At 40.7% G+C, this 72,089-nt stretch overlaps 2 protein-coding genes and 1 long non-coding RNA gene across 4 annotated transcripts; 1 reads left to right on the top strand and 2 right to left on the bottom strand.

Moving 5' to 3' along the window:
- Window positions 1-12,860: 12,860 nt before the first annotated feature.
- IFIT3 (interferon induced protein with tetratricopeptide repeats 3) lies at window positions 12,861-24,180 on the bottom strand. 2 transcript variants are annotated; one of them, XM_007963497.3, is made up of 2 exons: window positions 24,069-24,180; window positions 12,861-14,842 (listed from the first exon to the last, which is right to left on the bottom strand). In XM_007963497.3, exons 1-2 carry the CDS (start codon window positions 24,071-24,073, stop codon window positions 13,375-13,377), a joined length of 1,473 nt encoding a protein of 490 aa, XP_007961688.3. In that variant the 5' UTR covers window positions 24,074-24,180; the 3' UTR covers window positions 12,861-13,374. The 2 variants fall into 2 exon arrangements, with proteins under 2 accessions (XP_007961688.3, XP_072875266.1); XM_073019165.1 differs by lacking the exon at window positions 24,069-24,180 and adding an exon at window positions 19,968-20,090.
- An 18,374-nt stretch (window positions 24,181-42,554) lies between these two features.
- On the bottom strand, window positions 42,555-50,125 carry IFIT2 (interferon induced protein with tetratricopeptide repeats 2). The gene is made up of 2 exons (XM_007963496.3): window positions 49,739-50,125; window positions 42,555-45,504 (listed from the first exon to the last, which is right to left on the bottom strand). The coding sequence occupies exons 1-2, from the start codon at window positions 49,741-49,743 to the stop codon at window positions 44,091-44,093; spliced, it is 1,419 nt and encodes a 472-aa protein (XP_007961687.1). The 5' UTR covers window positions 49,744-50,125; the 3' UTR covers window positions 42,555-44,090.
- A 4,264-nt stretch (window positions 50,126-54,389) lies between these two features.
- Window positions 54,390-60,457, top strand: LOC140712411 (uncharacterized). Its single transcript, XR_012094001.1, has 3 exons — window positions 54,390-54,655; window positions 55,811-55,916; window positions 57,164-60,457. It is a non-coding gene; the product is annotated as an uncharacterized lncRNA (long non-coding RNA).
- Window positions 60,458-72,089: the final 11,632 nt, after the last annotated feature.

The following is a 72,089-nucleotide window of genomic DNA, read 5'->3' as shown; positions in this document are numbered from 1 at the left end:
AAGTTTCAGAGCAGGAGAGAAAGTTTATTAAAAAGTTTTAGAGCAGGAACAAGGGGAAGTGAAGTACTTGAATGTACTTTATATTCTTTTTTTTTTTTTTTTGAGACCGAGTCTTGCTCTGTCACCTAGGCTGGAGTGCTGTGGCGCAATCTCAGCTCACTGCAAGCTCTGCCTCCCTGGTTCACACCATTCTCCTGCCTCAGACTCCCCAGCAGCTGGGACTACAGGTGCATGCCGCCACACCCAGCTAATTTTTTTGTATTTTTAGTAAAGACAGGATTTCACCGTGTTAGCCAGAATGGTCTTGATCTCTTGACCTCGTGGTCTGCCCACCTTGGCCTCTCAATGTACTTTATATTTTTGACCTTGAAAGAGGGCCAAGAGGGTAACTGAAGAGATTCAAGTGCATGGTTTAACCTTTGACTTGGGGTTTGCAAGTTGGCATGCTTCTGGGGTCTTTTGTTATTTCTCCCCTGTTTCTTCCCTTGGGTTGAGCAGTCCATGTGTGCAGCGGTCTGCCAGCACTTGGGAGGGGCTGCATGCTCAGCGTATTTACTGAAATTGTGCACATGCTCACTTGAGGCATTGTTTCCCTACCAGTTGAGTGTTCCTAGAGGAAGTTCATATACCAGTTCAACTCTGCCATTTTACCTCTTAGTGCACATGCTTGAGCCCACTTGCCCAACTCCTGAGATCTTACTTGGAAATTGCTGATTACCAATTTCAGGTATTTCTACCCGGAGATGGCCCTTGCCTGGCATTAGCTTCAACCAATGATCATTTTGGGGACAGTTTAACAACTGCCTGACCATCACCTGATGGTTGCCTGGTAGGAGAGGGGTCTCCTCTCTTGCCCTGTTCATGTCTGACTAACTACCTACTCTAACAATTTATGCCTTAGTCTGTCTCAGTGAATCTGCAGTTTTACGTGAACCATAGGGCAGAGGAAGCAACCAGATAGGCATTTGTCTCAGGCAAGCAGAGTTATGACTTTCTGTCCCGTGCTGGTGAAGACAAGCTGTCAGTTTATGTTGCTAGGGTAAAATTCAACAGAACTGTTTATAGGGTAAAGATCTTGAGGCCCACAAGGAATTTCCTTGTGGGCAAATTGTGAAGGAGGTATGTAGCTTTTTCTTTTTTTTTTTTTTTAAATCTTTGTAGCTATCTTATTTAGGAATAAAATGGGAGCAGGTTTGCCTGATGCAGTTCCCAGCTTGACTTTTCCCTTTGGCTTAGTGATTTAGGGGTCCCAAGATTTATTTTCCTTTCACGTGTCTATTAAAATTTTCTCTACCACAACGCCATGGTCTTTGTGCAGTGGGCGGGGAAAAAACCCTCGGGCAGTTACAAAGCTAGCCGTTCTGATAAGCTGGAAAGCATAGCCTCCAACCAGAAGCCACAGGCACTTTGTGGGAGGGAATACTAAGACAAAAATTTTTGCTGAATGAGGTGTCCAAATATACATATTTGATAAACTATAGGAGGAGTCATGAATATTCATGAAAGGGAAAATATGCACATGTGCATTGAGCCTTGTGCCTTTTCATGAATCGTATGTACAAAAGATGGTGGTGTTAGCGTGATCCATGGGTGGAGTTTTTGGCCTTCTCTTATCAAAAGGTGAAGTACAGGACATGAAAACCCACACTGCCCTTCCTCTGTGATTGGGCCAAAACTGGTCTGGGAATAGAGGTCAGTTTTTAGAAAGGGTTGCGTTGTGAAACTGGCCAGCTGTCACGTTGAAACTGCAAAGAGGGATGGGGAGTTGAGCGGTGGCCTCAGATGATTGGCTAAAGGCAATAAAGGAATGTGTCCTCTGTTTCTTGTTTTCCAAAGAAGCTTTCTGCTTACTCCTTAGGAAAGAATTCTGATTAAAGATTAATAAGGAAGGGGTGTGTCTGACTTTTCATCCCATCATGATCGGGCACTCAGTTCTTAAGGTTTCACTGGGATCCCCGTGGCCAAGAGGGGATATGGAAAAATCCTAAGCTCTCATGGGGCTTAGGATTTTATTTTTATTTCTCAGAGGTTGTCTCCAGATGGAGACACACTGAGTTTGAAAAATTAACTTGTAGTTGCTAGAGAGACCTTGTGATGTCAGATGTCAGACTCTTTAAGGCTGATGATTTTCCAGGCTGATGTGCATATTTTTTGAGTAGGTCAATTAAAACTCTAAGCCTGACAAAATAAAAAGGGCCTGGGAAAGCATTTTTTGTCCCTTGGACTTGGACCATGGCTCTCTGACCCTAAAGTATCTCGGTTTTGTTGCTGTAGGAAGAAAAGCAGCTGGCTCCTTTGAAGTCCAGAATTCACATATTCTAATTGCCTGTTCTGACTTTAAGCTGAAACCTGTGGCTGCCTGCTGTTAGGTCATTTCAGCCTTAGTTTGTGCTGTGCTGAACTGAAAGCAGACGTAGGCTCAGTGGACAGAACTCCGATTCTGGGATCCTTGCAAATCACTGCTCTGTGGAGCCCTCATTTATCAAATCATCATGGATACTTTTTGGATTTTTCTGGACTATTTGGATTTCTCTCTGATTAGGCCATCTGAAATCCAGTTGCTGATTGCATATTTGTGATTGTAGAAGAGGAAAACACATTCTGTGCATTAAAGATTTTTATTGAGACAGGATTTCTGCTCTGTTCCCCAGGCTGGAGTGCAGTGGCACGATCACAGCTGACTGTAGCCTCGACTTCCTGGGCTCAAGCCATCTTCCTACCTCAGCCTCCTGAGTAGCTGGGACTACAGGCATGTGCCACCACACCTCGCTAATTTTTGTATTTTTTATAGATACATGGTTTTGTCATGGTGCCCAGGCTGGTCTCAAACTCCTGGGCTCAAGTGATCTGCCCACCTCAGCCTCCCAAAGTTCTGGGATTACAGGCGTGAGCCACTGTGCCTGGCTCAGCAAACATGATTTCCTCTTCCTATCTTACGTTCGTAGGTTGGGGCCCTATTGAAACAGGAATTAAAAGAAATTAAAGAGTGTGTAAGCAACAACTCCGTTGTATGTAAGAAAATCCCCCTGAGAAACAGAAAGAACTGGAGTCCTTTAAAAAATTAACTGCCTGTTTTCCTGTGGCTAGTGAGCCTTATCTCTCCTCCCTTCCCAGGCCTTGTGAAGACCCTGTTTCCTTAGCTGTGCAGCAGCAAGGTCACTAGACAGATAAACTCAAGTCGCAAAACATGCTTTTCCTTAAAAAGTAAGAAACGATATAATGCTTGTCTCAATTGAATAACTGCCTTTGTTTCTCTCTTCTGTAGTATGCTTCCGCCTGCACAGATCTCCCCCTCACCCAAGAAATGCTTAAAAGATAACTTCACTCTTTGTTCAGGGCTCAGTCCTTTAGATGTTAATCCGACTGGGCTGGTGCACCTAAATAATTAATAAATATCATATCCTCCTGAACCCCATCATTCTTTCTAATTCCTTAAAGATTCCACAACACTGCAAATTAGACTGACATGAGACAGATTAACAAGAGAAAAACAGGCAGATGTTTATTAACACATACATAGTGTATACACACTGGAGAACTCAGTGATGAGCAAGTGAAAGAAGTGGCTAGAAATTGGGGCTTATTGAGCATCTTAACATACATTTTTAGAGAAGTGGCCAGATAAAAAAGAAGGAGCTTTGAGTTTGAGGGTGTCAGATTGTGCAAAGACAAATATTTGGGGGAACTAATGGTAGATGAGGGCTAGTTATTAAGATTTGTTTGTGTAGACTTTGTCCAGTGATAAGGTTGTTATCCCCTTTCTTGAATGGAAGTAGGGGTTGGGGATACCATCGCAAGAGACATTTATGTTCTGCTTTCAGGCAGATAGAAGTAGGGCAGACAGCTCATCCTGTGTCTGCTTTTTTTCAATTCCCTTTAGCTCAAAATAATTCTTATGTCAAAATGGCATGTTTTGGGGTGGCATAGTCCGAGCCCCTTCGTGATACAGAGGCTAACTGCATTTCTGATTTATAATCCCCATTGAAAGCTGTAAGTTGGAGGAGGACACATCACAGGGAGTGTGACCCCTCCACCCACTCCTGACAGATTGGACTCTTCCCATCTTGAGACTATCTCATTGCTGTTGACTTGCTGTTTTCAACTTTCCCAATTAGTTTCAATCTGTGAAAATAGACTGACAGCCTGAATCTGCATCCTTCACCTTTGTTTTAACACACACACACCTTAGTAAGGTGGGGGAAGGACAGATTTTCCCCTATACCTTTTGAGGGCTTGATAATTGAATCTATGAAATAAACTGAAAACTGGCAGATTAACAGGACAAAAGGTGTACAAACTCATTATGTGCATGGGGCATGATACGAAAGGAAAGTTAACGCCCCAAACCCAGGGAGATCTAGAAGCTATGTACCCTCTTCTTAAAGGAGAGGGGAGGGGAGATGTAGGCAACTTAGCGGGAGTAAATTGTTTTGGTGAAAAATGAATGAGCCCTCAGAAGAATATGTGACAGCCTGTGACAAAGTCTGTCTGGACACGGGGTCAGCCTCCAGTATCCTCTCCAGTGATCCGAATTTAATCTTCCCTGGTTGATAAGATTCCCTGGGAAGGGGTTCATGACATCTGAGTTCCTTTTGGAGGGTCTATCTTTATGCAGATAAAGGGAGCTCAGAGAAAGTCCTGTCTTGCATTTGCTGTTTCTCAAGCACCTTCAGTTTTAAGTCCAAAGCGGTATATTTTGGGATGGCATTTCCTGACCTTCAGAAGTTTGATTATTAAATGCAATTGACCCCAGAAAAGGATTATTAATTTCTAGGCTCACTGTATAATTTGGATGAAAGAGGTGGGAGTTTATGCTAGCCAATTTTTTAAGTTTTTGAAAATTCAGGATTTCATTCTGGACATAAGACGGAGCAGGGACTCCTTCTTAGTGGCCTGCCAGGACCCCCACGCAAGTATGGAAATAAAGGAAAATCTCAAGTTCCTTCAAGGGAAATTCCAGGCCCTAGCTGGCCCTAAGAAGTAAGTTTGCAAGCTGATAAACAAGAAGGTAATAATAGCTTAAAACAATAACCAAGGAAGTTAGAGTCAGGTGATGTTTGGTTCTCTATAGAAACTAAAAATAGGGTCTTCAGTGTGAGTTGCATGATTCTCCTTGTGTGGGAACCTGCAAACAAATGCCCTCCTTTCTCTTGTTGCAAAATCCCAGTGTGGGTGTTTAGCTTTGCTGGGCTGGGCAAGTGGACCCCAGTTTGGTTCAGTAACAGACAATATGAGCATGATATCTCTTTATGCTTAAATTGCATGCAAATGTTTTTTGGTGAAAGTCCTTTTGTCCTTTTTGTATACACTTTTTCCAGTTGAAAAATCTGCATGAGAATGAGATATAATTTTTAAAAATATGATATGATTGCTGAATAGGACCTCTGACTTTTTCATAGCAATGAAAAAAATAGAAACTCAGACCCCCAGGGAGGCATAAAGGAGAAGAAGTCATTAACAATCTTTTTGTTTTTCAGAACTGTTCCTGGAAGCTTTCCATTCTGTCTGACAGAAATCTTCCCACGCTGTCTTTCCAAACTCCTACTTAATGCTTTGAATTCAGACTGCCGAGTCTCTGAGCACACCAGACAACACTGGGGGTGGAGGTGGGGATCCACTCCGGAACTTCTCATCCAGAAAACCTCAGGTGTCATCCTCACTCCTGTGTTTGGAACTGATAGCTTGAAGGCAGTTCCTCTGAAACCAAGGACTTCAGTGAATTTTTTGGACTGGAATGGAAACCTTATGGTGGTAGGCCCCACCGTGGAAGGCTGCATGGAAGGCCGCTTGGTGGGGGTTGTTAACCTGTACTGCCTAAGGCATGTCCTGCTTGGGCTGCCATGCATGTCCTCTGGGATTGTGCTTTGTGTCTGTGTGTACCTGATTATCATGACACTGTCTCAGCCCAGGAAGATGTTCAGGTCCACTTTACTTTCCTGGCCTGAGTTGTGATGTGCCACCAGGTAAAAAGTTCAATATAGACATGTACAGAGGAAGCTACCTGGACTTCTAAGATAGACCTTTATAATTAAGCAGATTTGTTTAAGCTGGCTAAATTCAGGATCCTTAAAAGAGGATAAATACTGAGTGTATTGGAAAAAACTGGGATCAATCCTGACAGAGATCCTACAAATAATACTTTTACTATATTTTTCCTTGCTAAGGACTAAGGGGATGGACCATGCAGAGTTAGCAGGGCAAGTTTGAGACTGTTACCTTTAGAAAGACTTGCTTGAAAGGCTGGCCCTTGGCTAACATCAGGGAACTTGGATTTTTGGAGTCTTCTAGCTATTCTATAGCTGATATGGGTGGCTTACTATGCTAAGACTGTTTATGCAAATGATGGAGTTTATGCTAACACTTGCTTTCCTTCTCGAAGCCTGGAATTTTGGTACATGCTAGGCAGAGGGTGTGTACATGATCAGTCCCCAGTAAAACCCTTGGGCACACAGTCTAACTGGCTTCACATGTGTTGTCACAATTTGATGCTGGAGGAATTAAGCAAAACCTGATGACTCTACCAGCACTCTTGGAAACCTATACCTGATTTTCTTTAGACTTGGCCCCATACACTTTTTGTCTGTGCTAATTTTGCTCTGTATACTTTTGTTACAAGTCTTAGCTGTGAGTATGACCATATGTTGAATCCTGTTCATCTTTCTGGTGAATCATCAAATCCAGGGGTAGTCTTGGAGACCCTGATGTCAACTTCCTAGAATTCTCATTAGAAAAAAAACAAAGCAGCAGGCTATTAGAAGATAACAGCTACCTCTGATTAGACCAAAGGAGAGAAAAGACAGGCTAAGGTTGACTGAGTGTGACTCTTTCTCCAACCTATGCAATTTCCTATGAGGATTTCCCTTAGTAAGACTTTCCTTCCACACAATAGCTGCCCCCAGATTCCTCAACCATCCTGCACGTGGCTGGGGATGTTGCATAATTCTTGGGCATACCTAGGACAACTGTCCATCCCCTGGTGGATCTTGGTTCAGGATTTTGTTGCCAGTATGTTCCACAGAAATCAGAAGAAAAGAGGTACAAGGTCATCAAAAACTCTTCTGTTTATTACATCAGACTGGAGTCAATGTCTTTCCCTTTATAATCGTGAGGGAGCTCAGGAGGGTTGTGTAATGATATTTGTCAGGGAATCAAGGGAAGGGAATATTCTAACAGGAACCACCCTGAGCTTTATGCTTTATGAGATATTCATATAAGGGGACACTGGCAAAGAGAAAATCATTTTATTCATCAAACTCTGGTTGAGCAGAACTTGTGTTGCAAGGTGAATTATGACATTGTGAACAAAGGTCATTTTGGGGAAGATCCCAGGTTGGATGTTGAACTAGAAGAAAAATATTAGTGGTACAATTGGTAAAATTTGAACAAGACTTGTAGATTAATTGATTATATATTGTCAATGTTAGTTTCCTGTCTAAAAGATTATTCTATGGTTATGTAAGGTGTTAACATGATGGGAAGCTGCGTAAAGGGTATATGGGAACTCTGGGCACCATTTTTACAACTTTAAGTCTAAAATCATTTCAAATAAAAAGGGATAAAAAGTCAAATTTTAGGCTGACAATTATTTTCTCTTGGCCTTTTGAAACTGTTTCCCACTGTGTTTTGGTTGCTATTGAGAAGTCCAAGCTTAACCTAATACCAATTCCTTCAGAGATATTTCTTTTGTTTTTTTGTGGTTTTAAAAATCTTTCTGCCTCAAAGGCACTTAAATGGTACCACTATGTTTTTAGATGACATCTGCTTGGGTGATCTTGTTGGAATTCATGTATTTGAGGATTAGCATTTTTCATTAGTTCCGAAAATTTCGGTCATCGTCTCTTCAACTATTGCCTTTCCTCCATTCTCTTTTATTTGTCCTTCTGCAACTCAGATCACGTGCATTTTAACTTCCTCACTTTGTTGTTAAAGTGAGGAACAACAAAAGGAACACTTTGTTGTTCCTCACTTCCTCACATCCCTGAATATCTCTGTCGATTTTCCACCTCATTGTTTTTCTGTGCTGCATTCTGAGTAGTTTCTTCAAATCTGTCTTCTAAATCAATAAATGCTTTTCAGCTATGTATAAACTACTTTTCAACAAATCCTTTGAGTTTTTAATTTCTATTATGTTAGTTTTTTTATTTCCAAGTTTTGTTTGGTTCTTCTGCAAATATGCCTAATCAAATTTAATACACTATTGCTCCTTTATTTATTTATTTATTTATTTATTTTATTTTTTTTTTGAGATGGAGTCTCGCTTATTTTTTTTTTTTATTTTTTTTTTTGAGACAGAGTCTTGACCTGTCACCCAGGCTGGAGTGCAGTGGCACGATCTCAGCTCACTGCAACTTCTGTCTTCTGTGTTCAAGAGACTCTCCTGCCTCAGCCTCCCAAGTAGCTGGGATTACAAGCACCCATCACCACACCTGGATAATTTTGTATTTTTAGTGGAGACGGGTTTTCACCATGTTGACAAGACTGATCTTGAACTCCTGACCTCGGGCAATCTGCTCACCTCGGCTTCCCAAAGTGCTGGGATTACAGGCGTGAGCCACCACGCCTAGCCTGTTCCTTTGTTAAAACTTAATTTTTTCTTTCTTTATCTTGAAATTTACTAAATACATTAATACATTCTTTTTTTTTTTTTTTTTTTTTTTTTGAGATAGAGTTACTCTGTTGCCCAGGCTGGAGTGCAGTGGTGTGATCTCAGTTCGCTGCAACCTCCATCTCCTAGATTTAAGACATTCTTCTGCCTTAGCCTCCCAAGTGACTGGGATTACAGATGCATGCCACCACGCCTGGCTAATTTTTGTATTTTTAGTAGAAACTGGATTCTACCATCTGGCCAGGCTGGTGTCTAACTCCTGACCTCAGTGATACACCTGCCTCGGCCTCCCAAAATGTACTAAATACATTCTTTTATATTCTATATTCAATTGCAATATCTGCAGTTTTGTTGCTCTGGCTTATAGTTTACTATCTGGTAACTTTTGCACATTGTGGCTTATTTATTTGTGTGTATTCTTTGATTTTGTATTATGACCTAATATTCCTTGGAACTTCATCAAACTTGAAAATTCTTTGGGAGCTATGTAAGAAGTATTTCCTTTTGAGGGGTGTTTTTATTTGTTTTTGTTAGGTGCATGGGAGCATTACCAAGCCAGAATTGCTTAAAATGAAATTTTCTACCTGAGTTTTTTTTTTTTTTTTTTTTTTTTGCCACATAGTGAGAATTTCAGACTGACACAATCATGCTTCTCTGCTTAAGATTAGAAATTATCAATGACTTTTTTCCTCCCTGCTTTACTTAGGGCCAAAGCCAAAAACAGGCATGTGTAGCGCCATCATTTAGGTCTGCAAGGAGTTTGTTCTCCAGTTTAACCTCTGATTGGGTCCTGATTTTATGTGAGTTCTATGATACAATGTACCATGTGCAGGCCCCAGACTTGGTCTTCCGTCTCCTTCATAATGTAAGGTAGGCCACCAGAAAGTGATGTAGATCACCAACACAAATGCACACATGCTTATTCTGGTGGATTTTCACTTTCCTGACATTTCTGGACTTCAGGGAATTCCTTACTCTCTTTTAAATGCAGTTATGCATTTAAAAAATATGTTTTGCAGATTATATAGCATTTTTCATTGTGCTACACAGGCTTTTTGTTCTGTGTGTATCCGGTCTACCATAATGCTTGTAAGGAAACACATTTAATCTTCTGTGAGGTATAATTTATTATTCCTAGGTTTTCTATAGGAATGTCTTAGGGTCACAGAGTTTAAGTGATTTTTCCCAACACTGTAGAGATCCTAAGTAGTGGAGATGAGGTTGAAATAGGTCTAAACCCAAGGCCAAGACACTTTCAAAAGATTAATAAAATTTGTCAAATGATACTTGGACTAACTCCTGGCTGAATTAAGCTAGAAATTGATATAAGTTCTTTAATTCAGTTAGGAAGATGCCAAATCAGAAACAAATCATAATAAAAATTGAGATCAGGAAGTTTCCTGAGTGTAGCTCCTCATATCACTGTCCCACACATAAGTACTGCCCTATACGGCAATCGGGAAGCCCCAGGAATGCTTGCTAGGGTCAGGCCCTGCTCCTCTAAGTTAGTTGAAAACTCCCTCCCTCAGTGACTGCTCTCATTGTAACTGTTGGCTCTCAGAACATGATACCCAAAGTATAGTGCCTTGGTGTGCTGAGTACTTTGAACTGAAAGATATTGGAAGGGCCTCCGAAGAAAGATCTCTTTGACTTCCTCCTGCCCTTCTGTCTTTCATGCTTCTTTCTCCCCTGGAGTGAACCATGGAAACTAGAATTCCTCTTCCACAAGACAGATCATAGAAACCAGAAGCCCTCTCCCCAAAGCAAGCCATAAAACTTAGGAAGGTCACTCTCTCCCTTCTCCCTTCTCATTTGAAGACCCTTATTCCAGAGGAATCCTGCTCCATACTTGCAAAGAAGAAATGCTACACAGAGAGTCTAAGAAGAATTTGAACACACTCCCTCCTTCACCCCCAGTCTATAACCATAAGATCATACTCTTGTCCAAACATATCTACACAGCTGCCCTTAGGTTCTTCATGGAACCTAAGCACAAAAACAGTTTTCCCTGGATCTTTGGGTCTTCATTTCTGAAGGCTCTCATATCACATAAAACTTTGATTAAGTAAATTTGTTTCGCTTTTCTCTTGTTAACTTGTCTTTTGTTATAGGAGTGTCAGCCATGACTCTTACAATGAGTGAGGAGAGGTATTACCTCCTTTACCCCTACATGCTCTTGGAGCTGATCATCACAGTTTGTAATTTTTCTACCTTCCATTCCTGCTTCTGTGTATTTTGATAAATTTTTGCAGGTCAGTAGACTTCCCATGGCAGAATACTTCCTGCTTCTCACCAGCCCTTCAGCCAATCCAAGGAAAACAAAAGAACATCATAGTGCTTTATATGACAAGATTACAAAAGCAGCATCCAGTGGCAGAATGCTTGACTGCTCCTGGACACAGCCAATAGCCGACTTCAGTGCTCCCCATCCCTGCTTGTCAGTGATTAGTCTAAATTGTTATCACAAGCCCAATCTGACCAATGAGTGTGAGTGAGGGGCCATTTTGATTGTCAGCTCCTGATTCTCCAGAAAACCTGAAACTGAGCTGTACAAAGATGCTGATGAGGGACTGCAGCATGCAATTCACTTCACCAGCAGTCACTAAGGTCTGATCTCTTTTCTAACCACACCTGGAAGATGGGATGCTGGACCCAGGGTATGCATAGAAAATGGGAGTCATTAGGAAAGCAGCTTTGCTTGCTTTAACCCAGGAATTGTATTTCCGGTATGCTGTTTCCTTTTAGACAATTGCCCTAAATCTTCTCTTGTTTAAGGAGCAGGAGGATGGGGAAGATTATTTCTGCTCTCAGCAAAAGTCTTAGAACCAGGGTCTCCTTGTTTGTAAGGAAGCAAGTAGGTCCCTGGACCTGAGCTGGGATATGATTTGTGATCAGCCAGGCAAGAGTTAAGAATGGAAGTTGTGCTCGCTGCCCATCTTATAAGATCTTAAGGGTGATCATCTGTGGTATTCTTGAGTGATATATCCCATTCTATCTAGCATTTCATGAGAATTATTGTATAAATGATGACAGGCAGAGGACACTTGACATGGGAATGCTGGACCTATTGGATGTTTATTCATTAGCTGCAGTCACCGCATATTAGCCTTTTTTAATAAAAAGTAAAAATTTAGTTGACATGTAAAAATTGTACATATTTATGGTGTACAGCATGTTTTAATATCTGTATACATTGTAGAATGGTTAAATGAAATTATTTAGCATATGCATTACCTCAGCTACTTACCTTTCTTTTTGTAGTGAGAACACAAAATCTACTCTCTCAGCAATTTTCAAGTATGCAACATACCATTATTAACTATAGTCACCATGATGTACTATGTTAGCCTCTTAATATGGTATAATGCTTTGGCAAAACTCAAAATCCCTAGCAGGTCTGGATCTTTGAGTTTGGAAATGGTTCAAGGTGTATATACTATGTCTGTGAATACCAGAGGGCAACTGTTTGTGGATTCCTGGTGTAGGGTCTAAATTCTACATTCAGAGAGATGAACTCCTTTGGGGCCACAGTCTTTCTGCCACTTATGAACCTACAAGCAAGTTTCCGGATGTTAAATCATCTAGGGAATCATTTCAGAATTTATTTCAAATATTACATTAATTCCTAGGGGATAAGGAATTTAAAAGGAAAGTGTTCAAATTATCATCTTACACATTTATATACTTTTACCTTTCTGTTTACACCCTTGTCACTAGATATTACATTCATGAGTGAATTAAAAATGAACTGCAGATGAAAATCTTAAAAGTCCGGGGAGACTATTCCCCATGTGTTTAAGAGACCCTTGCTGTCCAGGTCTGACTTTAACCTGAACAAAATGGAGCTCACCATGTCAGACGCTGGCAGTTTGAAAGGGACTGCTGTAGACCTGGATGGATCTCTGCCCTTTTGGCCAACCTCATACTGGTGTCCCTCACACTCTGTCAGGGAGCCATTTGCCCAGGTATTCCTGGGCTCACAGCAACCCTGTCAACAGCAGCAGCTGCTAACTGGGCATGGGGCTTAGCTGGGGCTCCTAGGCTGGAAAGAGAATCATAGTTCCTACAATGTAAGGATAAGCTGGCTGCACGGGGAGGGTGTTCATTCTGAGGGAGGGGTTCAAATGGACATGTTGAGAATTGTACAGTGTGGCTTAGCAATTACCCACTGTTCCTAGTAGGAGAAACTTTGGGAATTAATGTTACTGTCACAGTCCCATACACAAACTACACAATTACTTCTATTCTAACAGAGTTGAAATGTATGGATTTATTGTAGCATTACTATCAAGAATACACATTGATTACAGTATTGCTATCAAGAATACATATAAATACAAGGCTGAAGCCATAAGTGAGACAAGAGATACTCCAGGGTTAGTCAAAAGTTAATCTTTGAGGTCCAGAAGGCTAGATGAAAATGAGATGAGACTGCAAATTTTGTTGTTAGGCAGTCACCAATTATGAGCCTTGGCAGGAAGGGCTGGAATGAGGGTTATATGGTGAACTGAATGAAAACTCAGAACTCATCAGCAACATGTGGGCCTGAAGCATTGATTGCTACCAGTGATTAGTTATCAGACCTTCTGACTACATAACTTTAATTAACTATAATGAACATGCGAAACAATTCTTTAAAAATGTACTTTAAAGCAACATGCAAAACTTCCCTGCTCAGCAACCCCAAGCTGGTGCCCCCTGTCTTCCTATCTTCCTACCCTTCACAACCATCGTTGCAGGCTTCTGATGCTCTGTTTTCCTCCTCTGTCTCAATTCAGTTGCTCTGAGTTAGAGACGAGCTCTCTAGGATTGGAGCTGACTGCGTCCTGGCCCATTTCCTCACTGCCATCCTCAAGCTCAGATGCTGACAGGAAAAAACTGCCTATGCCTGAAGGGGCATTCCTTAGCAGGCGGCCCAGTTCCTTCTCATAACATTTGACTGCTTGCAGCAGATCTCCATTCTGCTTATGAATTAATCCTTGATGATACCAATAATTCGGTGCATTTTGTGGAAGCAGATTTTCAGATACATTCTGTGGTTGGTCTTTGATCTCTTCCTTCTCAGTTGATTTTTTGCTTATGGACAAACCCTCTAAACCACGTTGGAGAGCAGTGTCTTCAGACTTCCCGTTATATTTCTGAAGATTGTAATAGTGTTGATGGGATTGTTGCTTCTCAGCATCAGGGTCTTCCTTACTGAATGGTGTCTGATAACATTCTGCCTCCAGGAACTCAGCAAGATCAGAGTACGCATCCAGAGGATTCAGTCCCTTCTCAAGAGCTTTATTCGAATAGTCCATAGCATATTGCTTTAGTGCTTCAATCTTCTCTTTATTTCCACTAGCTTCAGATTCTCCTGTATTCTGCATTTGTCTTACTTTTGCCTTGTAGCAGCACCCAATCTGGTGGTAGAGGTAGCCATTGTTTGGTGTGGATTCCAATGCCCGTTGAAACAGTTCAATAGCTTTGTCTAGGTCACCTTTTCTTCTGTAAAATTTGGCTGCACTGCGGAGGACATCTGTTTGGCAAGGAGCCTTTTCCAAGGCTTCTTCAACCAACTGCTCTCCTTCAGCTTCTTTATTCATCTTCTGCAGTTTGAGGCCCAAGAGAACCTTGACATACTGGTTATCAGGACTCAGCTCAATGGCCTGTTTCAAAACATCAGTAGAGAACTGTTTCTCTGGGTTATTATCCAGATGGTACATTGCAATTGCCAGTCCAGAGGAGAATTCTGGGTTGTTAGGTTTTTCTTCCAGAGCCTTCTCAAAACACACCTTCGCCCTTTCATTTCTTCCACACTTCAGTTGTGTCCACCCTTCCTCACAGTCAAGTTCAGGATACTCAATACTGTATGGATTTGAAAATTTCTTGCAGGTTTGTTTTACCTTGTCTACATAAATCTGAGCATCTGAGAGTCTGCCCAAGTGATAGTAGACCCAGGCGTAGTTTCCCCAAGTGACTAGACTTCTGATTTCTGCTTGGTCAGCATGCTCTTGCTGGATTAACTCTTCAGCTTGCCGTAAGCATTCCAGGGCTGCCTCGTTTTTACCATCTAGGTGTTTTATGTAGGCCAACAAGTTGTACATTGTAGCTTTGAACTCAGTATTTAAAAATTCAATCTGGTTGCACACTCTGTCCTCCAGATCCCTTGAGACACTTTCTTCCTTGAATAAGTTCCAGGTGAAATGGCATTTCAGTTGTGGAAGGATTTGCTCCAGGGAATTCTTGGTGACCTCACTGTGGAGAAAATAAACATGGTCACTGTGATGTACACTGCCAAGCACTGCACCCTGTGGTCATTAACTTTATATGTCAATTGAACTGGGCCACAGGATGCCCAGATATGTGGTCCAACATTATTTCTAGGTGTGTATGTGAGGTTGTTTCTGGAAGACATGAACCTGTGAATTAGTGGACTGAGTAGAGCAGATTGCTCTCCGCAGCATGAGTGGGCATCTCCATTCTGTTGAGGGCGTTAATAGAACAAAAAGGCAGAAGAAGGGAGAATTCTCCCTCTGCCCGACTGCTTGAGTGTTGCGGGAAGTCAGGAACTCCGAACGGAGGGACCAGCTGAAGCCGTGGCAGAAGAACACAAATTGTGAAGATTTCATGGACATTTATTAGTTCCCCAAATTAATACTTTTATAATTTCTTACACCTGTCTTTACTGTAATCTCTGAACATAAATTGTGAAGATTTCATGGACACTTATCACTTCCCCAATGAATATCCTTGTGATTTCCTATCCCTGTCTTTACTTATCTCTTAATCCCGTCATCTTCTTTGTAAGCTGAGGAGGATGAATGTCGCCTCAGGACCCTGTGATTGTGTCAACTGCACAAATTGTTTGTAGGGCATGTGTGTTTGAATATGAAATCTGGGCATCTTTAAAAAAGAACAGGATAACAGCGATGTTCAGGGAACAAGAGAGGTAACTTTGAACTGGCCGCCGGTGAGCCGGACGGAACAGCGCTATATTCCTCCTCTTTCATAAGCAAATAGGAGAAATATCCCTGAATTCTTTTTCTCAGCAAGGAACATCCCCAAGAAAGAGAATGTGCCCTGAAGGTAGGCCTATAGACGACCCCTTTTTAAGGTGTCTCGTCTTTTATGGTTGAAGCTGATGGGATTAAATAAGCCCCGGTCTCCTAGGATGGGAAAATTCCTACCTAACAAATTGTGGTCAGACAGGTTACCAGCTCTCAAACCCTGTTTCCTGATAAGATGTTATCAATGACAATGCGTGCCTGAAACTTCATTAGCAATTCCAATTTCACCTCATCCGGTGGTCCTGTGATCTCGTCCTGCCTCCATTTGCTTTGTGATATTTTATTACCTTGTGAAGTATGTGATCTCTGTGACCCATACCCCATTCGTGCACTCCCTCCCCTTTTGAAAATCGCCAATAAAAACTTGCTGGTTTTACGGCTCGGGGAACATCACGGATCCTGCCAACATGTGATGTCTCCCCCGGACACCCAGCTTTAAATTTCTCTCTTTCCCTTTATTTCTCAACCCAGCCGAGACACTTAGGAAATAGAAAAGAACCCATGTTAAACATCGGGAGTGGGTTCTCCCGATACTTGAGCTAGGACATTGATCTTTTTCTGCCCTTGGACTAGACTTGGACTAGAACTTTCACCATTGGCTTGCCTGGTTCTCAGGCTTTTAGACTTGGACTGGGACTACACTATCAACTTTCCTTGGTCTCCAGCTTGCAGACAACAGATTATGGGACTTACCAGTCTCCATAATCAGGTGAACCAATTCCTCATAATAAATCTCTTTACTTATAGATGTTCCTTGACTTATGATGGGGTTACATCCTGATAAACTCATCATAAATTGAAAACATTGTAAGTAAAAAGATGCATTTCCTTCTTTCCTCCCTTCCTTCCTTTTCTTGTAGAGACAGGGTCTTACTATATTGCCCAGAGTGGTCTCAAACTTCTGGTCTCAAGCAATCCTTGTGCCTTGACATCCCAAAGTGTTGGGATTACAGGTGTGAGCCACCACACCTGGCCCTAGGGGTTTTCAATTTGGCTTCACCTGGGGATTCTAACTACCCTATATGAAGGACTACAAGTCAAAAGTCAAGTTAGCAATTATTTAAAAAATGAATACCAAGAGTAAGTTATAACGATGATAATTGAACAACTCTGCTTATAACTGTTATGCCACTAAATCATAATAAAGCCATGGAAACAAGAGTTAACTTTGCAGATGGGTGAATTCGGAAGGTTAGAAGGAGAAAGGAGAGAAAGGGTGAGTCTCAGATCAATAGAATGTATCTGCAGATTTGTAGGTACATATAGGTGCCTGAGAATGATAGCTGAACACTCTAGTGATTAATAGAGAGTATACAGTGGACCTGCAGAATGACAAGTGACATTGATTGTGTTTGCCTCAACGAAACCAGAAACCACCTTGCAAGTCTGATGACACTATCTCTCTCTCTCTCTCTTTTTTTTTTTTTGGAGGGCAGAGGGCTTTGACATATCAATGCACCAGGGATCTTACCAAACTAAATTTTAAGCACTTATAGCTCAAGATTCTCCCTCTAAGATGAAACATATTTCCACCCTGTCATGTATCAGCTTCAGAAGGTATCAATTGCTCAAGAAAGTGTTGGACAAGCTGAAAAGCACACTGAACATTTCTGGACTTGTGAAAGAGCTCTGAATATGGATCTCTCAGGGATATTCCATCCCCACCAATGCTTTACCAATGCCAGAGTTGGCCAGGCTGAGACATTTAATGATAACATGGAGCTTTTTATTCAGGAAGACAGCCAACCACTCATATGACTTTATGATTATAAAACCCACTGAAAATTGGAATTCAGGTCCCTTGATTCTCTTGATTTTTCCTAAACCTTACTCCCTAAAGTTTCCAATTTGATGAGGTATTTGATACCTGCTCTCTCCTTGAAGTAAAATTTGGAGCAAAATACATTGGACTGGAAGCCCTAAGACCTTGATAAGAAGAAACATGAACTCCAGAGCCAGAGGTCAGGAGGTTTGCATTCTAATACTATTGCCCTCTTAAAACAAATAGTCCATTTGCCAAGGTTTCCTCACTTAATAATTTCTCATATGCATTTTTGAAAGTTATTCTGAATACTTCTTATATGTATAAATAAGTTAGTTAATAGTAATTAATGCAGATATTTAAAGAAATACAAGCAGGCAGGTGGGATGATGACTACAGTCACTTGGTAAAGAACAGCTAGGTGGCCGGGTGCGGTGGCTCACGCTTGTAATCCCAACATTTTGGGAGGCTGGGGGCGGGGGGGTGTGGATCATGAGGTCAGGAGTTCGAGACCAGCCTGGCCAACATGATGAAACCCCGTCTCTATTAAAAATACAAAAATTAGCCGGGTGTGGTGGCGGGCACCTGTAATCCCCAGTTACTCAGGAAGCTGAGGCAGGAAAATTGCTTGAAACCGGAAGGCGGAGGTTGCACTGAGCCGAGATTGGGCCACTGCACTCCAGCCTGGGCCAAAGAGCAAAACTCCGTCTCAAAAAAAAAAAAAAAAAAAAAGAATAGCTAGGTTCAGATGAAATGTGGGGAGTAAAATGCCAGTCCTACCTGGATGGTCTGCATCTAGTAGGGAGATAGGATTCCCTCAGGTGCAGAAAGAGATTTCCCATGACACCGGATTGCAGACATGAAATTGCGCTTACTAAAGCAGTTAAAGTTAGTGCTGCTAGTCCTCAGGAAATCCCCAGAATCAACATAGTTACAGTCTCTCACCTAACCCAGATCGTGATCGCCTGTCTTGCTCACAGACTCCAGGGTAGATACCACATCTCCTTCCCAGTCAAAGCCATTACTAGAGTAGAATCTTGAAATTTTCAGAAAGTGACCATCTTGAAGTGGGAAGAGTGGGGATTTCCCCACTCTTGTCTGCACAGGTGCAGCTTGTCCCGCACATGTGCTGGTTATGCTCCAACTGACTACCTGAAGGAACCCCGGCAGACCTATGCTCAGTTGGTTGGTCAGAACAGGCCCAATCCAAGGAGTCCCTCACTTTAGAAAGCAAGTAAAGGAACTCTCCAGAGCTGGGCTTCTCAACCTTTAATGTACTTATGGACGTAAACACCTGGGATCTTTTAAAAATGCAGCTCTGGATTCAGATAAGCTGGGATGTTGCCTTTCTTAGAACTTCCCAGGGAATCTCAGATTCAGACCACACTGTGAGCAGCAAGGCTCTGGGAACACTTCCCTTTTTGGCAGTGATTTCCAATCGCCAGTTTCCCATACTTAAAATACCCCTTAAACAGGCAAGCTTTACTTCATTTTTATTTTATTTTTGTTTTTTTGTAGGTCTCACTTTGTTGCCAAGACTGGTCTCGAGCTCCTGGTCTCAAACAATCCTCCTGCCTCAGCCTCCCAAAGTGCCGGGATTACAGGCTTAGCCACTGTGCCCAGGCACAAGCTTTGTTTATTTCAACATTCTTCCCACCCCTCCCCACTCCTGCCTCTTGGGGTTTCCTCCTTTACATGTACACACATACAATGCAGGAAGCCTTGTATGCATTCAAGGAAGAGAGGATTTGGAGGTGGACATTTCTTCTATAAGCCATTCAGTGTGCCTATGAAGTACTTGTGGTCCTCTTTAAATATGTGTTTGTTTCTGGACCTTATTTCTGTTTTACTCAATCAGGATTTCAGAATGCAGTACCTAGAAATTTGCATTCTATCATAAGACTCAGGTTGATATGATTCATGCCACTCGCAGACCACAGTTTGAGAGACTGCAAGCAACACTTTCTCCCTGTTCACTGATCACATGGGAGGCTTAGCAGGTCACTAGACCTCCTAGAGGACAGCTCAGGTAGACATATCCCCCACTTATGAAAAAGTGCATTTCAAAGTAAAAGTGACCTCAACATAAATTGGAATTTTGCAGTGCTGAATTAATCATTGACACATTTGCTGAGAAGCAAGCATAGTTTTAAAATAACCACAATCACAACAAAACCCACAAACCTCTGACTTAGGCTTTCTAAATATAAGAAACAAAAGATGAACCCGGACCTCCAGTAACTTCCTTCCAGGCCCCAGCTTTCACTGACCCGATTTTGCCTGAAAGGATATGAGCACGAGCTCTCCAGGATCTCTCAATATGCCCCGTCCCTTCCCAGCTCCCAGCTCCCATTTCCCTGTGTCCTTTGGCTGCCTGACTCTATACATCACAAAAAGCTACAGAAATAAGAATGCACAAATGGGTATGGCAGATTTATGCTTGAATTAGATAAATGCATATTTCATCCCTAAGCAAACACTGAAATAGCGTAAGTCAGGAAGTTGTACGTAAGAAATTCTGTTTCCTATCAGAGAAGCAGGGACTATTTACCTCATGATGGCTGTTTCCCTGCAGTTCTGAAAAGCTGGGGTCCCAGTTGATTTTATTTTTAGCTATTGATTCCAAGCAAATGCTGAAGAGGTTTCTAACCAGGCTGCTGTTAGGTCTGTGCTTTTATGAAAGGTGAAAGGAAAGTGAAACTGATGGAACCCTATCAAGATCCCTCTTGAAGGGAAACTGAAACAGAATCTGTGAGAACTGAGCTGACTCATGCCAGGAATATGTTCCAGACAGATTTGGAAAACTGTAGTTTGAAAGTTGTAAAAATGCACTGTAAAAAGAAAATAAAATTTTAAAAGCTTCCAAATGTATTATGTCAAGAGGCAAAGTTAAGCCCTGAAAACTGACTCACGTAATGTGACTGTTCTTTTTTCTCAGGTGCATGACTGTTGCTCCCTGACTGTGTGGTGAGAGGTTACACATTAACTAGACTCACTAGTCTCACTGCAACTTGTCCCTCTTGGGTTCAAGTGATTCTCCTGCCTCAGCCTCCTGAGTAGCTGGGATTACAGGTGTGCACCACCATGCCTGGATAATTTTTGTATTTTTAGTAGAGGCAGGGTTTCACCATGTTGGTCAGGCTGGTCTCGAACTCCTGACCTTGTGACCTGCCCGCCTCAGCCTCCCAAAGTGCTGGCATTATAGCCGTACGCCACCGTGTCCGGCCTCAGAAAACCTAGTCTTTATTAAAACCTAGACCTCATGTTATGGAAACAGACCCTTCTGATTGTTTTTTTTTTTTTTTTTTTTTGAGACAGGATCTCACTCTGTCATCTAGGCTGGAGTGCAGTAGTACGATCTCAGCTTACTGCAATCTCTGCCTCCCAGGCTCAAGCGATCCTCCCACCTCAGCCTCTCCAGTCGATGAGACTATAGGCATGTGCCACCACGCCTGGTTGATTTTTGTATTTTTAGTAGAAATGGGGTCTCACTATGTTGCCCAGGCTGGTCTCCAACTCCTGAGCTCAAGTATCTGCCCTCCTCTTCCTTCCAAAGTGTTGGACTTATGGGTGTGAGCCACTGTGGCCAGCCATGTTACCTCTTTACAAAAGAATATTAAGCAATTCCCTTGGACTATAATCAATAGTAGCCAATCAAATTGTGTATCTGTATGTTTCCTCTGTATGGAAAATGTTGGCCAGGCACGGTGGCTCACGCCTGTAATCCCAGCACTTTGGGAGGCCAAGGTGGGTGCATCACTTAAGGTTAGGAATTCAAGACCAACCTTACCAACATGGCAAAACCCCATCTCTACTAAGATACAAAAAAATTAACCAGGCGTAGTGGTGTGCTCCTATAGTCCCAGCTACTTGGGAGGCTGGGTGGAAGAATCCCTTGAACCCAGGAGTCTGAGGCTGCAGTGAGCCATGACTGGGCCACTGCACTCCATCCTGGGTGACAGAGTGAGACTCTGTCTCAACAACAACAACAACAGAAGCTGTCATTCTGTTCAACACCTCTGTCTTTGCCTATGTAAACAGTCCTCATTTTTCTCTACACTGGGAATGCTGTTCACCATTCTTGGGTGTAGCTCTACTCCTGGGATTGCCGCCCTCAACTTTTTGCTGGAATAAACTCTTTTAACTGGATCCTGAGCCTTCTGATTATTTTATGTTGACAGTACTGATTATATGGTCCTACTCCCAGAGATTCTGGTGCAGCAAATCTGATGTGAGCTTAGAAACCTGTGTTTTCACAAGTGCCTTGGAAATTCAGTGGCAGGAGTTCCTGTACCACATTCTGAGAAGTGCTGTCGTAGATGTATTTTTAAAAGCAGTTTTCCCCTTTATTTGTGGAGCTAATGTGGTGAATTAAGAAGCATTATCAGACAAGCTTGAGTGAAGGGAAGAAAACCACAGGACACCTGGATTTCAGTGACCTCTTTACTTCGTTCTGGGATATTTCTTGAGTCACATCACTGAACCTCATTCCCTTATCCTTAAAACGCCCTGGGATGAATTTCCTTTTTCCCTCCATCCAATTGATAGAAAATTATGCCCTGGGGAGAACCACTTTCACCCTTCTCCAAGATCTGGGTTCAGCTCTTATGGCTTTGGCCACTCTAAGGGGTGGGTAACCATCAAAGACTGGCCCTCTCTCTCCAGATAGGAAGCCCATCCCTGGCCCCCTCTTTAAAGTGAGCGTAGTTGAAAGCATTAAGATCTTTCACCTTTTGACCATTGGGCGTAGAGTCAGATGATCAGCATTAGAGTTTGGCGCCTCCATTAATGACTCTGCTCTGACACCTGCTCTCTACCTGATGTCTTGGGCAAGTAATTTGCCCTTCTAAGCCCCATTTTGGTCATCTAGAAAATGAGGCTAATAATAGAAATAATAGCTCTTACTTCCTAGGGCTGTTGTAAGGGTGATATGAGGTCATGCATAAAAAGCGTTTAACACAGTGCCCACTAACTACAGATCACAAAGAAATGTTACCACCATGATTGCTGGTATTAATATATTTGTGTTATAATTTTAAGTGAATTTGTGAGTGTGTACAGGGGGCAACAGAGTTCCTCGGTGGATGGGGCAGAGGAGGATGCCCATCAGCTGGCATGTGCTAGCGAGTTCTCCAGGTGATTTTCCCATTTGGAAATTTTTAACACTGCTGGAGAGGAGCAGCCCAACCTCTTCCTGTTCCTACAGCCTCTGAAATAGGAGCACCTTAATGTGAACCTGAGTCCAGCATAGTTCAGAGAGCCCCCCTCAGACCTCCTCAGGTCAGTGGCTATAGACACACCTAAAGATAGGACCCTGTAAAACCTTTCCTGCAAGCTGGTTACTAAGATGCTGGGTAGTGCCTGGCTTCTGGTCAACCCCACTCACACAGACACAATTAACATCACTCTTGACCAGGAACTTATTCTATATAAAAGGGTTAGCCTGAGGTATTTGGCAGTGAATTCCTCTTACCCATCTCATCCCCAAACATGACATTGCAGAGCATCTTCAAGTCCTTGGGGCCGAGGGTAGGGAATCCAGTTTTCCTTTTCTGTCCCCCTAAATGGTCGATGGGGTCTTCCCTCCCTGGCAATCACTTCCTCACTCCTTCCCTGGAGATGCTTGGTGGGAAAGGCATCCTTTTCTCTTAGTTCTCCCTGACGTGCTATCCCCTGAAGAACTCTAGGAGGTCAACATATATATTTAAAAATCAAGTTTACTGAGATTATACTTTATATACAATAAGATGCACCCATTTTCAGTGTATAGTCTGATGAGTTTTGATAAATGTTTATGCTTATGTAGCCACCACCACTACCTCCCTATAGACTATTCCTATGATTCCAAAAGATTCTTTTGGGAACCTTCCTACTCAATCCCCACTATCTCCAGGCAACCACTGATCTGCTCTCCGTCATTAGAGATTAGAACAGTTTTAGATAAGAGATTAGGTCATTACACTTTTGAGGAGAAATTCTTTTCTGTTGCTGACCAGCATTCACTACATCAATAAAAATAAGTGCTAAACTTTGGGTTTGTTTTTATATAAGAAATGACAAAAACGCTCATTTGTAAGAATTGTTTCTTGCACTTCCCACCTTAAAGTAATGCAACGTTTCAGGCCAAAATTGCCCTCTTCATGAGTGGGTTTGCAGTATTGATTATATCTTTCAAAATATCTGTTGAAAATAAATTCCTCCTTTTAAAATTACAAGAATAAAAGCCTGTGACTTAATCTTTTCAAGCAAAATGACAGTAACAGGAAAGCCCCAGAAGAGTAATTCCCTTAGGTCTACCCTTGAATCAGCAAAGTTTGTGGCTGAGTGAAATACACTGCTCCTGCCAAACCTTCCTCTCATCACAGGGAATAGCTGCACACAGGGAGGAAACATGAGCTGATGCATTCCCCACTCTGCCTCCCCCGTATATAGTTCCATAGGGGAACAGTTCCAGAAACTTAAGGAGCCTGTGTATACACCAAAAAAGCCACAGGGAAAAAACCCTCAAACATCTTATAAATGCTCAGACTGATAAAGACATATTGAATCTATAAACATCAGGACAATTCAGGAATGTGCCTGCACAGTAAGGAGCTCAACTTACAATTTGCACTCAATAACAAGCATGATTCTGCATTTTTAGTTCACTGACCTCATGACTGCTCTCTGCGTCTCTGCTGTTCCAAAAAGCTGGTAACCAGGCTGATTTGTTCTTCAGAAGTCTTCCTGTCTGCCTCAAGTAAATACTGAAGGAACTACATAAAGGGGCGGGAGAGTAGGGCACGCATCAGCTGATGTTTTGAGTAATTGCTTTTAGGGGAAGGAAGAGGAAACTGGAAAGTGAAACTAATTTAAAATCGTCAGGAGGAGGAAAATGAAACCTAACAGCTTGTGACCTGCAATGGGTGAGCCAGAGTACATTGTTCAAAGCCATGACTAAAATTTGTTTGAGAGAATGTGGAAGCATTCCTAATGAAAACCAAAAAATTAAATTGTAAGGTCATATTCACCAACCATGTGACTGGACCCCTGCTTTTGGCCAACGGCATTCCAAAGTTAACCTGAACACTGATGGGAAAGGGAAGCTGGATATACCTCATTACACCCTTTTTCCTTTTAGAATTACTAATAGAACACACTCTTTTTCTTTTTTTTTTTTTTTTTTTTTGAGACAGGGTCTTACTTTGTTGCCCAGGCTGGAATGCAGTGGCATGATCTCAGCTTACTGCAACCTCTGCCTTCGAGGTTCAAGTGATTCTTTTGCCTCAGCCTCCCCAGTAGCTGGGATTAGAGGCGCCCACCACCACGCCCAGCTAATTTTTGTATTTTCAATAGAGATGGTGTTTCACCATGTTGGTCAGGCTGGTCTTGAACTCCTGACCTCAGGTAATCCACCCACCTCGGCCTCCAAAAGTGCTGGGATTACAGGCGTGAGCCACTGCACCCAGCCAGAACATGCTCTTTTCAAGTGTTATAAGAAACATTTACAATCTATTCTCTCTGAAGTCTGCTACCTGCAGGCTTCATCTGCATAATAAAATCTTGGTCTCTACAACCCAGACATTCCTTTCTATTGATTGTCTATTGAATTTCTACTGAATGTCTCCAGACATTCCTTTCTATTGATAATAACTCTTTCAACCAATCATCAATCAGAAAATCTTTGAATCTGCCTATGACTTGGAAACTGCCCTGCTTCCCTGTTTCCAATCGTCCCACCTTTCTGGACCTAGCCAATGTACACCTTACATGCATTGAGTGATGTCTTATATCTCCCTAAAATGTATAAAAACCAAGTTGTAGCCTGGCACTTGTTCTCAGGATCTCCTGAGGGCTGTGTCACAGGCCACAGGTCACTCATATTTGGCTTAGAATAAATCCCTTCAAATGTTTTACAGAGTTTGACTTTTTTCATCGACATTAGGTATCTAACCATCAGTCTAGGGTGGGGCCCAGGAAACCGCATTTTGTAAGCCAATTCTTATTTTAAAAAATTTTTGTGGCCACATAGAAGGTATATATATTTATGGGGTACATGAAATATTTGATACAGCATACAATGAGTAATAATCACATCAGGGTAAATGACCTCAAGCATTTATTCTTTGTATTACAAACAATCCAGTTATACTCTTTTAGTTATTTTGAAATATGCAATAAATGATTGTTGACTCTAGTCATCCTCTTGTTCTAACAAACACTAGATCTTATTAATTCTATCTAGGTATATTTTTGTACCCATTAAGCATCCCCACTTCTCCCACTACTAGTCTTCCCAGCCTGTAGTAATCATCATTCTAATCTCTATCTCCATGTGTTCAATTGTCTTAATATTTTTAGCTTCCACAAACAAGTGAGAATATGTACAATTTGTCTTTCTGCGCCTGGCATAATTCACTTATAATGACCTCCAGTTCTATCTATGTTGTTGCAAATGACAGGATCTCATTCTTTTTGTGGCTGAAGAGTACTCCATTGTGTAAATGTATCACATTTTCTTTATCCGTTCTTCTGTTGATGGACACTCAGGTTGCTTCCAAATCTTGGCTATTGTGAATAGTGCTGCAATAAACATGGGAGTGCAGGTATCTCTTTGATGTACTGATTTCCTTTCTTTTTGATATATTCCTGGCAGTGGGATTACTAGATCATATGGTAGTTCTATTTTTAGTTTTTTGAGGAACCTCCAAACCGTCATCCATAGTAGCTACAATAGTTTACATTCCCGCCAACAGTGTACAAGGGTTCCCTTTTCTCCACATCCTTGCCAGCATTTGTTATTGCCTGTCTTTTGGATATAAGCAATTTTAACAAGGGTAAGATCATATCTCATTGCAGGATTTTTTTTTTAACTTTTATTTTATGTTCAGGTGTACATGTACGGGTTTGTTATTTAGGTAAATTGCATGTCATGAGGGTTTAGTGTACAGATTATTTAGTCACCCAGGTAATAGGCATAGTATATGATAGGTAGTTTTTCAGTCCTCTGCCTTCTCCCACGCTTCACCCTCAAGTAGGCCCCAGTGTCTGTTCCCCTCTTTGTGTCCATAATGTTCAGTTCCCACTTATAAAGGAGAACATGTGGTATTTCATTTTCTCTTCCTGCGTTAGTTTATTTGGGATAATGGCCTCCAGTTCCATTCATGTTACGGCAAAGGACATGATCTTATTCTTTTTTTTTTTTTTTTGTGGTTGCATAGTATTCCATGGTGTATATGTACCACATTTTCCTTATCCTGTCTTCTGTTGATGAGCATTTAGGTTGAGTCCATGTCTTTGCTATTGTGAATAGTGCTGTGATGGTTGTGCATGTGTCTTTATGGCAGAATGATTTATATTCCTTTGGGTATGTACCCAGTAATGGGATTGCTGGGTTGAATTGTACTTCTGTTTTAAGTTCTTTGAGAAATTGCCACATTGCTTTCCATAATGGCTGAATTAATTTACATTCTCACCAGCAGTGGATATGGGTTCCCTTTTCTCTGTAACCTCACCAGTATCTGTTATTTTTGTTGACTTTTTAACAATAGTCATTCTGACTGGTATGACATGATATCTCATTGTGGTTTTGATTTTCATTCTTCTAACGATTAGTGATATTGAGTATTTTTTCATATTCTTTTTTTTAGGGTATCTGAAGGAAGAAATTTCTTTTCTTTTTTTTTATTATTACACTTTAATTTCTTGGGTACATGTGCATGATGTGCAAGTTTGTTACATAGGCATACACGTGCTGTGTTGGTTCGTATGTTTATTGCGGCACTATTCACAATAGCGAAGACTTGGAAGCAACCCAATAGACTGGATAAAGAAAACGTGGCACATATACACCATGGAATACAATGCAGCCATAAAAAAGGGTGAGTTGTGTCCTTTGCAGGGACATGGATGAAGCTGGAAACCATCATTCTCAGCAAAATATCACAAGGACAGAAAACCAAATACCACATATTTTTTCATATTCTTGTTGGCTGCATGCATGTCTTCTTTTAAAAAGTGTCTGTTCATGTCCTTTGCCCACTTTTTAATGGAGTGTTTTGCTTTGTTGCTTGTTAATTTGCTTAAGTTTCTTATAGATTCTAAATATTAGACCTTTGGTTATGTATAGTTTGCAGATATTTTCTCCCATTCTGTCAGTTGCCTGTTTACTCTGTTGATAGTTTCTTTTGCTATGCAGAAGTTCTTTAGTTTAATTAGGTCCATTTGTTAATTTCTGGTTTTGTTGCAATTGCTTTTGGTGTCTTCATCATGAAATCTTTGCCAGGTTCTATGTCAAAAATCGTATTGCCTAGGTTATCTTCCAGGGTTTTAATAGTTTTAGGTTTTAGATTTAATCCATCTTGAGTTGATTTCCATATATGATGTAAGGAAGGAGTCCAATTTCAATCTTCTGTATACAGCTAGCCAGTTATTCCAGCACCCTTTATTGAATAGGGAGTCATTTTCCCATTGCTTGTGTTTGTCACCTTTGTTGAAGATCAGATGGTTGTAGGTGTGTGCCCTTATGTCTAGGCTCTCTATTCTGTTCCATTGGTCTATGTGTCTGTTTTTATACCAGTACCATGCTATTTTGGTTACTATAGACTTGTAGTATAGTTCAAAGTCAGGTAACATGATGCCTCCAGGTTTGTTCTTTTTGCTTAGGATTGCTTTGAGTATTTAAGCACTTTTTGTTCTTTAAGAATTTTAAAATAGATTTTTCTAATTCTATGAAGACTGAAATTGGTAACTTTTTAGGAATAGCATTGAATTTGTAAATTGCTTTGGGTAGTATGGCCATTTTAGCAATATGGATTCTTCCTATCCATAAGCATTTCCATTCGTTTGTGTCATCTCTGATTTCTTCTAAGTATGTTTTGTAATTCTCATTGTAGAGATCTTTCACCTCCTGGGTTAGCTGTATTTCTAGGTATTTTATTCTTTTTGTGGCTATTGTGAATGGATTGCCTTCCTGATTTGGCTCTTGGCTTGGATTTTGTTAGTGTATAGGAATGCTACTCATTTTTGTATGTTGATTTGGTATCCTAGAACTTTGCTTAAGCTGTTTATTAGACCTAGGAGCTTTTCAGTAGAGACATCGGGGTTTACTAGGTATGCAATCATATTGTCTGCAAAGAATGTAGCAGCAAGTGTTACCTGCCTGGCTACCAGTGGCAGGGGTGGATGTAGTCACCTGTCTTGCCCTCCAGGTACTTCCTGGGAAAACAGGAGGCTATGGCCACTGGCTGAGTTCAGACAGAGAAGTAGGACCACTAGGCTGGAAGCTGGCACCAAGTCCCATCCAGAGAGGGGTTGAGGTGGGGCAATCTTACTGCTCTTGGGCACTGTGACTGCAGCCTCTATTGGGCTATGGCGCTGGTGCTGGTCTTCTTAGGGGCACAAGGCTTGCAGAAGTCTCCTTGGACTGGAGAGTTGCCCTGCAAAATGTCTGGGTGGCTCTCTGCCTCAGTCTAGAAGCACGGTGGTGGGGTGGGGGGGTGGGCAGGGGTTTCAGGGGAATTCTCCCATTTCTGGTCTTGGACAGGTCCCTCTCGAAAGTGTGAATCCCCTAAGGGGTTCTCACTCACTCACCCTTTCCAGTGTTGGAGAAGTTCTCCTGGCTCCATACTGAGCCCAGATAGGCTGGTAGCTAGCTTCACCCCTTTCTGCTCTGTGCAATCCCCTTGCCTTGTAGGATCCCAAATCCCCGACATGATTTCTCAGATGATTGGCCTGAAGGGTCAATGCTCACTAGCCCTTTTGTTTCCTTTCCATGATAGCCTGGCACAGGAGTTGCTTCTAGTCCACCATCTTAACTCCAAGCTTGAAACTGCATTTTTTTTTTATTATATTATACTTTAAGTTCTAGGGTACATGTGCACAACATGCAGGTTTGTTACATATGTATACATGTGCCATCTTGGTGTACTGCATCCATTAACTCGTCATTTACATTACGTATATCTCCTAATGCTATCCCTCCTCCCTCCCCCAGCCCCACAACAGGCTCCGGTGTGTGATGTTCCCCATCATGTGTCCAGGTGTTCTCATTGTTCGATTCCCACCTATGAGTGAGAACATGTGGTATTTGGTTTTCTGTCCTTCTGATAGTTGGCTGAGAATTATGGTTTCCAGCTGCATCCATGTCCTTACAAAGGACATGAACTCATCCTTTTTTGTGGCTGCATAGTATTCCATGGTGTGTATGTGCCACATTTTCTTAATCCAGTCTATCATTGATGGACATTTGGGTCAGTTCCAAGTCTTTGCTATTGTGAATAGTGCTGCAATAAACATACATGTGCATGTGTCTTTATAGCAGCATGATTTATAATCCTTTGGGTATATACCCAGTAATGGGATGACTGGGTCAAATGGTATTTCCAGTTCTAGATCCTTGAGGAATCGCCACACTGTCTTCCACAATGGTTGAACTAGTTTACAGTCCCACCAACAATGTAAAAGTGTTCTTTTTGCTCCACATCCTCTCCAGCACCTGTTGTTTCCTGACTTTTCAATGATCACCATTCTAACTGGTGTGAGATTGTATCTCATTGTGGTTTTGATTTGCATTTCTCTGATGACCAGTGATGATGAGCTTCTTTTCATGTGTCTATTGGCTGTATATAAATGTCTTCTTTTGGGAAGTGTCTGTTCATATCCTTTGCCCACTTTTTGATAGGGTTGTTTGATTTTTTTTCTTGTAAATTTGTTTAAGTTCTTTCTAGATTCTGGATATTAGTCTTTTGTCAGATGGGTAGATTGTAAAAATTTTCTCCCATTCTGTAGCTTTCCTGTTCACTCTAACAGTACTTTATTTTGCAGTTCAGAGGCTCTTTACTTTAATTAGATTATATTTGTCAATTTTGGCTTTTGTTGCCATCACTTTTGGTGCTTTAGTCATGAAGTCCTTGCCCATGCCTATGTCCTGAATGGTATTACCTAGGTTTTCTTCTAGGATTTTTATGGTTTTACGTCTAACATTTAAGTCTCTAATCTGTCTCGAATTAATTTTTGTATGGGGTTTAAGGAAGGGATCCAGTTTCAACTTTCTACATATGGCTAGCCAGTTTTCCCAGCACCATTTATTAAATAGGGAATCATTTCCCCATTTCTTGTTTTTGTCAGGTTTGTTAAAGATCAGATGGTTGTAGATGTGTGGTGTTATTTCTGAGGCCTCTGTTCTGTTCCATTGGTCTATATCTCTGTTTTGGTACCAGTACCATGCTGTTTTGGTTACTGTAGCCTTGTAGTATAGTTTGAAGTCAGGTAGCGTGATGCCTCCAGCTTTGTTTTTTTGGCTTATGATTGTCTTGGCAATGCAGGCTCTTTTTTGGTTCCATATGAAATTTAAGTAGTTTTTTCCAATTCTGTGAAGAAAGTGATTGGTAGCTTGATGGGGATGGCATTGAATCTATAAATTACCTTGGGCAGTATGGTCATTTTCAAGATATTGATTCTTCCTATCCATGAGCATGGAATGTTCTTCCATTTGTTTATGTCCTCTTTTATTTCATTGAGCAGTGGTTTGTAGTTCTCCTTGAAGAGGTCCTTCACATCCCTTGTAAGTTGGATTCCTAGGTATTTTATTCTCTTTGTAGCAATTGTGAATGGGAGTTCACTCATGATTTGGCTCTCTGTTTGTCTGTTATTAGCGTACAGGAATGCTCATGATTTTTGCACATTGATTTTGTATCCTGAGACTTTGCTGAAGTTGCTTATCAGCTTAAGGAACTTTTGGGCTGAGATGATGGGGTTTTCTAAATATACAGTTGTGTCATCTGCCAACAGGGACCATTTGACTTCCTCTTTTCCTAATTAAATACCCTTTATTTCTTTCTCCTGCCTTATTGCCCTGGCCAGAACTTCCAACACTGTGTTGCATAGGATTGGTGAGAGAGGGCATCCCTGTCTTGTGGGAGTTTTCAAAGGGAATGCTTCCAGTTTTTGCCCATTCAGCATGACATTGGCTGTGGGTTTGTCATAAATAGCTCTTATTATTTTGAGGTATGTCCCATCAATACCTAGTTTATTGGTAGTTTTTAGCATGAAGGTCTGTTGAATATTGTTGAAGGCCTTTTCTGCATCTATTGAGATAATCATGTGGTTTTTTTCTTTGGTTCTGTTTATATGATGGATTATATTTATTGATTTGAGTATGTTGACCCAGTCTTGCATCCCAGGGATGAAGCCCACTTGATCATGGCAGATAAGCTTTTTGATGTGCTGCTGGATTTGGTTTGCCAGTATTTTATTGAGGATTTTTGCATCGAAGTTCATCAGGGATATTGGCCTGAAATTCTCCTTTTTTAAAATTTTGTCTCTGCCAGGCTTTGGTATCAGGATGATGCTGGCCTCATAAAATGAGTTAGGGAGGATTACCTGTTTTTCTATTGATTGGAATAGTTTCAGAAAGAATGGTACCAACTCCTCTTTGTACCTCTGGTAGAATTTGGCTGTGAATTCGTCTGGTCCTGGACATTTTGGTTGGTAGGCTATTAATTATTGCCTCAATTTCACAGAGTGTTATTGGTCTATTCAGAGATTCAACTTCTTCCTGGTTTGTCTTGGGACAGTGTATGTGTCCATGAATTTATCCATTTCTTCTAGATTTTCTAGTTTATTTGCATAGAGGAGTTTATAGTACTCTCTGATGGTAGTTTGTATTTCTGTGGGATCGGTGGTGATATCCCCTTTATCATATTTTTATTGCATCTATTTTATTCTTCTCTCTTTTCTTCTTTATTATTCTTGCTAGTGGTCTATCAATTTTGTTGATCTTTTCAAAAAATCAGCTCCTGGAATCATTGATTTTTTGAAGGGATTTTTGTGTCTCTACCTCCTTCAGTTCTGCTCTGATCTTAGTTATTTCTTCCCTTCTGCTAGCTTTTGAATGTGTTTGCTCTTGCTTGTCTAGTTCTTTTAATTGTGATGTTAGGGTGTCAATTTTAGATCTGTCCTGCTTTCTCTTGTGGGCATTTAGTGCTATAACTTTCCCTCTACACACTGCTTTAAATGTGTCCTAGAGATTCTGGTGTGTTATATCTTTGTTCTCATTGGTTTCAAAGAACATCTTTATTTCTGCCTTCATTTTGTTAAGTACCCAGTAGTCATTCAGAACCAGGTTGTTCAGTTTCCACGTAGTTGAGCAGTTTTGAGTGAGTTTCTTAATCTTGAGTTCTAGTTTGATTGCACTGTGGTCTGAGAGACAGTTTGTTATAATTTCTGTTCTTTTACATTTGCTGAGGAGTGCTTTACTTCCAACTATGTGGTCAATTTTGGGAAAAGTGCAGTGTGGTGCTGAGAAGAATGTATATTCTGTTGATTTGGGGTGGAGAGTTCTGTAGATGTCTATTAGTTCTGCTTGGTGGAGAGCTGAGTTCAATTCCTGGATATCCTTGTTAACTTTCTATCTCATTGATCTGTCTAATGTTGACAGTGGGGTGTTAAAGTCTCCCATTATTATTGTGTGGGAGTCTAACTCTCTTTGTAGGTCTCTCAGGACTTGCTTTATGAATCTTGGTGATCCTGTATTGCGTGCATATATATTTAGGATAGTTAGCTCTTCTTGTTGAATTGATCCCTTTACCATTATGTAATGGCCTTCTTTGTCTCTTGATCTTTGTTGCTTTAAAGTCTGTTTTATCAAAAACTAGGATTGTAACCCCTGCTTTTTTTGTTTTCCGTTTGCTTGGTAGATCTTCCTCCATCCCTTTATTTTGAGCCTATGTGTGTCTCTGCATGTGAGATGGGTCTCCTGAATACAGCACACCGATCGGTCTTGACTCTTTATCCAATTTGCCAGTCTGTGTATTTTTTTTTTTTTTTTTTTGAGACGGAGTTTCAGTCTGTCGCCCAGGCTGGAGTGCAGTGGCCGGATTTCAGCTCACTGCAAGCTCCGCCTCCCGGGTTCCCGCCATTCTCCTGCCTCAGCCTCCCAAGTAGCTGGGACTACAGGCGCCCGCCACCTCGCCCGGCTAATTTTTTGTATTTTTCAGTAGAGACGGGGTTTCACCGTGTTAGCCAGGATGGTCTCGATCTCCTGACCTCGTGATCCGCCCGTCTCGGCCTCCCAAAGTGCTGGGATTACAGACTTGAGCCACCGCACCCGGCCCAGTCTGTGTCTTTTAATTGGAGCAGTTAGCCCATTTACATTTAAGGTTAATATTGTTATGTGTGAATTTGATCCTGTCCTTATGATGTTAGCTGGTTATTTTGCTTGTTAGTTGATGCAGTTTCTTCCTGGCATCAATGGTCTTTACGATTTGGCATGTTTTTGCAGTGGCTGGTACCAGTTGTTCCTTTCCAAGTTTAGTGCTTCCTTCAGGAGCTCTCGTAAGGTAGGCCTGGTGGTGACAAAATCTCTCAGCATTTTCTTGTTTGTAAAGGATTTTATTTCTCCTTCACTTATGAAACTTAGTTTGGCCGGATATGAAATTCTGGGTTGAAAATTCTTTTCTTTAAGAATGTTGAATATCGGCCCCCACTCTCTTCTGGCTTGAAGAGTTTCTGCTGAGTGATCCACTATTAGTCTGATGTGCTTCCATTTGTCGGTAACTCGACCTTTCCCTCTGGCTCCCTTAACATTTTTTCCTTCATTTCAACTTTGGTGAATCTGACAATTATTTGTTTTGGAGTTGCTCTTCTCGAGGAATATCTTTGTGGCATTCTCTGTATTTCCTGAATTTGAATGTTGGCCTGCCTTGCTAGGTTGGGGAAGTTCTCCTGGATAATATCCTGCACAGTGTTTTCCAACTTGGTTTCATTCTCCCTGTCATTTTGAGGTATACCAATCAGATGTAGATTTGGTCTTTTCACATAGTCCCATATTTCTTGGAGGTTTTGTTCATTTCTTTTTACTCTTTTTTTCTCTAAACTTCTCTTCTTGTTTCATTTCATTCATTTGATCTTCAATCGCTGATACCCTTTCTGCCACTTGATCCAACTGGCTACTGAAGCTTGTGCATGTGTCATGCAGTTCTCATGCCATGGTTTTCCGCTCCATCTGGTCATTTAAGGTCTTCTCTATGCTGTTTATTCTAGTTAGCCATTCATCTAATCTGTTTTTCAAGGTTTTTAGCTTCTTTGTGATGAGTTGAAGCATCCTCCCTTAGCTTGGAGAGGTTTGTTATTACCGATTGTCTGAAGCCTTCTTGTCTCAACTCGTCAAAGTCAATCTCCGTCCAACTTTGTTCCATTGCTGGCGAGGAGCCGCGTTCCTTTGGAGGAGAAGAGGTGCTCTGATTTTTAGAATGTTCAGCTTTTCTGCTCTGGTTTCTCCCCATCTTTGTGGTTTTATCTACCTTTGGCTTTGATGATGGTGACATACAGATGGGGTTTTGGTGTGGATGTCCTTTCTGTTTGTTAATTTTCCCTCTAACAGTCAGGACCCTCCATGGCACAGCTGTTGCAGTTTTCTGGAGGTCCACTCCAGACCTTGTTTGCCTGGGTATCACCAGTGGAGGCTGCAGAATGGCAAATGTTACTACCTGATCCTTCCTCTGGAAGCTTCATCTCAGAGGGGCACCCTGCTGTATGAAGTGTTCAGTCGGCTCCTACTGGGAGGTCCCTCCCAGTTAGGCTACTCAGGGGTCAGGGACCCACTTGAGGAGGTAGTCTGTCCATTCTCTGATCTCAAACTCCATGCTGGGAGAGCCACTACTCTCTTCAAAGCTGTCAGACAGGGACGTTTAAGTCTGCAGAAGTTTCTGCTGCCTTTTGTTCAGCTATGCCCTGCCCCCAGAGGTGGAGTCTATAGAGGTAGGCAGGCCTCCTTGAGCTGTGGTGGGCTCCACCCAGTTCGAGCTTCCTGGCTGCTTTGCTTACCTACTTAAGCCTCAGGAATGGCGGGTGCCCCTCCCCAAGCCTTGCTGCCACCTTACAGTTCAATCTCAGACTGCTGTACTAGCAGTGAGCTAGGCTCTGTGGGCGTGGGGCCCTCTAAGCCAGGTGTGGGATATAATCTCCTGGTGTGCCATTTGCTAAGACCATTGGAAAAATGCAGTATTAGGGTGGGAGTGTCCCGATTTTCCTGGTACTGTCTGTCACAGCTTCCCTTGGCTAGGAAAGGGAATTCCCTGACCCCTTGTACTTCCCGGGTGAGGCAATGCCCTGCCCTGCTTCAGCTCATGCTCCATGGGCTGCACTCACTGTTTGACAAGCCCCAGTGAGATGAACCTGGTACCTCAACTGCAAATGCAGAAATCACCCATCTTCTGTGTAGCTCACGCTGGGAGCTGTAGACTGGAGCTGTTCCTATTTGGCCATCTTGGAACCTCCTCTGAAACTGCATTTTTAATAATGTCTCTAGGAGATTCTGATGTAGGGGTTTCTGGGACCCGGTTATATGAAAGACTTCCAAAATTTTTTATTTTTTTAAATAGTAGTTTTGTCCAGTAAATTATCTCCCAGAAGTAAATTTAGACCTGAACACCTAGATTTAATTATCTCTGTTTACCTTACTAGCTCTTGAATTTTCCAGGGGCCAAATCATTGAGCCAGAATTTCCTTTTTGCTTCACACTAAACATATGGAGCCAGGCCCTGGAGAGATCTCTGAGTTTAGCTCTCCAAGGTCTGGATAATAAGTTAGTTTACCTAGCTGTAAAATGGGCAAAAGTAATACACATATTATTGTTTAATGGATGGATTATATATTTATGCTTTGAGCTCTGAAGGAGTTGATACTACCCTGAGAGGTTTTTTTTTTCATTTTATAATACTTCCCAACCATGATATAAATATTCATAAAAACCTAGGAAGTATAGTTGTCATGACTAATTTGATGATGAAGGAATTAACTAGAAGCATTCCCTCTATCCTGTAGTTGCAGAAAGCAGAGACTCTTTTGTAGCAAAATTGACCTGACGTATGGTGTTTCCAACAACAGAGTCTCATGAGATACTTTGAGTTCAGAGGTTGTTACATTCTATGAAAGTAACCTGCAATTTGGAGAAGTCTAATTCTGATTGGTTGTTTAACTTAGCAATTTGTTATCCTAGTCATAATAAAGTGACATATCTTTATAAAAGGTACAAATATTTGTGATATCATAAAAGGTATAAATACCATCCCTACACCCAGTTAAGAGGTGCCTTTGGCCTCATGCTTTAGAGGGTCCCACATATCACAGATAAAAACATACAAAAATTTAAAAGAACAAATAGCACCTCTGTTACTCAGAATCCAGTGCTTTATTCTGGTAGAATCAGATTTGAAACCCCAAACATCCAGCCCAGGGAAAAGTTGTCTATCTTCTCTTCTTTGCTCACAATGAATGAAGATCATATCATGCATGTTTGTGCATTGTGAGGGAGCTGATTTTTAGAGACAGATTCTGCTTCGGAGTTCAAAGAGGATTGTAGCAATAAAGATCAGAGAAAAGACAAATTCAACAAACTACTCAAAGCCTTTCTTTCACCAGAATGCAATAGATTCTTATGTAATGAAGAATTATATTTCCAGTACAGTAGCACCTATTGTCCATTTTCTTCCTTTTCTTTTTGTTCTAATTCCTGGCTCAAAAAGTACTCATGAATTAGCACAGTATTTGCAACAGTTGCACATGGTGACTGAATAACATTCTGCATCATTAAGAAATTCATATTATTCTTTTTTTTTTTCTTTTTCATAGAGTCTAGAGTGCAGTGGCACAATCTCGACTCACTGCAACCTCTACCTCCTGGGTTCAAGAAATTCTCCTGCCTCAGCCTCCCAAAAAGTTGGGACTGCAGGCACCCACCACTACACCCAGCTGATTTTTGTACTTTTAGTAGGGATGGGGTTTCACCATGTTGGCCAGGATGATCTCGATCTCTAAACCTCATGATCCACCTGCCTTGGCCTCCCAAAGTGTTGGGATTAGAGGCATAAGCCACTGCGCCTGACCTAAATTCACATTATTCTTAAACTTGTATACATGCAGATTTGAACTTACATATGGAGTCAAATTCTCTTCTGTATTTGGACTCTTTCTTTGTGCCAATTTGCCAATCAGTAAGGTTCCTGCATATGAGTATTTAAATATAAAATCAGATGGGATTAGATTTTTGTAGCATACCCAACTCAGAAAATAGAATACGTAACTTATTTAACATATCTACTGAATGTGAAAGCAACAATAGTATTCAAAATGCTACTAATAAGGGTACAACACAACGAAAACAAACTTCGAAGTAAAAGTAGATAACAAAAGAAAAATTTTCCTTATTATATTTGGAACAAGAGTCCCATTTTTTAACAGTTATAATAAAATATAATTCACATATCATACAATTCACCCATTTAAAGTATACAATTCAATTGCTTTCATTCTATTCACAGTTATGCAACCAGCACCACAATCAATTATAGAACATTCTCAAGCTGTCATCTCCCATTGTCCCAATCCCCTCCCCTACCCTTGGCAACTGCTAATTTACTTTCTGTCTCTACAAATTTGCCTCTGTTGAGCATTTCATATAAACAAAATCATACAATATGTGACCTTTTTAAATTGCTTTTTGTCATTTTGCATGTTTTCAAGGTTCGTCTGTGTTGTATCATGTATCAGTAATTACTTCATTTATTTTTGTTTCCAAATAATATTCCACTATGTGTATATAACCATATTTCATTTATCACTTCATCAGTTGATGGGTCCACTTTTTGGCCATCATGAATAATGCAACTATGAATACAGCTATGAACATTCATGCATAAGTTTTGTGTGAACATGTTTTCACATTTTCCTTTTTCTTACATACGTATCTAGGAATGGAATTGCTGGGTCATATGGTAACTATGTTTAACCATTTGAAGAACTGCCCAACTATTTTCTAAAGTGGCTGCACCATTTTACGTTAAACATACTTATATTCGAGGTAATACAGATTTTCTTATCTGAGCTCTTGAGAGATGAGTTACTGAAAGAGAGAGAAGGCTGTAGGAAGGACAATGTGCTGGTATAATTCATCTTCATTTCTGAATAAAGGATATGCTGAAAAATGGAACCAGATTGAATTTGTTGCAGTTCAGTCTATATCTCTGCTATTCAAGGTGTAGTTTACAGACTACTGTCATTGATTTGATCTGAGAGCTTGCGAGAAATATAGAGTCTCAGGCTCCACCCAGATCTACTGAATCATAGTCTACATTTTTAACAAGATCCTCAGGTGATTGTGCACATGAAAGTGGGCACTGCACATTAAAGTTTGAGAAATACTGGAAGAGTTAGAACTCTAGATATTCTACAGGTAATAACATGTAAGATAGCGCTGGACTACACACAAAATTGTGTGCTCGTGTGATGGAAAACTAGAGTGTATTCTAGGTATGCAAGCCATGTCCTCTGCCAGTCATTTCCTCTCTCCTTTTATGTCTCCTTCTTGGATGATTTGCTCTCATTCCTGCAGAAAGCCTGCACTCAAAGCTCCTGCTTTGTCTGGCTTATGGTCTCATTCTCTTGGTCAACTGGATTCTATTGGTAATGGATATTGACTTGAAATGAGACAAACAGATTTTTCTTTGGAATTTTGATCAGAAGAAAGTGATTCTAGAAAGTCTTTATTGAATTATTGTTATTATTTATTTTTTGAGACAGGGTCTCATCTCAGTGTGTTGCCCAGGCTGGAGTGCAGTGACATGATCTCAGCTCACTGAAGCCCCCACTTCCTGGGCTCAAGTGATCCTCCTACCTCAGCATCCCAAGTAGATGGGACTACAGGTACATGCCACCAAGCCCAGCTAAGTTTTGTATTTTTTGTAGAGATAGGGTTTCACCATGCTGTCCAGGCTGGTCTCAAACTCCTGGGCTCAAACAATCAGCTCACCTCCGCCTCCCAAAGTGTGGTGATTACAGGTGTGAGCCACTGCACCTGGCCTCTGTTGAATTATTAGGAGAAGAGATAAGTAAACTGGTAGGGATGTTTTCCACTTCATGCACAGAGAATCAAAGTCATCTCTAGAAAGAGAAACTTGAAGGAAGAAGACATAAAGGGAAGATGAAAGTGAGAAAGAAGGAGAGCAAAAGGAAGAGAGAAGTGGTGGGGGGAGAGGGAGAGAGGAGAGAAAACTAGCATTCTGGGTTTGAAGAGGATTTCTATCATACAGATTCCACACTTGAACATTTTATTTATCTGTGATCTATATGTCAGCGCCTTTTTTGGAAATATATGCATGCACTCATCAGATTGACAACAATTAAAGACTGGTAATATTCAGTATTGGTGAAGATGCTGGAAATAATATTTCTCATACATTGCTAGTGGAAATAATAATTTCCTTTTTAACGCCCTAGACATATCAACTCTTTTCCATGACCTAAAAGCCTTACTCACTATTTAAAATGTTTCCATATTTTAAAATATTCTAGTAAATCTAGTTTTTCTTAATCAACAATTAGAAGATATATTACATAGTTTTATACATATATTTTAAAGCTCCAACTTATGTAGGCTTTTTCACTAAATGCAAAAAATGTACAAGTAGGTTTGAGGTTTTCTTTTTGTTTTTTTTTTTTCTTTTGAGATAGGTTCTCCCTCTGTCACCAAGGCTGGAGTGCAGTGGCACCATCTCACTGCAACTACCACCTCCCAGGTTCGTGGGATTCTCCCACCTCAACCTCCTGAGTAGCTGGAATTATAGGCACACGCTACCACGCCCGGTTAATTTTTTTTTTTTTTTTTTTTGTATTTTTTTTTTTGGTAGAGACGGGGTTTCACCATATTTGTCAGTCTGGTCTGGAACTCCTGGCCTCAGGTGATCCACCCTCCTCGGCCTCCCAAAGTGCTGGTATTTTAGGCTTGAGCCACTGTGCCTGGCCAGGTTTGAGTTTTTAAATGTAGTGCTTGATGACAAATTAGTAAGTTTATTTAAAAATGAGAAAGGAAAATGTGTGCTCAGTGGTTTTATATCACAGTATCTCTGCTCCGTAATATCTGTAAATCAAAAGCAGAACACAAATAGGCTCATTTATTTGGGATACCCAGGATGCTGGAAAGGTAAAGAAAGACTTTTCAAATATTTTAATTAGATTTTATCTATATAAACACACTGGGGCCAATTTCCAGGTCTCTAGAAGGATTTCAGGAATTTCCAGGTTCAGGGCAGAATTTACTACATATTTTTACATTTTACCCAATTCAGAAATAACACAAATTTGACTCATTATGTTTCCAAAACAAACGAGACATAAACCAAGGCTCTGGGGTCTATATGTGTCATTTACCTGTTTGGTTGCCTGCTTTTCAATAGCAGCCTGCAGAGAACCAGAGGAGAAGCAGAACTGTTTGGGATTTGTTTCCACAGGCTTCCAACAAATCCTGCCTCTGGTCTCTTCTCTAGTCTTAAGTCCTGTATGTAAAGCAGCTGAAGGGAGGTCCCATGTAGAGCTGAGAATGCCTGTCTTACAAGTGCATGCACCTAGGTACATCTAAGGATTTTAGTCGGTTTCCCTCTTTGCAGCCTCCCTAGAAGGTGTAGATAATCAGCAATGAGATAGCTGCACTATTAATCATGGGGAAAATTTCTTACATATTAGTCTAAGTTAGTCCCTTTTCCAAAATCGGCGATGGGGGAAATGGAGGAAATGAGGAAATGGGCATATATGATCTCAGGTTGGAAACTACAACCCTCAGATTGGCATCCAAGGTTGATTGCACGTATGGTAGGGATCCTAACACAAGGCCTACCTGGGTCATAATCAGGATTCTAATACATGCAGTCTTCCAGTTGCACTGGATCCAGTTGTATTTGATGTGTCAATTGACATAGGGGATGAAGGAAGATGAAATTGGAGCATGACTCAAGGTCAGCTGTCCCCAGGGACTGTGTCTGAGCTCTATGGAAAAAGACAAGCAGAAGTCAATGAATCTTTTTCACTGAGGACTCTGAGGCAGAGAAATAAATAACAACTACTTGGAAGCAACACAGAGAAAAGAGGAATTCTTCTCACTCTTTCACTGACACTAACACACTTGAAAACATTGTTGGCAGAAATATTAGTACTCTCGGGGTGGCAATCAAATACGGAGAATGTGAAATATATTGAAGGCAGTTTTAGGGGCAATGGTCATTGATGGATATGGGTGTTGAAGCTACACAAGTAGCAAATGTGATCAGATAACTCTGATAGACATGTTCATCAGTACGTAGGAGACATCTACTAGGGGCTTGCCGTGTTGGGTGAATATATGGAGGGAGTCAAATGTCCTGCCCTGGGAAATGTGGTTAAAAGGCAGGGAATTACAAGTCAAGCCCAATTAATGTGACTCCATTTGTTATTCCTGGATGGTGAAATTTCAGGAAACAGGAGCTATGTACATAATTTTCTTTATTGTTTTCCAATCATTTGTTAACTTTAAGTCCTCAAATAAATATTAAGTGTAAGATGTTATGTTTCCCTTTCCTACCCTTCTTTCTGTTTTCCCACTAAGGGTCCTGTTCCAGCAAGGGACTGGTGGTATGACATGCAAGGACAAGATTACATACATCTGTCTTTAGCACACACAGGTACCAATGGTCCTCTCTCAGGGTTGGCATGCCTTTCCATTTTAACCTTCCACTCAGAATATGTGTGGTATTCCTTCCCAGGCACCAGATGTAGTCCTAATTTACTCAGGCAAGGTGAGCTAGATCTACCCCTGAAACATACACTTGTCCATTTTGATCCAGTGACATGAGTTTACCTTTGCAGTTGGCGTGATTTGCGTTTTCCATTAGAGGTCTCTTGAAAAATAACAGAGATTTCAGAACTTCTTGTCTCTTCCTATTCTTTACTTAATAGGGAAGACTCTCTAACACGCATTTGAATTGAGTCCAGGATGGGGCATAAAATGGAATCAGTGACATTTATTTCTCCTAATAGTGGTCAGAATAGAGAAAATGTGATAAAAGCACAAAATTTAACAAAGAAAAGGGCAGTAGCCCACCCACCATCAAGGTGGAGATAGAATGTCTGTGTTCATGTAGGTCAATGGTAGCAGGTGGCAGAAGGCAGCTGTTATCCGAAGCCCTGGACTCTTAAAGCTGAGGAAAAAGTTTTGTTCTGTTCAGGTGATTTTGATAGCAGACCAGCCTAGGTTAATTGGATTTGGTTGATACTTGTGTAACATTTCATTTATCACTAGCTGAGTCTGAAAGGTTTAAAGTACAGCAAAATTCCAGAAGAACCAGAACACTGCTTTATGTTTTATCATATTTAGGTTATTTATTAATGAAAATATATAACATTTTCAGGAATACAAATTTTGCATCCTGATGACCTCAAATGCATGCAACAAGATTTTTAATACAGAAAATAACACAAAAACTGTTGTTGCAGTGGTTAGAATTTTTAACTTTAAAAAACCTTGAATTTTTATTGTTTCAATTGCACAATAAAATAATGTTGATATATACTTAAGCTTAAATTAATTCCAAAAGGCAAACATTTTCCAACCCAGAGCATGACTGATGGTCTCATGCTGGGTCAGCTGACTCTATTTTGGTTCACACCAACTTTGATGTCTAGGCCATTCAGTATCTTCCTAGAAAATCCCAGTTGTCCAAGAATACCATGAATTTTGGGATTTCTCGGAAGATTTTCAGAGTTAGAAGTGTTTATATCACTTAATATCCAACATTTCTAAAGGGGGGAAAACCCCACCATCTATTGTCAATGACATTTCCCAAGACCTTGCACCAGGCCCTTAGTCACCAGGTTCCCCATTTTGTTGCTTTCCTATCATCTCAAACCAGGTTCATGAAAGCATTTGAACAAAATCAGTCTTCATTTTACCAAAAAAAATTCCTAACAGTGGCTAAAATACTGAAAATTTCTCCATTTGATTACAATCTACAAAGATAAACCAGCATTCCTTTCTCTTTCTCCCTTTTGGTTACTTTTTCCCTATCCTTACAGGTGGAACATTTATTTTTTCCACACAGGTTTTAAAGAAATACATTATGTTGGTTTCTAGCGTATTGTACAGAATCCATTTTCATTCTTTACATGTTACATTATGACTATGAGGAGGGCAGAGTAGAGGTGAACTCTCTCTATACTTGCTGCAAGTCTTGTACACATTGCTTTTCGTACCCATTGCTTCTAGCTATGTCTCTTCCTATTCTCTGCTCTCTTCTCAACTATGTTGCCACCTCAATTAATCAGGCACTTGAATTCACATTGTGTAGAATACTCAAGATTGATGATAGGCTGGGAAGGAGGAGGAAGGAGGCAGAGGTAAGAGATGGGGGATACCGAGCCCTATTTAGACTTTGGCCCCCAGCTTTTGGATGAACTTAGCACATTACTGGCTGTGCAGGACTAACCTCTATGGGATGCAAAATGACTCCAAGTGTGGAACAACATTGCAAAAATGGACTTCAATATTACATGAAGGATTCGGCTGCTTTATATAAACACAAAAACAAGCCCAGTGGACTACTCCACTAAAGGTGACTAAGCAGATGTTACAGTTCAAACTGCACTCAAGAAGTCAATTGAGAAATAATTCTATCACCAAGCCCTTGGACCTACTCCCCAATCTGGTCCCTCTCCCAGAACTCCTTGGGCTTTCTGAAGACCCAGCAATTAACATAGTCCTGTCCAGTGGTATGGCCAGTGTCTTAGTCCATTCTTTTGCCATACCAGTCATTACATATTTTGAATACCAACTTGGTGGAGGAATTTCAGCTCCCTTTCAGCAGTAGCCTAGTGGGCACCACATCTCTATTCTTCATTCCCCATTCCAGCTTGATGCTGAAGGGATGAGGCTTCCAGACTCCAAACCCCTCTCAGAGTCTTCATCTGCTTGTTGCATTTTTTTATTCAGCTCCTGAAGGAATGCCAAGACATGCAAAGCCTCAGAATCTGCTCCATTTTTAGAAAGTCGCATTTTGGCAATTTTTTGCAGTTTATCTTTCATCTTTTCTTTCTCCCTTGATTTCTGGTTTATTTTTACTCCCTCTATAAAGTGGTGAATGGCCTTGTCTTCACACTTCATTTGATACAGCTGAAAGTTGCCATACCGCAGATGGAGCAGTTGTTTTGCTACAGGAGTAAGCTCTTTACTGAATTCCTTTTGGAAGTAATACTCTGCTTCTTCATACTGATCTGCTAGAGCATGGAGGCTGGCAAGAATGGAACAGACACGGAAGAGATTATCATTGGCCTCATCAGCTTTCTTCAGATGAGCCACAGCGTGTCCTATTAGTTCCAGTAACTTTCTTTTCCCATATATTCCATTCTGTCTTAGATTCATTACTTGGAGGACTTTTGCCCTATAGCAACACCCAATTTGGCAATGCAGGTAGGCATTGTTCGGTAGGTACTCTAAAGCCTTTTTAAGCAGTTCAATAGCTTTGTCTGGCTCATCTTTTCTTCGATAAAACTTTGCTGCACTGCGAAGTACATCTGTTATACCTGGGGCTTTCTCCAAGGCTTCTTGAACTAACTTCTCTCCTTCACCTTCCTCTTCGCCTTCTTCACGCATCTTATGAAGCTTCAGAGCCAGGAGGACTTTAAGGTACTGGTTGTCAGGATTCAGCTGAATGGCTTGCCTCAGAGGGTCAATGGCGTTCTGAGATGGTGGCCAGTTGTCCAGACGGTAGCTTGCTATTGCCAGTCCAGAGGTGAATTCTGGGTTCTTTGGTTTCTTTTCCAGAGCCTTCTCAAAGCACACCTTCGCTCTTTCATTTTGGTTTCCTCCACACTTTAACCGTGTCCACCCTTCCTCACAGTCAAGCTCTGGACTCTCAATTCTGTAGGGACTGGAAAACTTCTCACAGATGTGCTTCACTTTGTCTACATAAATCTGAGCGTCTGAGAGTCGGCCCATGTGATAGTAGACCCAGGCATAGTTTCCCCAGGTGACCAGACTTCTGATTTCTGCTTGGTCAGCATGCTCTTGCTGGATTAACTCTTCAGCTTTACATAAGCATTCCAGGGCTTCCTCATTTTGGCCTTTGAGGTGCTTTAGATAGGCCAGTAGGTTGCACATTGTGGCTTTGAATTCACGATTCTGAAACTCAGTCCGGTAAAATACTTTGTCTTCAAAATCATCCAAGGAATTTTCTCCCTCTATCAAGTTCCAGGTGAAATGGCATTTTAGTTGCCGTAGGCTGCTCTCCAAGGAATTCTTAGTGTTCTCACTGTAGGAAAAAACAGAAGGATGGACACTTTGAGAAATAGATTTATATGTCAAGAAATGGGAGCATGGCAAATAAAATTCTCCTCCTCCTAAAAACTGTTAACACAAATCAAAGAAAGTCTCCTTCTTTTCCTTCTATAATATGTTTTACCATATTGTTAATTCCTGCATGTTGTAGCAGGAGTTTAGAGACTGTGAGCAGCAGAATTAGGGCGAGGGCAGTGGGTTGTTCTCTAAGTCTGTGGCTAGGTTTTCATGAATAAGACAGTTTTTGTTAAATAGCTCTGCCCTCTGCTTTTGAGGGCCTCTGTGGAGGCTTGGTTTTATTTATGTAGTTTTAAAGAAGTAAGTGGTTTTCATTGCTTTTTGTTTCTGTTCTTCATTCTTCCCTAGCTTTACTTTTGTACTTTGAAAATTTCAGCTTTATAATTTTTTAATCTTTTGATGTTTTGCCATACTGATTTTACTTTCTCATCCCTCTGAAATGCAGCTTCATTTTATCTTTGATATTCTTAATTCCTTAGTTTTCCTTCATTTGCCTTTAAAGAAATCTTGACCACTTTTGATTTTCTGTCTATTTCAGCTTTTAATAGATCCTTCATTTATTTTGTCTATTCAAACTTTCTGAGCTTTTATCAGATTGGTTTTATTTTGTATTGGTTTATTACTTTACGATGCTACATTTTCATTTTTTTTTTCTGTTGAATTTTTCCATTTTAACCATTTGAATCTTATTTTCAACCATTCTGAATTTTTACTCATTTTATCTGCTTTTGTATTATTCTCTCATTTAATTTCAAGTATTATTTATGTTAGCAATATCTTAAACATTTATTTTGGAATAAAATGTAATTTTTTTTCCTTCTCCCCACCCCTATACCTCTACTTCTTAAACTGGTGATTTCTGTTCTTAATATATCTCATTGAGTTGCTCTATTAGTAATTTTGTACTTGATTGTTTTAATTTTTTTGAAATGTTATTTTTCTCTTCTGCGTTTTGCTTTTATAACAAGGGGCAAGAAGTGCAACTACAGGAAAGGCTCCTAAGGCCACTAGCTCCTTTTCTTATAGAAAGGGCTCTTTTTCCTTTAGGGTACCCTTACGACTCTCCTGGAAAGATTTTCCATTCCCTTCAGTGTTGGTCCTCAAAATAAATAAATAAACCAAAACCAACCAAACCAAAAAACAAAACAAAACAACAACAACAAAAAAAAACAAGCGAAAAAAACCAGCAAACAGAAAAATGAACAAAAGCCTGTACTTCGAATTACTTTGGAGACGAATAACATTCCACGCCCCAAATTGTTTCTCAACACTGTCTGTGTATTGGAGTCTCTGTAATGTTGCTTTTTCTTACTTAAATTGTTTTTTCGTGGTATCTGTACAGCCACCCTTGTATCAGGAGCTATATTTCTAAATAGTATGGCTTCTTATACAACCAATAGATATCTGGAATGTCATGCAATGTGGCAGGATCACTTTTGAAATATATGTCTAAATAGAAGATTATGTGACCTCTCTTTCTTTTTTCTTTTTTTTTCTTTTTTTTTTTTTTGAGACGGAGTCTCGCTGTGTCGCCCGGGCTGGAGTGCACTGGCCAGATCTCAGCTCACTGCAAGCTCCGCCTCCCGGGTTTACGCCATTCTCCTGCCTCAGCCTCCCGAGGAGCTGGGACTACAGGCGCCCGCCACCTCGCCCGGCTAGTGTTTTGCATTTTTTAGTAGTGACGGGGTTTCACCGTGTTAGCCAGGATGGTCTCGGTCTCTTGACCTCGTGATCCGCCCGTCTCGGCCTCCCAAAGTGCTAGGATTACAGGCTTGAACCACCGCACCTGGCCTATGTGACCCCTCTTTCTAACTGCCCCTCTCTCTCCCACTTTTTATACCACTCCTTCCCACTCCCATTTTGATTGAGAATCTTCCTGTAACCTCACTAAGAATAAAAATAGATCTGTTTGGACATGAGCTTTTCAAGGGGAATGCTGCTGCCATTAGGATACCTGATACCAAGTCAAGCACTCTCCAGGGCTCCCACCCCTGGGGTTAGTTACATCAAGAGGCTTAGACAACCTGACTCTTTGCTAAGGCCTATTTGGAGCTTTGAATGGAAGGCAGGTCCTTCCTATAAACTCCTGCCTGTTTTCCATTCTATTTTTGTTTGTTTGTTTGTTTATTCTGCTTGGGATAGTTAAGTCTCCATTTGTTCCAAGAAACAGAGATGAGCAGGAACTGATTTAAAGTTCCTAGAGTGCCTCGCAGGACCATTGGTAGGACTGCAGTGACCCCAGGAGGATTAGAACAGGACACTGGGGAGCTCGGAGGGCTCAGACTCTGTGTTTTCTCCATGTGCATCCGAGTCATACTCTCTACTGTACTGCATTCATTACAGAATATGGTGAGTCCTACAGAATATGGCCACTCTCAGATCCCAAGCATGTGCAGCACGCAGCCTAACACCTAAAGACTCACTCTAGCTTCTTTGCTCCCTCTCAATTCCATTTCCAACTTCCATTTGAGTTTGGGTGCTCATTCCCTTAACACATACACTCCTTAGCTCCTTTCTCATTTTACAAAAGAAACAGAGAGAGTAAATAGAATTGAGATTATCTCCACCATATAAAACATAAAGTCCATTGTGCATTTGCAGGATAGAGACATTTAATATACACACGTATGTAAAATCCCTTTGAGCAGTCATTTAAAAGGCATCCAACTTCACTGCTTGATTTTGGGTTCTTATTTTCACTATTAAGTTAGAGATGTCGGTCTCAGACACTTGCTTCCTGGGCTCTGGCTTGTGAGGACCTATTCTCCTGATTCCTAAAGAAGTTCCAGTTGTATACACAACAACAACAATTTCTTCCGTTGCCTCTTATCTGGATAAAAGCAGCAGTGACATTATCAACCAGGCTCAGAACTAACGCTACCACCACAGTTTCTTGGAGCCGTCTCAGAATCACGGAGGAATCTTTTAGAAACACACATCCTCAGACTCCAACCCAGACCCACTTAATGAGAATCTCTGGGGAACTGACCCTAGAACTGTGTCCTTAATAAGCTGTCCAGGCAATTTTTATGCATGCTCAATGTCGAGAACCACTGTCTTAGAGCACAAGAGCAATACCCAGTGAAAGTCACGATAGATAAAGAATAAGGAAAGCAAGAAGGAGGGATGGGTCTGTATCGTAATGGGAAAAATTCTAAGACCACACTAAAATTCTAACAAATAAGAAAAGGGTTCTATAGATTCTGGGTGACTACAAAAAAAGAAATCTGTAAATATCTCAAATCTTTTTTTCCTTTCTTTCTTTCTTTCTTTCTTTCTTTCTTTCTTTCTTTCTTTCTTTTTTTAATCAGGCATAACATTTAAACTAGCAGGAAATAATATCGTTTCAAAAAGAGAAATCAGGAACCTCACAGAAGTAGGGCAAGGTGTCTCATTGGAAGTAAGCACTGGGGTTGGTGACACGGGATTCCAGAGCTCCCAGAATGAGGGTGAAGCAACCAGGTCCAGCCACCCCACCCTCAAACTGGAGAAAATAGTTCCCTTCCTACTCAATGAGCTAACACTTCCTCTCCAGGGCAGTCTCATGTTTTGGGGATAGAAGGGAATGTTAGAGGTGAGAACTATTTTCTCCAAGCACTCCATCTCTAATTCATACTCAAGAGGACTCTCACCAATCAGTAGCATTTTGGGTTGAAAATATCTAAGTTTACCAGCCTTTGTGCAAATCTGAGATGAAAGACTACATTAAAAGTAAAATTCACCTTAGCAGGAAGTGGGCTTTGCTATTCTGTGTATATCTTTAACAGTATCTGCTGAAAAGAACCCTTTTATTAAATAATTGTATTACGAGCCCCCAACTTAGTCCTTTCGAATATGAAATAAGAGAGGGACCGTGCACAAGAGCAATGCCCCCAGACCCATCTTGAAGTGAAGCGCTGGGGGGATGAAACATCCCTCTCTGCTGCCTTCTTTCTCTGATTGCAACTCAGTTCCCCAGGCCAGCAGTTCTGGAGATGAATTTAGGAAGCTTGCCAGCGTGAAGCAGAAGATTGTTTAGGAGGGAACAAACCAGCATTGGTAAGACAGATTTACAACCGACAGAGGTAAAGGCATAGTAAGGCCGTAAACAAACACAAACGGAGCTGGCCCTCTGGGAGCATAGCTACTCAGGATTTGCATTGGACAAGATGACTCAACAGCACTATCAGATACGAAGGGAAAATCTTTACCTCATGGTTGCCGTGCGATTCTCAGCTGTTCGGCAGGGCTGCGGTTCAGGCAGCTGCACTCTTCAGAAATCTTCCTCTTCTGCCACCAATAAACGCTGAAAAGACCTATATACACAACTGGCCTCTGGTTCCTTTCCGCTTGTTTCCCTTCAGCTGACGTCGCAAAAGAGAAAGTGAAACTAGAAAGTGAAGCTGGCAGGACTCTTTACAGGGAAATGAGCACTCTTTTTCCTCGGGAATCAGAGGCGATCAGAGAAAGAAGGCAGCAGAGAGGGATGTTTCATCCGCCCCGTGCTTCACTTCAAGATGTGTCTGGGGGCATTGCTCTTGTGCACGATCCCTCTCTTATTTCATATTCGAAAGGACTAAGTTGGGGACTCGTAATACAATTATTTAACAAAAGGGTTCTTTTCAGCAGGTATTGTTAAAGATATACACAGAATAGCAAAGCCCACTTCCTGCTAAGGTGAATTTTACTTTTAATGTAGTCCTTCATCTAAGATTTGCACAAGGTCTGGTAAACTTAGATATTTTCACCCCAAAATGCTCTTGAGTAAGAGCCAAGCCCAGCTGGGTAGTGAGTGAGAAGAACTTCCTCTTTGTGGAATGTGTTGATGACATCAAGGGAGCACAACTCTGAGAAGGACATATTTACAAAGTACTCTGCCTTGTGATTACCATATTAACACATCTTTGCTCTGCTTTATACCAATATGATCCACAGGCCACTGTAAGGAGCAGTTATCTAGCCTGGACAGGTCAGGGGATTTTAGTCTGAATCATTGCTGAATCTCCAGTCCCTGCGAAACTACCTGCACATTGCATGGTGTGGCAAGCATTCCAAAAGTAGTCGTCGAATAAATGAATACATGATTAGAAGCATGGGTAGTGATATCTGTCTATCTGGATTTGAAATCAGCCCCCACTTTTATGCTATGAAACTCTGGGGAAAATTATTGAATGTCTCTGCTTCGGTTTTGTAAATTGGGAATAGTACCACTACTGGTTCATTGTGGTGTTGGGAGGATGAAATAAGAGAATACATGAAATGTCCTTAGAATAATGCCTGGCAGTAACAAGTAAATGTTAGTTTCTATTATAATTATTATCTAAAATCGTTAACCAAAGTGATCAGAGGGGAAACTTTCTTTTTTTCAGGCTGGAGTGCGGTGGAAAGATCCTGACTTACTACAACCTCCACTTCCCTAGTTCAAGTGATTCTCCTGCCTCAGCCACTCAAGCAGCTGGGATTACAGGCACGCACCACCATGCTTGGCTGATTTTTGTATTTTTAGTAGAGACAGAGTTCCACCATGTTGGCCAGGCTGGTCTCGAACTCCTGACCTCAGGCGATCTGCCTGTCTTGGCCTGCCAAAGTGCTGGGATTACAGGCGTGAGCCACTACGCCCAGCCAGAGGAAATTTCAATGTTTGCTTTTTCCAGAACTTTATCTCCCCTGACATTCAACACTCCGTCATGATCACTGACCTAAACCAAACAATTCCTAACATCTCCTTATGTTCTTGGCTTCCCCAAGCCCCACAATATTTTCCCCCCTTTTATTGATGTATAATAATTTACATATTTATGGGTTGCATGTGACTGTTTGTTACATGCAAAGAATGTTTAATGATCAAGTCAGCGTAATTGGGGTATGCATCACTTTCAGTGTTCATCATTTTTATGTGTTGGTATCATTTCAAGTCCTCTCTTCTAGTTACTTAAAAATATACATAATATTGTTGTTAAGTACAGTCACCCTAGTCTGCTATCAAACATTAGAACTTGTTTTTTCTATTTAACGGTATGTTCGTACCCATAACCTCACTCTCACCTTCCCACCACTCCCCTTCCTAGGGGAAACATTGTTCTGTTCTCAATGTCCATGAGATAAAGTTTTTTAGCTCCCACATTTGAGTGAGAACATGCAGTATTTTGTCATTTTGTGCCTGGCTTATTGCATTTAACGTAATGGTCTCCAGTTCCAACTACACTGCAAATTACATGATTTCATTCCTCTTTAATGGCTAAATAATATTCCATTGTGTATATAAATAATATTTTCTTTATCCATTTGTTCACTGATGAGCACCTATGTTGATTTCATATTTTGCTATTATGAATAGTGGTGTGATGAACATGTGAGTGCAGGTATCCTTTTGATTTACTGATTTACTCATTTTTTTCCCTTTGGATAGATACCCAGTAGTGTGATTGCTGGGTCTCATGAAAATTCTATTTTTAGTTTTTTGATAGCTTTCCATACTGTTTTCCATAATGACTGTACTAATTTACATTCCTACCAACGGTGTGTAAGAGTTCCCTTTCCCCTGCATCATTGCCAGCATTTGTTATTATTTTTTTAATAATACCCATACTAACTGGGATTAGATGATATCTCGTTGTGATTTTTATTTGCATTTCCTTGGAGTTGAGTGATGTTGAGTATTTTTTTATATGCCTGTTGGTCATGTATACCAGAGCTCCTTTGTAGGTGATGAGATGCTTTTCCTTTGCTGTCTTTAAAATTTTCTTTTTGTCACTGACTTTAGATAGTCTGTCTATAATGTGCCATGAAGAAGACCTTTTTGTACTGTATCTGATTGGGGATTGCTGGGCCTCCTGTATCTGGATGTCTAAATCTCTTACTAGACGTGGGGAGTTCTCATCTATTATTTCATTATATAGGTTTTCAAACCCTTTCAGTTTCTCTTTGTCTTTTGGGATACTGATAATTCATATATTTGGTCACCTTATAGTGTCCCATAGATCATGAAGACTTTGTTCATACTTTTTAATTCTTTTTTTTTTTTTTTTTTCTAATCTTATTGGGTTATTTCAAAAGACCTTTCTTCAAGTTCTGATGTTCTCTCTTCTGCTTGGTCTAGTCTATTGTTGAAACTTTTTGTATATTTTGTATTTCATTCAAATTCTTCAGTTCCAGAATTTCAGTCTGGTTATTTTTATGATATCTATTTCTTTGGCAAATTTCTCATTCATATCCTGAATTGTTTCTCTGATATCTGTGTATTGTTTGAATTGTATTGGATTTGGAATTCTCTTGTATCTTGCTGAGCTTCTTTAGTATTTTATATATATATACATATATACACACACATATATACACATATATACATGTATATATTGTATATATTGAAAAAGAAATTGTCCTTCCTAAAAAGTCTCTACCCTTTGATTAGGATGCACAGCTAAGCCTGCCCCAGTTGGAAACCCTTATTTAGAAGTTCCTCCTACTCTTCTTCTTCTTCTTCTTCTTCTTCTTCTTCTTCTTCTTCTTCTTCTTCTTCTTCTTCTTCTTCTTCTTCCTCCTCTTCTTCTTCTTCTTCTTCTTTTTTTTTTTTTGACAGTCTTGCTCTGTTGCCAAGGCTGGACTACAGTGGTGAGATGTTGACTCACTGCAACCTCTGCCTACCGGGTTCAAGCAGTTCTCGTGCTTCACCCTCTTGAGTAGCTGGCACTACAGCTACCAGGCCCAGCTAATTTTTGTATTTTTAATAGAGATGGAGTATTTCCATGTTGACCTGTCTGGTCTTGAACTCCTAGCCTTAAGGGATCTGCTCACCTTGGGAAGTACTCCCAAAGTGTTGGGATTATAGGCACGAGCCACAGCGCCTGGCTTCTATTTACAAGTTCTATGAGGTACTTATAGAAATATATGTTAGGTTTTTAAGAAATGCTGAAATAGGAAAGTGGAAATGCTGTGGGTTTGGTTTGATTTATTTTTTGGACTCAGCATTCAAGAAAACTATTGGACAGGAATTTAAAAATCTTATGAACAAAGGTACTGGTTAGGAAGAAGCATAGAGAAAGGTTTTTACCACTGTGCTTTGAAATAGTTGAGATACTGATTCACACTTCAGAAATTTGTATGGCTAGTGCCTGTATATAATGTTACCACAGCATGCATCAGCTGATTTAGTAGCTGGGCTAGTGTGAGACTGCATGCAATGTGATTGCAAAATAGCAACTGAAAAAGAAAACCAACTTTCTCCTGGTGTTATTTCTATTTTGAGAAAATGAAACTTACTAGAAAGAGTTCTGATTACCCTGGTTGCTACAAATATATATGTGTCTTTTTCCTGGAATATAGGCCCTGTTCATATTTCCTAGGACAATAGGTTTCACTTATATATAATACAGATTTGCTTCCTGTTTCTGGAATGGGTTACATCAACTACAGATGGTATAATGCAATAATTCTCATATTGCAACCGGCCACCAGCTGTATCAGCATCACCTGGAAACTTGTTAGATGTGCAAATTCTTAGGCCCCATTGTAGACTGATAAAATCAGAAATTCCAGTGTGGGACCCAGAAATCTAGGTGTTGATATGCCTTCCAGATAATTATAATGCATGCTAAAGTCTGAGAACCAAATAATATATTGAATGTCGGCAAAAATACTTTTACTTCTATAAAATGAAACTCTATGCTTTTTTCTTGAGATTTTTTGTAAAAATTGACCCTCTTTTTTTTTTTTTTTTTTTTTTTTTTGTCCACCTAGAAGAGCTGGTGACTAGTTCAATAGTATTCACACTTATTAGAGGAATACTTAGGTAGACAGTGGGTTCTCTTGATCACCACAATGGGCTATAATTTGGAAACAGTGTGTTCCCACCTATACAACATTCTCTTCTGTACTCATTCACAAATATACATGTTTAAAATGATCTTCCAAATGAACTTCAAAAATATTGATATGGTTAATAAAATAGCTCCCCATTCTTTTTTCCTTTCCTTTCCTTTCCTTTCTTCCTTTTTTTTCTTTACAGACAGTCTTGCTCTGTCACCCAGACTGGAGTGTGGTGGCACAATCAGAGCTCACTGTAGCCTTCACCTCCCTCCCAGCCTCAAGTGATCTTCCCATCTCAGTCTCCTGAGTAGCTGGGATCACAGGTGAGTACCACTACACCCAGATAATTTTTTATTTCTTGTCGAGATAGGGTCTCAATATGTTCCCCAGGCTGCTCTCAAACTCCTGGGCTCAACTGATCTTCCTGCTTCAGCCTCCCAAAGTGCTGGGATTACAGGCATAAGCCACAGCACTTGGCCAGCTCCCCATTCTTATTCTTTTTTCAAAAATTAATTACACATCATTTCTTCTTGCTGTGGTTTGATTATGTCCCCCAAAGTTAATGTGTTGGAAACTTGATCCCCAATATGGCAGTTTTGGGAGGTGGGACCTAATGGGAGGTATTTGGGTTATGGGGGCATTGTCCTCTTGAATAGATTAATGACATTATTGAGGGACTGAGTTTCATATAAAAAGATGACTTCAACCTTCTCTTGTTCACCCTCACCCCCTTTTTACCCTTCCATCATGGGATGACCAGTGAGAGGGCCCTGGCCACATGTGCCTCCTTGATCTTGGACTTTCCAGCTTCCAAAACCATGAGTCAATAAATGTCTGTTCATTATACATTACCCAATCTCCCAATCTGCCAATCTGTGGTGTTCTGTTATAGCAGAACAAAATGGACTAAGACATTTTTCAACATTAATTATTTAGACTGCAGTTGGGCAGTCTTTCAGTGGAAACTTGATGTGGGAAACTTGACTTTACTTTTCCATAGTCCTATTCAGAAATAAGACCCCCCTAAATAAACTTCTGCTGGGACAATTTGTGCCCTTATCCCTGTTAGAACACTAGGAGTGCTTGTTTCATTCATTCATTCACCATTCATTCATCAAGTCAATACTTACTGAGAATCTACTATGTGCTAGGCACCATTCTAGGCATGTAAGATACATCAGTACACAAAGATCTCTGTCCTCATGGAGCTTATATTCTATTAGGAGAGAGATGGCAATAAGCTTAAGTGCTATGGACTGAATTGACTTCCCCACTCCTTTCCCAAAATTCATCATCGAAACCCTAACCCTCGACGTAACTTTGGAAATAGGGCCTGAGGAGGTAATTAAGGTTAAATGAGGTCTTAAGGGTGGGGCCCCTAATCTGATAACACTGATGTCTTCATACAAAGAAGAAGAAAAAGTTGAGACCTCAGATCTCTCTCTCTCAATCTCTCTCTCTCTCTCTCTCTCTCTCAGCGCACACAGAGGAAAGGCCATGTGAAGACAGAGAAAAGGCTGCTGTCTCCAGGCCAGGAAGAGAGGCCTCACCAGAAACCAACTTGGACTTCTAGCATCTAGAACTGTGAGAAAATAGTGAGAAAATAGATTTTTGTTGCTTAAGCCACCTAGTCTGTGATTTTTCATTATGGCAGCCAATGCAGACTAATACAATAATAAATAAATTAGACAATATGGGATAAGTGAATGGGGAAAAAAAAGAGTAAGTGGAGGCAGTAAGTGGAATTACATATGGGTAGAGAAAAGGGGGTCAGGATCTGACAGCTGCTGCTAAGTAATAGAGATGGAAACTGTGTTAGTCTGTTCTTATACTGTTAGAAAGATATTACCCGAGAATGGGTAATTTATGAGGGAAAGATGTTTAACTGACTCACAGTTCCCCATGGCTGGGGAGGGATCAGGAAACTTGCAATCATGACAGAAGGCAAAGGGGAAGCAAGGCCCCTTCTTCACATGGCGGCAGGAGGGAGTGAATGTAAGAAGGGGAAATGTCAGAGGCTTATAAAACCATCAGATCTTATGATAACTCACTCACTATCATGAGAATAGCATGGGGGAAACCACCCCCATGATCCAATCCTCCCACTAGTTCTAGCCCTTGACTTGTGGAGCTTATGGGGATTACAATTTGAGATGAGATTTGAGTGGGGACACAAAGCCAAACCATATTAGAAATCTTTCTGTGCCTCAATTTCTTCATTTTAAAAATGGGAATTATGCCCAGGTACAGTGGCTCATGTCTGTAATCTCAGCACTTTGAGAGGCAGAGGCAGAATTGCTTGAGGCCAGGAGTTTGAAACCAACCTGGGCAACATAGCAAGACCCTATCTCTACAAAATTTTTTTTAAAAAAATAGCTAGGCATGGTGTCATGAGCCTGTCCTCCTAGCTACCCAGAAGGATTGCTTTAGCCCAGAGTTTGAGGCTGCAGTGAACCAAGACTGCACCATTGTACTCCAGCCTGGGTGACAGAACATGACTAGGTCTCTAAAAAAAGAAAAAGGAATTATGTTAGTACTTACCACATAGGGTTTTATGGAGATTAAGTGGACTACTATGTATAAAGCTCTGAGAACAGTGCTTGGCACATGGTAAATGCCAAATAAGGGTTAGTTATTACTACGTACTACTGCCACCACTACCATTTACCATGTTTGAATACTACTTACTTCTAAGACCAGAGGCCACTCAACTGAAAGTGGTCTGTTCTCTAATGTGGAGCTTTGACTATAGTATTATCAGGTATTGGTAGCTGCAGCTGGGTTGCTATTTCAGATCCTCTTTTTCCTTTTATTCTCTTTGTTGGCCACAGTGAGAAACTGGGATGCTACTCCAGAAGAAGAATAATTAGTGCCTCTGTACAAAGGGATCTTGGTGCTGCCAAAAGAGTAGAAAAGTTTATCCCAGAACCAAAATATTTCAGAATTGTGGAAAAGCAAGGTTTGGAAACCTACTCAAAAGAGAAGAAATATTGCTATCATAGAATCCCTGAATTAGTATATGCCTAGCTGCTATAACAAAGAAGTTCAAAAACATAAATGACACTGTAAAAGAAGTTTATTTCTTGTTCACATAACTGTCCAAGACTGCTGTTCCTGGGCACCTGGCAGTTCTCGTCCATGCAATGATCCAAGGACACAGAGTTCTTCCATCCTGTGACTCTACCACCCCGAGAGCCTGGAAATTGAGAGTAAAGAGGGTATACCTGATTCTTAACCATCTTCACCTGGAAATGACATACATCACATTCACTCATATTCCATTTGGAAGAACTAGTTCACAGCCCACCTGGGGAGAAGTGAAAGTTAGTTCATGTAGCTGTGAAATAGGAAGCCCGCTTCCTGGTGACAACTTCATATTATGAAGGGAAAACACTAATTTGGAAGGATCATGAGTTGTTTCCACCACAGTATCCTACTCTGGCCCTAAATAACCATGTATACCCTTCTTCCCAAACATGGAATATAATCAGACCTTTCCCAGGGCAGCCAACCCACAGTCAAGGAATCATTGCACTCAGCTCATGGTCAGGGATTTCTGAGCAAAGCACTGTCCTACCTAAAGGTGTGTATGTGACTCCTTGTGGTCTGGTGCTTTAAAAAAAATCAAAAGGCTAGTTAAGACTAGATAACTCATGTGTATCATGGTATCATGTGTATTGTGGTAGGTTAACTATAATAAACACTTTCAGTTGAAAAAAGAAAGCATGGAAGAATCTCAGAGGTCAGGAATCTATAGCAATGATGAAATTCTGCTGGATAGACGTTTTGAAGATCTCCTTCCCTGCTAATGGCAGAAGTTTCTTAATTAGACCCTAATTTTGCTATCTGATAAGAACTATCCAGCCATTGTTCTTTTTTTTTTTTTTTTTTTTTTTTGAGACAGAGTCTTGCTCTGTCACCCAGGCTGGAGGGCAGTGAACAATCTCAGCTCACTGCAACCTGTGCTTCCTGGGTTCAAGCTACTTTCCTGTCTCTACCTCCTGAGTAGCTGGGACTATAGGTGCGTACCACCATGCTCGGCTAATTTTTGTGTTTTTAGTAGAGGCAGGATTTTGTTTTGTTGGCCAGGCTAGTCTTGAACTCCTGACCTCAAGTGATCTGCCTGCCTTGACCTCCCAAAGTGCTGGGATTACAGGTGCCAGCCACCACACCTGGTCTGAGCCATTGCTCTTCATACACCTGGCTCCATCCTCTGGGGAGGTTCTTTTTGACATTTAGGCTTTTATACTCATCCCTGCCACTAAGGGATGGGGGTTCTGTTTTTACCTTGTTTATCCCAGAACTTCCTGTATTCAAATGGAAACTTTGTCAATAGTATACCTTAAAAGAGAGAATTTATTCAAAAATAGATTTATTTAAAACATTTCTTCAAAGACTTTGAATATTCAAAATATTTATTCAAAACATTGCAAAGAATGCTTCAAATATTTTTCAATGTTTGATTCTGAGAATAAAAAATTAAAAAATAGCTTATCATGAAAACATTGGTGAGTCAAAGAGAGATGAAAAAGGTCATATAAAGGATGGTAAGGGTAGTCAGAGAAAATATGTGGAAATGTTTAAGTGTTATCTGCGAGTATATGACTTTCTGATATTTTTGAAATCAACAGTAGGGACAGCTCCACTTCTCTCATCAGCTGCTTCACCAGGTCCTTACAAACCAAGCTTCTAGGGTGTTTCAGTTTTCCATCAGACGCTGCACCCTCCTGTAGACTCCTTTTGTGCCTAGTAAAAGGATGCAGGCAGAGACTCTCCCTGCCCCCACCACTTACTCACTCACGGCCAAGCACCACAGGTTAAAATTCCCCCACAATGACAGGGAAGATAAGTATTATTATGAGATAAAAGCCCTGGTCCCTGTCTTTCTGGAGTTTGTAATCTGATTGCAAAATTAAATTTACATACATCTAAAGAGATGGAGAGAAGAAAGCCCTTCAAAACTGAAGAGCATATGGAATGGATGGAGCTACTCCTGCTTTATTGGTAAATGAGACAATGGAAGGGGGTGTGTGTTCTCAATCGGAGCACAATAGCTCAATATTGTCATGCGAACTGCTGTCAACTGGAGCATGATAGCATGGTATTGTAGTGTGAACTGCTATAGTTAGGCATGCGCCTTTTCATTTGCTACACTCTTGTTTATCACATTGCTTGACAAACACTGGGAGTCCAATGAAGGTTTTTTGCACAGAAAGTAAATTCCCTAACAGTGATAGCAAAACAAAACAAATGAACCAGAGCAGAGTATGATAGACAGAGGACAGTGGTCAGAGCAATCTTCTGGAGGAGACTAATTTTTCAGAAATACTTTTTTGAGATGGATACAATTATGGACGAGCAAAAAGAGTTGGAGGGCATTTTGTGTGTGTGTGAAGAGGGGGAGTGGATGGCTGGTGGTAGAGATTTTCCAGGGGAGACACCTGGAAATAAACATTAGTCAATGATGTACATTGATTAGTGTGGCTTTATACACAGTAGGAAGTTTGTGGAATGGACACTAAGGTGTTCACAAACATTCTGATCTAACCATCTTTGCTTCCAATTTTGTTTTGCTGCTTACTTTGTTTGACTATATTATATATACCAACCCCCTAGTCATGGACCAGTACCTGTCTGTGGCCTCTTAGGAACTGGGCCGCACAGAAGGTGGTGAGTGGCCAGTAACTGAGCATTACCACCTGAGCTTCGCCTCCTGTCAGATCAGTGGCGGCATTAGGTTCTCACAGGAGTGCAAACCCTATTGTGAACTGCCCATGTGAGGGATGTAGGTTGTGCACTCCTTATGAAAATCTAACTAATGCTTGATGAAACAGTTTTCCAGCTGTGTTTAACAGCAGGTGAGGTAGTGGGAAGCGAAGGGAGAATGTACCCAGGAGACCCCTCCCCTGCCTTCTAGTGTCTCAAGGAACCTTTTCCTGCTTCATTTCCTGTTTGCCTGAGAGCACGTTCAGGCAACGACTGGGGAGAGAGATTCTTCCTTTTGCTTTTTTCTTTGCTACACATTGATATCCTTAAATTTTTGGCATATGTTTTCTAATTTTAAAAATAAAAATCTATATATTATAAACTCATCAATATAAACAAAATAAAAATCTGAAGTTAAACTTGGATCATAATATCCTTTCATCACTCCCCATCCATGTTGTTTTGTAGCTGTGGTTTTCAATTCAGTGATAAATCTTGGATATCTCTCCCTGTCAGTACTTATAATCTTGCTACTTTTTTCAAGGACAACATTTAATAGGCATATTTTAATGTTTAATTAATCTATTTTTGCTGGACATTTAAGTCATGTTCAGATTATCACTATTACAAACAATGCTGAAATGAATATCACTGTACTTCCGTCTTTGTACAATTGTGTGGGTTTTTCAATATGATGCATTCCAGAAATTAGAATTTCCGGGTCAAAGAAATTGACCAGATGCTTCACACCATGTCTTAAATCCTGGCCCCATTTTTTGTCCAAAATGGTGTTGAGCTGCTATTTAATTCACACATGGCTACCATTTCCCACTTCCTTACTGAAGTACGGTGCTTATAGCCCAGATTTAGGCTAGAAAATTCCTCCTTGCACTGTCAATTCTGTTACCTCTCTGGGAGCATGGGAAGGTCACTTTTTTTGTTTGTGGGTTTATATTTTCCTATTACTTTCTCAGGAAATGAATGGAGTTTTCTATCAATTGTTCTCTATCATCCCTTGTGGCTTGGCTCGAAGCCCTACTCTCCAATCAAGGGTTATGACAAGAACTTTGTTCCTGCCAATACATTTGGAAATCTGGAATCCTTCCATAGATGCAAACCCCTTACACTGTTATCTTTCCCTATTTTCTGCCACCTGGTAGAAAGCAAATCCCTGAATGCATCTCCAAAACTCTCTTCCAGCCCTAGGACCACCCAAGGTCTCCCTCACACTCTTCAATTATCTGCTAATTCATTCTGTCTCTCATTTTCTAGAGAATAGTCCTCTTTGGCTGAACTGGTTGGAAATTAAACTCTCCATAAAGTAAGAGAGTAGGAATAAGAGGATATACCATACTATGGGCAGGGAGGGTGGTGGAAAGGCCAGGGTTCATTTCAGCTTTAAAGCACTGGAGCTCCAAATAGACACAAAGCATCACATAGAAACTCATGATCAGTGCAGCTTAGAATGCTTCTCATCTCCCTTTGGGGGTTATTCTATTTCTATTGATGTAGTCAAGAATGGTGGCTGTTTTTCTGGGGGCAGATCATTTGGTACTAACTGGTCTTTCACAGAAGCCATTTTCTCAAGTATGTTATACATTAGCTACAAGCAATTGTTGGTAAAAACCTCTTACCATTCTGTATGTTTCCATTATATATATGTCTCTCTGTGTGTGTACATATGAAAGAAGACTATATATTCTTTTTATCAAAATATATTTAGACCATGTACATTCTTTTAATTATACTATATATAAAAGTAATTTTATATTCTATATTTTAAAATATAAATATATGTAAATAAAATTACTATAACACATATGTAAGTAGCATATATTTTGTGTTCTTCCATTATTCCTTTTTTAACCTAGAGTGAAGATTTTACATTTTTCACAATTCGATTATATTTTATGAGACTTCTTAATTTTCCAAAGCATAAATAACTATTTGGAGCCTGTCTTTGTAATTTTATATTTTTGGTTAATATTCCAAACTCATATACCATTGCCAGGTCTTCCAGGTCTGAAGCAAAATACAGCAGCATTTTAGTTGTGTGACCCTGGGGAAATTGCTTAACCTCTTTTTGCCTCTGCTTCCTATCACAGATGTTTATTGTAAGGATTAAATCAGCTAAACCAAGAAAAGCCCCAAACTGCACGCTGTTAATACATGTTACTGGACCCTTCTCCACACCTCCCTGCCGCACTAAAGCAGAGAGAATTATCTCCTGAATCATGTTTACAGACCTTCTGGGCACAATGACTCAACTCCTATCTATTCTTGTCACAGATTTTGTCTCTTGGAGTCAATCCAGCCATGGAGATCACTGGTCTTGTGACTTATTTTTTCTCTTTCAGTATGAAATCATTAGAACTGAGAAAATGAAAACATTCCTGTTATTACTTCCTGAGAGAAAGAAACTGAGTAACATGTTTTGGTAGGAATTGTTCTTCTTTCTCCTGCTGTGACCCTCTTGCTGGTCCCACCAGGGTTCTTGGTCCTGAGCCTGATTTATACCAGGAGCATAATCTGATCAAAAAGAGGGAAACTGAAGAAAAGAGGCAGGATTATATGAGGGGTTCTCAAAATGGCAGTACATCATCCCTTACACCTCGCATTTATGTAGCCCTCTGTGTTTCCAAGTTACTTTTGTAATATAGGTAAGTGAGCATGAAACACTTAAAAAAAAATACAAACAAAAACAAGAGAAGCATATTTACATAAGGAAAGACTGCAGAGGGTTTCTTGTTTTTTTTTTTTTCTTTTTTTTTTAAAAACAAAAACAATAACAACAACATAGAGTAAAAGTCACTAGATAAGTTCAAATATAGTAGTACTTTGTTTTCTTGGAAGATGATTGAAAGAAGGCACCTTACTGCCTCCAATCCAGTCATATCTCTAAACCCAATCATGACCAGCAGAGGTTGTTCTAAATTGTTTCCTCTAATATAGAGATAATTGCCGATAATTTTTCAGTGGTTGTTCTCTCTGTGTTCTCTGTATTTTTCTGAATGACTGAGGAAAAATTTAGGGAAGCTGAACTCAGAAAACAAACTTTGTCCATCCAGCCATCCATTTATCTTTATGGATCCATCTTTATTCATTCATTAATTCACTCAGTCAGTATATATTGAATTTCAACCATGGGTCAGACACTGTTCCATGCCTCTAATGTTCTGCGTATAATGCAAGTAAAAATAAAGATAGCTTTAATTTTTGTAAAACTTTATTTACAAAAACAGGTGGCAGACTGGTTTAGGCCCATGAGCTGTAGTATGTTTACCTTTGCTCTCTGGCCCTGTGAATTCTTCATGCTCACAGAGCATCCTGAAGAAATGAGGCCCAATAAAATAACTGGTTTTATTTCAAATCCGCCTTCTTGCTATAAATGACCGATAGCTCAAGAATATCTCAATGAATACCCACACATGCTGTCTGTTTTTACATTGGCTAAGTCCTTTGACTAGATTATGAGTAATGTCCTATCAGTTGTGGCTTTCTTCTTTCCCTAGCAGGCTTCCCACAGTTCCCCACTTCACAATATTTTTCTCAGCACAACACTTTTCAGGGTGTCAAAAATGTTCTTAACCATCAGCTCTGTTTCCTCAGAGCCTTTGTTGATGCTTTACAGAAGCCTAGGTAAATTGGGTTCCAGTCTCATGATCTCCTGAGCTCCTGCTTCCCTGACACTGTGTTTATGCTGCTTGTGTTGATCCAGATGTGAAATTAACTTCCCAGTACCCCCAAAATAGTCACACATAGTGCCACAAATGCTTCCTCTTTCTCATCCAGCTCCCCCTACCTCTGACTCCATTTTTCCAGAGGATACCCAGCTCCTCCTCTCATCCTCCTACAACAATGAGGGATAAAATGTTCCACTCTGACTCTAGAAAATGTATCAAGTTAATTTCTTTTATAAACAAAAAGAAAAATAAAAAAAGAAGTCCTTATGCGTCCCTCCCCTCCACCAAAAGAGGAATTCTGATGTTAGCTGTTTAGTCTTCATTTCTGTGACAGGGCACAAGGTTGTAGCTAGTGTTTATAACTTCTTTCTTTTACCTGTCTTCAGAGTGACCAGACAACCTACAGAATGGGAGAAACGTTTTGCAATCTATGCATCTGACAAAGGTCTAATATCCAGCATCTGTAAGGAACTTAAACAAATTTATAAGAGAAAACAACTCCATTAAAAAGTGGGCAAAGGACATGAACAAACACTTCTCAAAAGAAGACATACATGCAGACAACAATCAAATGAAAAAAGTTCAACATTACTGTTCATTAGAGAAATGCAAATTAAAACCACAATGAAATATTGTCTCACACCAGTCAGAATGGCTGTTAATAAAAAGTCAAAAAATAATAGATGCTAGGGAGGTTGTAGAGTAAAAGGAACACTTTTACACTGTTGGTGGGAGAGTAAATTAGTTTAGCCATTGTGGAAGACCGACAGTGTGGTGATTCCTCAAAGACTTAAACACAGAAATACCATTCAACCCAACATTCCCATTACCAGGTATGTACCCAGAGGAATATAAATCATTCTATTATAAAGACACATGCGCATATATGTTCATTGCAGCACTATTCACAATAGAAAAGACATGGAATCAACCTAAATGCCCATCTATCATAGATTAGATAAAGAAAATGTGGTACACATACACTATAGAATACTATGCAGCAATAAAAAGGAATGTGATCATGTCTTTTGCAGGGACAAGGATGGAGCTGGAGGCCATTATCCTTAGCAAACTAACACAGGAATAGAAAACCAAATGCTGCATGTTCTCACTTATAAGTGGGAGCTAAATGATGAGAACACATGGACGCATAGAGGGGAACAATGCACATTGGAGCTACTGGAGGGCAGGCGGTGGGGGGAGGGAGAGGATCCGGGAAAATAACTAATGGGTACCTGGGTGATGAAATAATCTGTACAACGAACCCCCATGACACACATTTACTTATGTAACAAACCTGAACATCATGCACATGTGCCCCTGAACTTAAAACAAAAGTGGTTTTTTTTTTTTTAATTTTCTTTTTAAGACAGAGTCTCACTCTGTGTGCCCAGGCTGGAGTGCATGGTGCAGTCTTGGCCCACTACAGCCTCAGCCTACCAGGCACAAGGGATCCTCCCACTCCAGCCTCCTGAGTAGCTGAGACTACAGGTGCATGCCAGTATATCTGGTTAGTTTTTGTGGGTTTTTTTTTTTTTTTTTTTTTGATAGAGCTGGGGCTTCGATATGTTGCTCAGGCTGGTCTTGAACCCCTGAGGTTCAAATGATCTGCCTGCTTTGGCCTCCCAAACTGCTGGGATTACAAGCGTAAGCCACTGCGCCCAGCCTATAACTTCCTTCTTTTACTACCTATTCCATATTACACTTGCCCTTGGCAAACACTGGTTCTTGTCATGACTCCTTATCCAGTAAGCTGTCCCAGACCCTCATTCTTAAAGGGTCAGTGCCATTAGCAGTCCTCACTGCATTGAATTGTTTTCATTTTAATATTGATTTCAGGATATGGGAATACAAAGAGGCACCCCAGAAGACCTCCTGCAAGCCACCATACTCCTTACCCACACTGTGCGGTAGTAACCCCATTTTCCCTTCATAGCCAGGATAAATCACCCATCAGAACAATAATCACCTTTTCTAAACCTGTTGGTTAATTAGCATAGGGAGTACAAAGTGGCTGGGGACAGTTTTACCTTCCAGATTAATGGAGCCACAAATCAATGTAAATTCATCACTCTGGTCATCTCTCCTTCTAGGAACAATGAATATCCAGGTGAACCATTCAAAGCTCTTTCCACTGGGGGAATCTCCCATAACCACTGTCTTCAGAATCATCCCTAAATGTGACAGGAATACTGCATTGGCCATTTTTGGGTGATGCCAGTGTATTGTGCAGAACCATCTATAAAGTGTACCAAATAGTCTCTTCCTCAGTCAACTGGTTACATGGAACTCCCCATGAGAAGACAGATGAGAGAGAAGGGGCAATGTAGTATGCGTAGGGATCACGGGAATCTTGCTCATGTGACTTGTGCCTTCAGGACCTATGTAAGTCTAATTTCATTTACCACTTCCGTATGATGGAATGCTGCTGTGCACACTCAACTTTAAAGTTTGATGAGTTTGATAACATCCAATTCATAGCTCAGGTCTTGGGCCATGTTAAACATTCAGTCTCTACCAGAGCCCCAAAGTAAGTCAACACTGTTCAACAAAAGAATAGTTATCTGCAGGGGATGACATAGCTGTGCTCCAAGATCCTAAGGGTATCTTCTGTGATTTACCTGCTAAAGGTGCCACAGAGCATCCCTATCCGTCACAGACACTTTGAGCACCATCAAATCTGTTGGGTCATATGATATGAGTAGCAGAGCAGCTTGCCTTTAGCTTACAGCTGTTGCATTCTCTTGCTCTGGGCTCTACTCAAAGCTGGGAGCCTTTGCGGTTATTCAGGAAGTGGGCTAGAGGAGCAGGCCCAAATGAGGTATATGTTGACCTCCAAAGAGGTCCACTAGCATTAGTGCCTCCTTTTCAGTGGTAGAAGAAAACAGATACAGAAATGTATCCTTCACATTGGAAAGGATGTATCAACATGCTCCAGACAATGGAATTCTGGAAATCGCGATAAGGTGGCAGTCCTCTGAATTTATAAGGGGTTTATTTCCCTCTCACTTGTGTCTTGCCAAGGTGTCCAGAATGCGTGCTATTTCCTGCTTACTTGGTCTAAGTCAGCAAATACTATCAGTATCACATTGGACCACATGATGTATTGTGAAATGGAGAAGTATAAGTTTTTGCTGGTAAAAATCTTTGCAGTTCTGGAGAATTGCCTATCCCTAAAACAGGACAATGAAGGTGGATTTCTGGCCCTGACTGGTGGAAGCAAACTGCTTCACCTGATCTTTACCAACAGAAATAGACAACATAACATTTGTCAAATATATTGTGGCACACCACATGCTAGGGAATGTGTCAATTATCTCCAAGAAAAAGACATTTAGAATAGTAGCTACATTGGAGTGACCACTTGATTCAGTTGATAATAATCCACAGCTATTCACCAAGATCCATCTGCACTTTGCACAGACATAACTGAGCAATCCTTCAAAGAGGAAGAAATTGGAGTAAAGGTCACACAACTTATGTCTGACCAGAATTCAAAGCACTCTGTCTCCAAGCCTAAGCCCACATACCCACAACTTAAGACCTTAGTGGCTCTGTAATCTCATCAAGTTGCCACCTACAAATCCGTACCTGCAGATTCATGGTTAAAAATTAGTCTCAATTTTTAGTAAAGAATAAAGTTTTAAAAAAAACCCTCATCCTCCCCCAAATTTTAAATACAGCAAAGTATGGAGGGTCAGTTACAGGACATTAACCTTTGGTAAGGAAATTAATATTTTTGAAGCTACAATTGCATTGCTGTATTGCCAACGCATCACTTTACATTTCCCCAAAAGAGGAGCATGTAAGCTTCAGAAACTCCAGCCTCTCATGTACAAACTTTCATGTCATCTTAAAGGATTATATGGTTGACTTCAGAGAAAAGTAATGATTATGTCATCAAAGTTTTATTTGTCAAATACTTTGGAGCCTTTACACAATGTTGAAGAGAAGAATAAAATATTAATTAGAGCAAAAAAAAAATCTTTGAAGATATACCTACATTACAAGTTTTGTTTCTAGGGCATGATCCCAGTGAAATTACCATGGCTATAGAGCTTATCCTGGCTTAAAAAAATAGAAGTAAACCAAACTTCTTAAAGAATTCTTTTTTTTTTTTTTTTTGAGATGGAGTCTCGCTCTGTCGCCAGGCTGGAGTGCAGTGGTGTGATCTTGGTTCACTGCAACCTCTGCTTCCTGGGTTCAAGCGATTCTCCTGCTTCAGCCTCCCGAGTAGCTGGGACTACAGGCACGTGCCACCTACATTTTTTGTATTTTTTAGTAGAGAAGGGGTTTCACCATGTTGACCAGGATGGTCTTGATCTTTTGACCTCAGGTGATCCAACTGCCTCGGCTTCCCAAAGTGCCAGGATTAGAGGTGTAAGCCACCATGCCTGACCCTAAGTATTTTTAAATAAAGTAAATCATTTAAAGTATTTTTACATAAAGTAAATCATTGTAACTCCAAATGACAAAATAATATATGCAACCATTAAAAATGATTTCAAAAAATGCTGAATGACATATTTAGATTTCTATTATTGAGTGGGAATAAAAGTGGATAATGAAATAATATATATAGCATGAGCCCATTTTTGTGAAATTATGTATCAGAGGAAAACAAGTTTGAAAGTACATACCAAAATGGGAACTATATTGAACCTACATAGTAACTAGAATCCATTAATAATCAGCAAATAATTTGGATTCATAAAAAAATTACTGTCAGGAAAAATATTTTAAAAAACACAATCAACTAACATCGATGGAGTGCAAGGTGCTATTCTAGGCACTTAACACATACTATCTTGTCCAAACTTTGAGATGTCCCTAGACAATATTAATTCTATTTTACAGATGAGAACTCTGACTCAAAAAGAAGTTAAAATTCTTACACTAGTTTGCACAGCCAGCAAATTATAGATGTTGTCTTGAACGTGGGCAGCCTGACCCCTGAGTCTGCACTCCTAACTACAATCCTAGACCTCCTATTTTCCTCTTCCAAAGGAGAGTGAATAAAGATCATGTGAAGGATCTCTCACATGCAGCTGACATTGAGTATTTGGGGCACACATTACATGAACAGGAGGGTTGAAGATAATTTAAAAATAGATAATTTGTGGGAGTAGACTCGATGGTCATAAACAAAGATATTTTAAGTTTCATATTCATAGCCACCCACAGCTTATTCCCCATTTCTTATCTCCCCTGAGTTCCGCTTTCCATCATTCTCCACCCTACCCTGTAAAGTGGGAGGCTTACAGCAGACTATACTTGCAGGTTCCAGTGTCCTCCAGCTACTGGTTGGGTTTTGTTGACAGGTGGCACCTGCAGGAGATTGAAAAGAAGGAAAAAGTGATGGTAGAGTATTTATTTATTTGGTTCTCTCCCTGCTGGGACTGCCTGGAGCAGGCTGTGTCAGTCTACTGAGGAATACTTTTCCTTTCAAGGAAGCTTCTATGAGACTTTCTCCTTCCATTTTCCAGAAACAACCTCATCTCTTTGAGCCTAAGGGTGGTTAACAGCTGAACTGCTACTTACCTGGGGCTACTGCACTGTCTTATGGTTCCCCTGCCCAACAACTGTTAAATAGTCTGTTTGCAAATCAGCTCTCTTTGAATCCTTCCATTTTGAATGCCTTGTTAGGATCCTGACATGCAAGTTGTGATCCCTGCGTTCACAAAGCTGACATTGAGTATTTTGGAAACACATCACATGAACAGGAGGGTTGAAGACAATATAAAAATAGATAATGTGTGGGAGTAAACTTGATGATTATAAACAAAGATATTTTATTTGACATTCATAGCCACCCACACCTTATTCCCCATTCCTGATTTCTCTGTCCTAGATAGGCTAGATACACTTTAGGAATGTTTGTAAAGCATGTTGCATGGTAATCTGGATGCACTCTGCAGTTTTACAGATGCTGCTATCTCAGAATAATTACACAAAAGCAATTCTCTCTGCAGTTCTCAGGGCAATATACAGAGCTTCTGGCAAACACAGACATTAAGTCACAGAGGATTTTATAGACCACTCTTGCTCTGGAACATATTGACCGTCTTTAATTAGAAACTGGGAAATAGAAAATAGTCAGACATGAGTAAAACATTTTTTATAAAGTCCGTTTATTTTCTACTCAAGATAACATAAAGTATAGATTGAGTATCCCTTATCCAAAATGCTTGGGACTAGAAGTGTTTCAGATTTTGGAATATTTGCATATACATAATATTTCAGGCATGGGATCCAAGTCTAAACATGAAATTAATATGTATTTCATATACACCTTATACACATAGCCTGAAGGTAATTTGATATAAGATTTTAGATAACTTTGTGCATAAAACAAAGTTTGTATACAGTGAACCATCATCAGAAAGTAAAGGTGTCACTCTCTCAGCCACACATGTGGACAATCTGTGGTTGGTTGGCATCACCATCGTTCTTGGCTCTGAATTTATATGCTACCAATACACAGTCATTTTCTTACATTAATTCACACGTAAGAATTTTACAGTAAAAAAGGATATATCATTAATACAGTGAGAAAGAATGTGTTTAGGGTAACTAAACAGCACCATAGCATCACTGGCATATCTGCGTCAGCTGTTAAATGACAGCAACAACGAACAACAGCAGGCTTTCAGTCTCCACCTATGATGCTGTGTTTTGATTAAAAAGTTACTGTACAAGGTATTTTTTAATGTGAGAATCTGGGGATGCGTAGAAAACATATATCACAGCTGAAGTGGGCTGGGAGGTTCTTTCTAAGGGACGCTGAATAAACTGTGTGTTGTCCACATGCATTTTGACTGCAACCTGTCACATGAGGTCAGAAAGGAATTTTTCATGTTGGCCCAAAAATGCTTTGAACGCCAGAGCATTTTGGATTTTGGATTTTCAGGTAATGAATGCTCCAACTGTAATAATAACATAGCATTTTCTTTGGTTTTTAGTCCTCTAATGTTGAGGTCTCTCTCATTAACTAGTGAGCTATTTTACAAGTCTGAACACAGCAAAGATTGGAGAACTTGCAATTTAGGAGGAGCCAAAGAAAAGGTTTGTCTATAGTCAAGCACCATGGACAACATCTTCTATGAGTTTCCCATCTTTCCCAGTGTTAGACACTAGACTGCACATTATCAACACTCACTAGATATTAATTGACCCTATGAGCAATGTTTAAAAATGTAAAAGAAAAGTAAAATAATTCCAATTCAAGTCCCAAAGAACAAAAGCATCTTTTCTGTATCACTTGCTTTATGTAGTTGAAGGCTACTTATACGCTGTTCAAAAATGATTTTCCACAAAAGGATATGTTTACTGATTCTGATGGCAGCAGTGGCCCATCTGGACTGGCCTCTGTGAAGATGCCAGCTGCACCAGGGGAGGTGTGACCAGGACTGTGTACTCCATGGAGCTGGCGGTAGCCCTGTCTCCTTCTGAGTTGGCAGGTCAGGGGCCCCACCCTCCCAGGCACAGCTACAGCTGCCCAGCTGTAGCTGCAGACCTGGTCATCTCTGCAGTTTGGGGGCCCAGGACCCCATGGCCCCCACTTCCCCAACCCTCCCGCATCCCACCCCTTGCCCCTTGCCCCTGCAGGCTCAGAAGTGCCTGCTCCTACTGCCTGGCCCCTCCCTGCTCCTGGCACCCACTCCAGAGCAAAGCTGTGGCCAAGCCTGGGTGCTGTTGTGACCTAGTTAGATGTGGATGTGCTCAGGGTGGCACCAACATGCCAGGTCCCTGCTGCCTAGGCCTCCTCCAGAATTTGGGTGCCAATGAGCATGGGAGGGAGGCTGAGGAGGATGGTGCTGAGGGTTGCTTAGCATAGCCCTGCAGGCTCCCCTCAGTACAAACAACCCAGGTGCCGTGGAGGACATGCAGATGGCAGCAGGAAGCAGATAGGCCCCTGGGCAGAAAGGGGCAGTCCCAGTGAAGCACCACCTTGAAGCCAGGAAGGGCCTGAAGCCTGGGGGCCAACCTGTCAGTTCCAGGTGGTGTCCACAGCCCAGAGTTAGAACTTATGGTGCTTTTTCTGGGCCCACCTATGGCCGCTCAGGGACCAATCAGCATGCACTTCCTCCCTTCTGAGCCCATAAAAATTCAGGACTCAGCAGACTCAGACAGATGTCAGGATGACCTGCCTATGGATAGGAGCTACGCACTCTGGGTGTCCTCTCTGCTGAGGGCTTCTGCCCACTTGTCAGGACAACCTGCCTGTGAATAGGAGCTACACACTCCAGGTTTCCTCCCTGTGGAGGGCTACACACTTGGGATTACCTGCTTGTGGATAGGAGCTACCCACTCCAGGTCTCCTCTCCACTGAGAGCTGCACAGTCATTGGGACAACGTGCCTGAAGAT

This window comes from Chlorocebus sabaeus, chromosome 9 (genome assembly GCF_047675955.1).
Source record: "Chlorocebus sabaeus isolate Y175 chromosome 9, mChlSab1.0.hap1, whole genome shotgun sequence".
In the NCBI taxonomy this organism is placed as follows: Eukaryota; Metazoa; Chordata; class Mammalia; order Primates; family Cercopithecidae; genus Chlorocebus; species Chlorocebus sabaeus.
This window is presented reverse-complemented; position numbering and strand designations above follow the sequence as displayed.